The sequence below is a fragment of the Chionomys nivalis genome, chromosome 4 (genome assembly GCF_950005125.1).
Source record: "Chionomys nivalis chromosome 4, mChiNiv1.1, whole genome shotgun sequence".
NCBI classification, from domain to species: Eukaryota; Metazoa; Chordata; class Mammalia; order Rodentia; family Cricetidae; genus Chionomys; species Chionomys nivalis.
In genome coordinates, this window is record NC_080089.1 from 43,418,274 (window position 1) to 43,477,313 (window position 59,040).

At 42.6% G+C, this 59,040-nt stretch overlaps 1 protein-coding gene across 5 annotated transcripts; it reads left to right on the plus strand.

Annotated features, from left to right (window-relative positions):
• The first annotated feature begins 20,907 nt into the window (after window positions 1-20,907).
• Ddx6 (DEAD-box helicase 6) lies at window positions 20,908-56,943 on the plus strand. 5 transcript variants are annotated; one of them, XM_057767445.1, is made up of 14 exons: window positions 20,908-20,989; window positions 23,691-24,158; window positions 27,501-27,564; window positions 28,417-28,521; window positions 37,134-37,263; window positions 38,026-38,172; window positions 39,745-39,839; window positions 41,314-41,436; window positions 42,985-43,113; window positions 44,233-44,349; window positions 45,802-45,865; window positions 50,182-50,283; window positions 52,244-52,426; window positions 53,758-56,943. In XM_057767445.1, the coding sequence occupies exons 2-13, from the start codon at window positions 23,959-23,961 to the stop codon at window positions 52,417-52,419; spliced, it is 1,452 nt and encodes a 483-aa protein (XP_057623428.1). In that variant the 5' UTR covers window positions 20,908-20,989; window positions 23,691-23,958; the 3' UTR covers window positions 52,420-52,426; window positions 53,758-56,943. The 5 variants fall into 5 exon arrangements, with proteins under 5 accessions (XP_057623428.1, XP_057623429.1, XP_057623426.1 ...); XM_057767446.1 differs by lacking the exon at window positions 20,908-20,989 and adding an exon at window positions 21,116-21,167; XM_057767443.1 differs by lacking the exon at window positions 20,908-20,989 and adding an exon at window positions 21,121-21,192.
• The last annotated feature ends 2,097 nt before the right edge of the window (window positions 56,944-59,040 follow it).

Here is a 59,040-nt window from a genome sequence, read left to right on the forward strand (position 1 = left end):
CTGTTTTGTTTTGTTGTGATACTCTCACTATATATACATTTGGCTGGCCTGGGGATCACTATGCAGATAGACCAGGCTAGCCTCGAACTCATAGAGATCAGCTTGCCTCTGTGAATTCTATCATGATTGTTTGTGTTTCTTATATATTATTTTAATTGACTATTTGGAAATTTCATGTCATGAATCCAGATCACACTCACTTCTGGGTCCTCTCAAGCCTAACCCCCACCCTTGTAATCTATCCCTGCCCTCCCCCCACACACAAAAAAAAGGAGAAAAAGAAAGAAAGGAAGAAAAACGTCCAATTTGTGTTGCCCATTTACTCAATGGAGCACAATCAAAACTCCCAGTGGCTAGCCCCTTTAAGAAAACTAAGTTTTCCAGGTGGTGGGGATGCCAAAAAAAAAAAAAAAAAAAAAGGAAAGAAGACTAAGTCTTTCCCCACATGCACCCCCGTCAGAAGCCATCAGTTGTGGAGAGCTGCACTTCAACATCCTTATCGCAATTTTTTTTTTTCCCCGAGACAGGGTTTCTCTGTAGCTTTGGTGCCCGTCCCAGAACTAGCTCTTGTAGACCAGGCTGGCCTCGAACTCACAGAGATCCGCCTGCCTCTGCCTCCTGAGTGCTAGGATTAAAGGCGTGCGCCACCACCGCCCAGCCCTTATCGCAATTTTTTAAAAAATGTAATTTATTTATTTTTATTGTATGTGTGCTGTTATTTTGCCTATATGTCCATATGGGGGTATCAGGTCCTGTAGTTATAGACAGTTGTGTATATGTGAGGTTGAGGGTTGAGGCCGGCTCTCCCAGGAGGGGAGGAGTCAGTTCTCCAGGTGCATTGGCTAGTGAGGGGCAGGGTCAGCTATCCCAGGGCCATCTAAGGGTGGAGCCAACACAGCGTGGCCCTGGATTTCAACACACATGGTTCCTATCAACCGCTCTCCCCCACGTAACATGGGCCATGGAGATCAACACAGGTCCCAGCTGCAACAGGACCACGGACCCAGACATAGCCCTTGGCAGCACAGGCCAACCAGATCACATGGCCCCAGAGGCATTTTGACCCTCAGACACCAATATGGTCTCAGGTGGCTAATCAGACCCTCATTCCTCGGTGGTAACAGGAGCCATGAACATCAATTCAGACCCTGGCTGCTATAGGGCCAAGGACCCAGGCATGGCCTTCTTGCATCATCTCAGGTCAGATGACACTACAGCCCTGGGTGACAGTGCAGGTCACTCAGATTGGCATGGCCCTGGTGGCAGCATGGCCCTTGGATATCTTATCACAAGTTTAAAGAATTCTCTTCAATGGCTTTCTTTTTTTTTTTTTAAGATTTTATTTATTGGGGGCTGGAGAGATGGCTCAGAGGTTAAGAGCACTGCCTGCTCTTCCAAAGGTCCTGAGTTCAATTCCCAGCAACCACATGGTGGCTCACAACCATCTGTAAAGAGGTCTGGCGCCCTCTTCTGGCCTTCAGGCATACACACAGACAGAATATTGTATACATAATAAATAAATAAATATTAAAAAAAAAAGATTTTATTTATTTATTATGTATACAACAGTCTGCCTCCATATATGCCTGCAGGCCAGACGAGGGCACCAGATCTCATTACAGATGGTTGTGAGCCACCATGTGGTTGCTGGGAATTGAACTCAGGTCCTCTGGAAGAACAGTCAGTGCTCTTAACCGCTGAGCCATCTCTTAGGCTATTACTTTTGGGTGGGGATGAAGTGAGGTGGTAGGGGTTATCACATAGACTTTCTATGTCCCTGTTTTGTTTTGTTTTGTTTTTGTTTTTTTGAGACAGGGTTTCTCTATGTAGCCCTGGCTGCCAGGGAACTCTCTCTGTAGACCAGGTTGGCCTCGAACTTACAGAGGTCTGCCTGCCTCTGCCTCTTGAGTGCTGGGGATTAAAGGTGTGAGCCACCACTGCCCAGCTTGTCAGTTCTATCATTTGTTCCTCTTATTCGCATGGTCACGGGGCCAAGTGACTAAGGGCCAAAACCTCTGAACCCATGCACCAAAATGTTCCCTCCTGCAAGTTGTTTTCTTCAGGCATCTGCCACAGCAATGGTGACGTGACATTTAAACTGCAGTTGAGCCAAATTTTATCACTTAGTTGTGGAAACACGCAGGACAAATTTATCAGTCTAGTAATATCTTACCAAGGTTGCTGAGTCACTAAGACCATGCCAGTGTCTCCAACAAGTGGGCCCAGTACATATAATACCTCCCTTTCCTGCAGATCTCTTTGCCCCCAGAACTTAACAGTAGAGTATTTTCAGTGCACTAGCCATATTAGTTATAGTATCAGCTTTTATATCACCGTACTATGATATATTTCGTTTCTTTCACTTTGGAAGCTTGCTTAGGGTTTCCCCAACTTTCACGACTGTGACAATTTAGAGGGGTTCTGTTTGTTGTTTGTTTGTTTTTACAAACTTTCTACAGCATCCCTCAGTTTGGGTTTTCTGGTGATCAGACTCACGGACTGTGGGCAGAGCAGAAGTGATACTTTGTTCTTGCTGTTAGTGTTGACTGTTTCTTTAAGACAGCTCTAAAGCGTTTTTGCGTCCTCTATGGGTATGTGCCAACCACATGTGCCTGTGTGCCTTGCTCTAACCACTGCTCCTAACTTCCCCACTGCTACTCTTCCTCAGCCCAGGAGCCCTTCTAGCCCTTCCTGTCACTCTTAACCCCCACCTTGATATCTACTTTCCTTTAGGACAAAATCAGTAGAGAGAAAGAGAAAGGAGGGCTGGAGAGATGACTCAGTGGTTAAGAGCACTCACTGCTCTTCCAGAGGTCCTGAGTTTAAGTCCCAGCAACCACATGGTGTCTCACAACCATCTGTAGTGAGATCTGGTGCCCTCTTCTGGCCTGCAGGGATACGTGGAGGCAAAATGTTGTATACATAATAAATAAATCCTGAAATAAAAAAAGAGAGAGACAGAAAGAGAAAGGAAGACAGGCAGGAAGTAGGGTCTCCCCGCCCCCCCCAAGCATTTTCCCACATCTTTCTATCTGGCGTCCCTGCATAGAAGAGAACTTTCCAGATAGCCTGGTAATCCTCTGCTGTCTCTCACTGTGTAGCTATGTATGGGAAAGGGCTGTTTATTATTTGGGGCTTTCATTAGACCTGACTGGGTTGTTACCTTTGGACATGTTCAGAGTCTAGTAATTTCTACCTGAGGCCAATAAATAGATCTCCATTGAAGGGAACTGGGGTCTATGTAGGTGTTACAGCTCTGAGGAGAAAAGTTTCCCCAATGCAGGTATTCCAACTCTGAAGGGAAAGTATCCTGGCAGTTGGGAGCCAAGGAATACTACAAAGTCACACTGCACAACAAACTAGCAGGAGATTTATTGAGAAAGAGACAAAAGGGTGGCTGCCTTTCCTGGGGGAGAGGAAGCAGCAAAGAACTAAGTGGGAGGCAGGCTTTATATAGGGTTTCTTGGGATTGGGGCAGTGCTTTCCAGGGTGGCCTGGGATTGGTGGGATTTTGTGGCCTGATCTAGGAGCAAACTCAGGGATTTGTGGGTTTTTAAAACCTGAAAGTGAGTTTGGACTTTTTACCCTATAGTCTAACTTAATAGTAATCCAACTTTTATTTGTTTGTTTGTTTTTTCAAGACATTATTTCTCTGTATGGCCCTGGATATCCTGCAACTTGCTCTGTAGACCAGGTTGGCCTTGAACTCATAGACCTACCTGCTTCTGTCTCCTGAGTCCTGAGATTAAAGGTGTGTGCCACCATCGCCTTGCCAACTTTCTTATTTTTTATTTTTGATTACTTTATTTTATTGAGACAGGATCTCACATAGCCCAGGCTAGTCCCAAACTCACTACAGAGCTGAGGCTGTCCTGGAACTTTTGATCATCCTTCCTCTTCTTTCAAAGTGTTGGGATTGCAAGTATGTACCAGAAAAGCCGATGATAAACTGATTTTTCTTTTCTTTTTGAGACAGGGACTCTCTGTTATGTAGCTCTAGCTGTTCTGGAACTCGCTCTGTAAACCTGGCTGGCCTCAAACTCACAGAGCTCCACCTGCCTCTGTCATGCTGGCTTAAACTTCAGCCAGTCTCCCATCTGTCATCTATCTCTGCTTACCACAGCTTCCGGAAGTACCCATGGAAATTCCAGAAGCCTTCGGGAAAGTCTTTGGTGAAAAATTAGGTTGCTTGGTGACTTTTCTGAGTGTGCACACATTCTAGCTGTGTTAACTCCATCACCTTCTGCCACCTCTCTTGCCCTCTCTCTGCCTGTTTTCTGGTTTGGTTCAGTTGCCCTAGGTCTCACTGTGTAGCCAGCAGGCCTCAGAGTCTCGATGATCGGAGTGCTGGGATCCTAGGGGACACCATCTTCAGATGGTAAACTGTCACTTTAGGGGACACAATCTTCAGATGGTGAACTCTTTTTCTCTGTCACTTTAGTGAGGTTTTGGAAGGAATGGGAATTAAATGAGTGTCTAACTTGATGAGGCCGCAAAAATACTTCCCGTGTCTCCTCTGCTGCCCCCCTCCTCAGTTTGTGCTTTGTTTTGTTTTTGAGACAGTCCCCCCTCTCACACACTCGCTGAGCTGGAAGCTTGCCATTTTAGCTAGGCTTTCTGGCAATCCAGTTCCTGGGATCCCCTTGCCTCTCTCCCCACCACTCCAAGCCTGGAGTTACGGGTACACACGGCTGTGTTTGGCGTTTTGCATGTGTGCTGAGGATTTGAACTCAGACCCACTTGATTTCACAGTTCTTCCCACCGAGCCGTCTTCCCAACCCCTCATATGCCATCTTTCATCTCTCATCCTTTTAGTTCTTCATGTTTTCTTTCCTTTGCTTCTTCCATCATGGGCCTTGTTAGCTTTCAGTGTATGCAACTGAATTTCACTGCAATAGCAATAATAATCTTGACTTCTCCTTCAGCCTCACATCGAATTTGTCTACAAGAGCTATTATCTTCCTCCTAAGCATCTCTAAAAGCAGCCACCTTTCTTGTTCACACTCGATCCTAGCTCATACTTTCCTTTTTCACTGGGATAACTTCTGCTTTTCCTGCCTCTGATTTAGCCCCTGTGCCTCCACATTCTAATGTCTTATTCTAAAATACAAACACATTGTGTAGCAATTTCTTCTGAAGAAGCAAGGTCAGACAGCAAGTTCTAAAGACTAGGGGAAACTCTGAAAGGAGGCACCTTAAGACTGAGGAAGTAGACCGGGGGTGGTGGTACCTGCCTTTAATCCCAGCACTTGGGAGGCAGAGGCGTGTAGATCTCTGTGAGTTCAAGACCAGCCTGGTCTACAAAGTCAATTTCAGGACAGCCAGGGCTGTTACATAGAGAAACCCCAAGAAACCCTATCTTGGAAAACAAACAAACAAAAAAAGACTGAAGAAATGAACAACTCAGAAACCTCAGAAAGTCCCTAAAACTGATCAGAAGTACTAGTCATTTTCTTCCCAAGATTATCCGGGCAGTCAGGACTCCTGAGGAGCTGGAGACCAGTCGAGTTCCTTGGAAGAGACCCTCCCTGACCTGTCTGAGCTGCCTGTTAGTGGTGTAGTGAGCTTCAGGGATCCATCACCTGTGCTGGATGGGCTTTTGATGACACAGCTGCCTTGGTTCATCCCTGGTCCTGTAAGTAACCCCAAGAAGAAGTCATTTGTTCACCAGATCTGGTGGTGTCCTTACTTAGACCTGTTTCCAGTTCCCTGTCTGTGTAAGTAGATGCTTGTGTCTTTCTCCCCGGAACTAATGTCACACAGCACATGCCACACCACCGCTGAAGCCCTTTGCTAGAGTAAAGGCTTTAATACTTGACTCTGGCAGTTTCTCAGGAACCACATCCTCTTGAAGTCTTGTCGTTCCCACTGTCCCTTGTATCCCATTCCTTTCTGTTACCTGTCTCATCCCTGAAGGCCCCGAGTTTGACCGCCTGCTTTAATGACTTTCCATAGTCACCAGATAAAGAGCAAACTCCTTAGCTGACCCACAGAGTGTCTCATGATCCGGCCCCTGCTTCCCTCTTTCCATTCTCTTCTTTTCTTAGAACTCTGTTCTCCATCCAGCCTGAAACACTTTATGTCAACTCTGTCAAACTCCATTTTGTCTGAGGGCTTTCTGTATTCTATTCTTATCCTTCCCTTATTCCTCTGGTTAATTTGACTCATCTTAGAGGTCTCAATGCAGACTTAATTTTCTCTTGGAAGCCATTCATTATTCCCCGCTTGGGTTCCTTGATTTCCTCTGTACTAGTATGTATTACAGCCAGTATGATAGTGTACGAATTTAATTCTACCATGCAAGAAGCCGAGGCAGGAGGATCACTGCAAGTGTGAAGTTAGCCTGGTTTACATAGCAAATTCCAGACCAAGTAGAACTACATAGCAAGACACTGTCTTTTAAAAGTATCAGAATAGTCAAGAAGTTGGCCATATGGCTTCAGGGTACAGGGCTTGCTGTGTAAGCACAAAGACCTGAGTTCAAATTTCCAGCAGTCACAGAAAGAGTCAGGCATCACAGCATGTGAATGTAGCCCCAGCTCTGGGGAGCAGAGACAAGTGGATAGGGAGAGAGGGGCATCCTTTGACTAGCCAACTTAGCCAAAATAAACTATGGAGCTCTGTAACAGACCCTGCCTCAGAAAACAAGCTGAGGAAGCAATTGAGAAAGGCAATTCCTACACCAATCGCTGGCCTCCAGGATCACCAACACAGACAAGTGCATCTGCACACAGGAAGAAGCCCCTTCTCTCTCTCTCTCTCTCTCTCTCTCTCTCTCTCTCTCTCTCTCTCTCTCTCTCTCTCTTTCTCCCTTCTTCCCCCGCCCCCACAGCAGTAGCTAGGCATAGTGCCATGTGCCTATAATCCAGGCACTTGGGAGTAGATGTAAAAACAGTCAGGAGTTTAAAGACAGCCTCAGCTATTGAGTGAGTGTGAGTTTGAGTTCACAGGACCTTTTCTTAAAGACAAAGCAATGCTGGGCACAGTAGCACATGTCTTTAATCCTAGCACTTGGGAGGCAGAAGCAGGCGGGTCTCTGTGTCAGCCTTGTCTAGAGTTCTAGGACAACCAGGGCTGTTAAGCAGAGAAATCCTGTCTCAAAAAACCCATTAAACAAGCACCACCAACAACAAAAAATACATACCACACAATATTGAAAGTATGTAGTTACTGCTTATCTTTATGAGTATTAATTAAATTTAGGATAGGTTTTTCACCCTATAGCCAGGCTAGCCTAAAGCTCACTATGTAGCTCAGGCTTACACCGAAACTCAAGATGCTCCTGCCTCAGACTCCCATGCTGGATTATAGGGATCAACACCACACTCACTTACATTGATTTTTTAAAATTAATAAATGCATTCCTTGGACCAGAGAGATGGCTTAATGTTTTTTGTTTTTGTTTTGTTTTTGTTCGGTTTGGTTTTTTTCAAGACAGGGTTTCTCTGTAGCTTTGGGGTCTGTCCTGGAACTAACTCTTGTAGACGAGGCTGGGCTCGAACCCACAGAGATCCGCCTGGAGATGACTTAATGGTTAACAGCACTGACTGCTCTTCCAGAAGACTCAGGTTCAATTCTAAGCACCCAAGCTCACAACTGTCTGTAGCTCCAGTTCCAGGAGGTTGGACACCCTCACACAGACACACATGTAGGCAAGACACTAATGCACATAAAATAAATAAACTGCAAGTTTGAAGCTAGCCTGGTTTACATAGCAAGTTCCGGGTCAAACAGGACTACCTAGCAAGACACTGTCTTTTAAGAGAGAGAGAGAGAGAGAGAGAGAGAGAGAGAGAGAGAGAGAGAGAGAGAGAGAGAAGTCAAAAGGCTGGCAGTGTGGCTTCGGGATAAAGGGCTTGCTGTGTAAGCACAAGGACCTGAGTGTGAATTTCTAGCAGCATGGATTAACTGACCATGTGGGAACATCAGCCCCTTCGCTCTTATCTCCGTGAACTCTGCTGGCTTTTCCTGCTGTGATGGACTGAAATCTCTCTGAAACAATGAGCCAAAACCGACTTTCTATGGCCATGCCCCCTGTATTTTCAACTGTTTGAGTTGTTACTGACCCCTCAGGTATTAAATGTGTCTCAGAAAACAACGTTTGCTCTTTTGTGGACGTCAGGCCAGATCCGGCTTGTCCCAGTTCTCTGACAAGACAACTTCAAACTCCCCTACCCTTGTGGACAAGTCTCAAAGTGGGGCAGTATCCGGATGATATTGTGTAGTTGGTTATTGTTTTACTCTTTGCTCTTTTTCTTTATTCTTTCCCTCTATTTGTGTGGGGGGGCACCACCTTGCTACCAAATAAATCACACATGGAGGCTTATTTCTACTTATGAATGCCTGGCCTTAGCTTTAATTGTTTCTTACCAGCTTTTCTTAAATTATCCCATCTACCTTTTGCCTCTGGGCTTTACCTTTCTCTATTTATGCATATCTTTCTTTACTTCTTTTTTTTCCCCTCAAGACAGCTCTCTTTGTGTAGCCTTGGCTGTCCTGGAATTCACTCTGTAGAACAGGCTGGTCTTAAAGTTAGAGATCCTCCTGCCTCTGCCTCCCGAGTGCTGGGATTAAAGGTGTGTATGACCATCACCCTGTAGAACAAATTCTAATTGGTCTTAATGAATAAAACCCAGAGTCAGATATTAGGGGGTGAAAACCGAAGGATCAGAGAAACAGAGCAGCTAGCCACTAGAGAGACCCTTCTACCTCTCCCAAATCCTCAGAATGAAGATGTGACCCTTTCTCTACTAATCCTCAAACTGCATGCTCAGACTGCATCCTCAGACTACATCTGAGCTCCTGTCTCCTCCCGCCTTATGTTCTTCTTTCTGTTTGGCCATATCACTTCCCATCTCCACCTCCCTGGTGCTGGGATGAAAGGTGTGGGCCACCCCTGCCTGGCTCTGTTTCTCTTTGAGATTGGATCGATCTAGTGTAGCCCAGAGTAGCCTTGAATGCACAGAGATCTGTCTGCCTCTGTCTCCGGAATCCTGGGATTAAAGGTGTGTGCCACCACTGCCTGGGGCTTAGCTTTGCACTCAGACAAGCTCTATTTGTTAAAACACAAACAAAATGTCACCACACTACCCAGCTCTTTATTCAAATAAGCAGCAAATCATTGTCTAGTGTATCCCCATTAATTACAATTCAATTTTTCTTTCAGTGTTGGGAATGGAACTTTTAGCTTTACTCATGCTAGTCAAGTGTCCTGTCACTGAGCTACATCCCTAAGTCTCATAATTCAGTATTTGAAACATATTTATACTGAAAAAACCCATTATTTATATGGAATTCTGGTTTAACTGAGAGTCCTGCCTTTTGTCTGGATGCTTTACTGCAGCTCTCCCAGCTTCTCTGAAAGCCTGCCTCCCACACTGTTGGTCATTCACTCAAAGCAGTTGGCCTTATGCACCTGGGTGCCACGTCTTTGGGGTCAAATCACCTAAAGTTAAGTACATTTGAAAAAGCAACTGCATCAGTACTAACTACCCCCAGACCTTTCTTCTTGGTACCCTCCCCTTAGCAGTAGAGTACATGTCGCTTACATTGTACAAGGTGTAAATAACATAGAGACGACTGGTACAGCAGGAGGTGCACAGCTTCTCTGCAACAGCACGCCCAGGCACTGAGGAGCTGCCTGGGCCATGACAGCTCACACCCTATAGGGGATGCCGGAAACTCACTGCTTTTTAACTACTGTATTGTGTCCCCTTACTATTCTAAACAGTAACGCCACTCTGAGTATCCAACCGTGCTCTAACCATAACCCCCGAGAATAACTGCCAAGTCCCTTTCACGATGACTTAGCCAAGATTCTGGAGAGGGTGTGACGTCATTTCCGTTCTACTCACCTAACAGATAGGGTTATAGAGTACTCATTACAGGGCTAGGGAGATGGCTTAGAGCGTGAAGTGTAGAGCGTGGTGACATATCTGTAACCCTGGCATTGCGGGGAGAGGCGGGTGAACTCTTGGGCTTGCTGGCCTGCGAGTCCAGCCAGTGAGTTCCAGGTTCAGTTAGAGCCCCTGTTTAGGAAAATAAATGACAGAGAAGGGATTGAGGGAGGCATCAATTGTCAATCCCTCGTCTCCACCTCTGTGTGCAGGGGCGAGTGCCTACACACACACATTCCCCCGCCCCCACACAGAGCAGCAATTCATAGCTGTGGGATAGCTCAGTGCTGGAAGGGTGCCTGAGGAGCACAACAGAAACCCAAGAAGTATGCAGGAGGGGGAAGAACACAAAACCGCTTTATTTTATTTTATTTTTACCAGCGCAGCTCAAAGGACTGCGTTGTATAGAAAAAAAAAATGGGGAAATACAGCTGTGGAAAAGGCAAAAACTAAATCATCTGCCCCTGGATTAACAGCAAAGGTCACTGATGGCATTGCTCCCCTTGGGCATGTTTTGTGGAGAAAGTCTAGACAGAATCTGCTCCCTAGGCAGTTAGGGAAGAGGAACAGGGCAGAAGTTTGGGTGTAGGTAGTGGGGAGACAAGGTCTACTGAGGCATCTCTACAGTCTATGATGACAAACTAGTTGCAAGTTAAAATGAAGTCATCGAGTCGGGCTTGATTAAATGGTGCAGTCTTTAATCCTAGTACATGGAAAGCAGAGGCAGGAAGATCTCTGTGAGTTTAAGACCAGACCAGTTTACACAGCAAGTTCCAGGCCAGGCCAGCGTGCACAGTAAGACCCTGTCTTAAAACAAGCAAAAACAAAACAAAAGAAAACAAACAGGAAATGGAGAGATGGCTCAGTTGTTAAGAGCATTGCCTGTTCTTCCAAAGGTCCTGAGTTCAATTCCCAGCAACCACATGGTGGCTCACACCATCTATAATGAGATCTGGTGCCCTCTTCTGGCCTTCGGGCATACACACAGACAGAATATTGTACACATAATAAATAAATAAATAAATAAATAAATAAATAAATAAATAAATAACAAAAAATCACAAGTAAATAAATGGAAAAAAAGAATAAATCAGAAAAGCTACACAACTTGCAATTTAAGATCGCTAGGGCTAGAATCCTTGTAATTGTTTGGCTAGAGTATTCTAGGCACTTGGGACAGAATACACTTAGTCTGTGCTCTCCTGAAGCTTAGTCTCACAGGGAAGACAAATGACAAGCAAGTCAGCAAGTGAAGAAATAAAATAATTTCAGTGTTTGTTAAGGGTAAAAAAAAAAACAAATCTCATGAGAGACAGACAGCAGGGTGAGGTTTGGAGTCTGTTTCTTTGAAGAATGAGATTTATTTAGAAACTTAAAGGATAAGCAGAGGGACACTGCTGGGGGAAAGACAACCCAAGGACAAAGGTCCCAGGCGAGAGAGCTAAACTCCTCCGTGGGATGGAGGTCAGGGGTCTGAGGAAGGCTCGGCTGGAACACTAGCACTACAGTAAACAGGCCGATAAGGACAATTCAGTCGGAATGAAGGTGGGGGTGGGGACAACTAGGGGAGGGACTGGGTGGATTCAGGGCATTCAGTTTTTATTTGTTTTGGTTTTTTTGCTTTTCAAGACTGGGTTTCTTTGTGTAACATCTCTGGCTGTTCTGGAACTCCTCTTTGTAGACCAGGCTGGCCTCAAACTCACCGAGATCCACCTGCCTCTGCCTCCCAAGTGCTGGGTTTAAAGATGTGCGCCACCACGCCCAGCTAATTTTTAACTCACACACACATATATATATATATATACACTAATTTTTAATATATATATCTCAGTGGTTAAAAATATTTTTTCTGGTTTTTTTCGAGACAGGGTTTCGCTGTAGTTTTAGAGCCTGTCCTGGAACTAGCTCTTGTAGACCAGGCTGGCCTCGAACTCACAGAGATCCGCCTGCCTCTGCCTCCCGAGTGCTGGAATTAAAGACGTGCGCCACCACCACCCGGTGTTAAAAATGTATTATCTTAGAGATGAAACCCAACAGACTTAGGGCTCCGGGAGATTAAAGGGAAGGAATGAGTAGTTGAACCCCTAGAGTAAACATGTACAGGACATCCAGCAAATGTCAGGCTTGTGCATGCTGCTGGACACAAGAGGAGAAAACACAGAGGGAGCCAGTCCTCATGGAGGGCAAACGTAGAAATTTACCCTGCATACACCGATTGATCTGCACAGTAATAGAAATTTGCTCACTGGTGCCACAAGGGAGAGTGATTAATGTCTTCTCGTGCCCCTGAAGGGAAGAGATATCAAGGAGAGAAGAAAGGTTAGATTCTGTGGGAGATGGGTCTAGATGTGAAGGAAGGAAGTCGAGACACAGAATTCCAACGCCTTGATTTTTCCTTTTGAGCTTGGGGCACCCATCTGCTTGGAGGAGGTCACAAATCATAAGGTTTAAAGGAATGGTGTGTCTTCTTGGCTGCGTTTCAAACTACTGATATGGCTGAATTTACATCTTAAACATCCAGCTTGGTGATTTGATCCTGGCTATTGGTCATTTTATGCCCATGTGAAGGCATACATAGCTCCCAAAGTCTTTATCTCCCCAAGGTATTAAATATTATTCTATTACTTATTCAGTAGTGTTTCTTTTTTACGTGTATGTGTTTGTGTATGTATGTGTGCCATGGGATGCAGGTGGGAGAGGACAACTTTCTCCTTTAACCCTGTGGATCAGGTCGTCAGGTCTTCACCTGAGCCGTCTCGCTGGCACCATTCCGTAACATTTACCAGAGTTTATTGTTTACTTGGCAGAGAATATGTAACTGGTGAATGAGGGCTGGAGAGATGGCCCAGTGGTCAAGAGCAAGTAAGAGCCCCAACCTCAGATGGTTCACAGTCTCTTGTAACAAAAGAAACTGGCACCTCTAGGCTCCTTGGGCACGTGTGAGCACCCCTGCCACACACACACATATTCATGTGTGAGCACACACACAATTAAAAACAAATCTTTTTAAAATGACTGATGAGTGATAGACAAAAGCATGAGTGGTTGAATGAATAAGTAAATAATTATAGCTTGTTGATGATAGGAACAGGATTTAATGAAAAAAAATGGATAACTTCATTGCAAAAGCTAGCTTCACCTTTAGCATCAAAACAGCTTTGAAGCCATCGAGATGGCCCACAGTCAAAATGGCCATTGTTTATTGTGGCCTGCAATGAGTCAGGCCCTATGCCAAACATGCCACATGCTTTTCTCGTTTACTTTTCTTATACTCCACCCCCAGGAGCATGTGCGTCAGCCTCATTTCACAGATGAGTGGACAGGCTTTGGGAGGGCTTATTACTTCATAATGATTCTTCCCCTCCTTCCAAAAGACACCGTTCTGCTCGTTCATACGCACCTGTGTGCTAGCTAGTGCCAAAGGTAGCAGGCAGACATCTGGGGCTCCTGTTTCGGGGGCTGGAACACCAAAATAAGTGTTTTCAAGTAGAGAAATGACTGTGGCCACTAACCAGAGTCCGCCTTCATCATTTCACTCCTTCCTGCAAAGTAATCAGCCAGCAACTGTAGAAACGCTCTCATAGACCAACTCATCAGGAACCTCTCAGCCTGACTGGTGCTGCTGATCCCAGCACCAGTCAGGCTGAGGAAGGAGATCGTGAGTTTGAACACAGCCTGGGCTACAGAATGAGACCGTCTCAGAGCAAAACAATAAAAGGGTTGGTCTGCTAAGAGAAATAAAGAACACCATGTCTAAATTTAAAACAAGCTTCGAATCTACAATAAGAAACACAGGAAATTCAGAATAAGCAAATAAGCCAGCGTGTAGCCAGGTACAGTCAGACAAAGAGCCTGGGAGAACACTCGCCATTCGGAGCCCTCTGAGAGAAGGGAGAGCAACATCTGTGGAACTTGAAGAAAATAACTAGGGGTTGAAGAGATGGCTCAGAAGTTAAGAGCACCAGCTGCCCTTCTAGGGGTCCTGAGTTCAATTCCCAGCGACCATATGGTGGCTCACAACCATCTGTAATTTGATCAGCTTCCCTCTTCTGACACGCAGACAGAATATACATAATAAATAAATAAATTTTTTTAAAGAGAAAATAACTAGCGGCATATGGTGGCTCAAATATTTAATTCCAACACTTAGGAGAGAGAGGCAGGCAGATCTCTCTGAGTTCAAGGCCAGCCTAGTCTACAGAGTTCCAGGTCAGCCAGAGCTGATAGTGAGACTTTGTCTCCAAAGATTAAATAAATAAGAGGAAAGAAGACATATTTATAATGGGTTAGACATCATGAAAGACTTTTCAAGTTCATTATTTCGATCTATTAGTCAATCAATTCACCAAACATTTCCTGAGCTTCTACTACACGCATGCAAAGCCCCTTACTGTGTGTCATTGGCAAAGGAAAGATGAACATGATTTTGCTCCTGTCCTCGGTGTGTTAGAATCATATTAGACAGGCAGTGGTGCACACGCCTTTATTCCCCACACTCGAGAGGCAGAGGCAGGCAGATCTCTGTGAGTCTGAGGCCAGCCGGGTCTACAAAGTGAGTTCCTTTTTTTTTTTTTTTTGGTTTTTCGAGACAGGGTTTCTCTGTGGTTTTGGAGCCTGTCCTGGAACTAGCTCTTGTAGACCAGGCTGGTCTCGAACTCACAGAGATCCGCCTGCCTCTGCCTCCCGAGTGCTGGGATTAAAGGCGTGCGCCACCACCGCCCGGCCAAAGTGAGTTCCTGTATAGCCAGGGCTACACAGAAAAACCCTGTCTTAAAAAACAAAACAACACAACAAAAAAAATTCAGCATATTTATGAAGAACGATGGCACAAAGCTTAAAACCCAGTAGGCCATATAACACATTGTTCAGTCCACTGGGGAGCTTTAGAAAATAAACAGCTGCACTCTTGACAACTGTCCTGGAAAAATCCAGACTCTTCTGAGCCCACCTGCCAGGAGCACCTTAGCAATAAATAAAAGAGCCCCGTGTAACAGGGGTGCAAAGGAGCACTGGGGACTGATCAGCATGCTCAGTAGAGAAGTGGATTTGAGTTGGGCTTGGTAAAAGCAATAAGCAAGACATTTCAAATAAATGGCATATAGAATAAGGGAGTGGCTCGTTTTTAAATATCATTACGTATACACACAATTGTGCCAGACAGCAGGGTGGTGAACATTTGTGTTCTCAGCACTTATGAGCAGGAAGACCACCACAAAGGAGGTCACTGTCAGGACTGCTTAATAAGACTTTATCTTAGTCGGGCAGTGGTGGTACACACCTTTAACTCCAGCACTCGGGAGGCAGAGGCAGGTGGATCTCTGTGAGTTTGAGGCCAGCCTGGTCTACAGAGCAAGTTCCAGGACTGGCTCTATAGCTACTGAAAAAAGAACTTTATCTTTAAAAATGAAAAGAAAAAGGAAGGGTTGAAGAAATGGCTCCACAGTTAAGAGCAGTGGCTGCTCTTGCTCAGGATAGGAGTTCAGGTCCTCATGTCTACATGGGGACTCACAACCACCTGTAACTCCAGCTCTGGGGAATCTGGTGTCCTCTTCTAGCAGCAGGCATGCAAATGGTGCACAGACACACAGACAGGCGAATCGTACACATAAAGTAACGAAATCTAATAAATAAATACATGTTTTAAATCATGAAAATAGTCTTAGGAGACCTTTAGCAGGGGCTGAATGAGGAAGGGAAGAGTGTCTCAGTTTGTTGATTGGCAGGGAAAGAAACCTGTGGGAAGTCAAGGGGGGTCAGCTCAGGATCATCCTCAGAGCAAGAGTTCAGGGTCATCCTCAGAGTAAGAGCTGAAGGTCATCTGCAGAGTAAGCCCTAGGCCAGCCTGGGCTACATGAGATCCTGATTCAAACAAAGGAAAGACAGAATGAATGGAGAAATTTTTGAGCAAGAATCCAAGTTGAGGGGAAGAGCCAACAAAGGGAGATTCTAAGAACTGGAAAGGGTGACAGAATAATTATTAAAAATTATTTAAAGAAAGAGAAGCTGGGCATGGTAGCGTATGCCTTTGATCTCAGCGCCCAGAGAGGCAGCAGCAAGTGAATCTTTGTGGGCTCCAGGACAACCATAGCTACATAGTAAGACACTGCCTATAAAGAAAGGGAAGGAAGGGAGGGAGGGAGGGAAGGAGGGAGGGAGAAAGGGAGGGAGGTATGGAGGGAGGGAGGGATAGACTGGGGCCAGCAGAATGGCTAATCAGGTAAAGGCGCTTTGCTGCCAGGAACCCAAGTGAAGGTAAAAAGAAAGGGTTGACTCTATAGAGCTGTCCTCTGACCTGACATGTGCACTGTGAACATCTACACCCCACATACACACAAAACAGTATGATTTTATTTTCTTATGTATTTAAGAAGGCTCTCTCTATGTAGCTCTGGTTTTCCTGAAACTTGCTATGTAGACCAGGCTGGCAAAGAACAAAGATCTACCTGCCTCTGACTCCCAAGTGCTGGGAATAAAGGTGTGTACCACCACCACCTGGCTTCAGGCCTCATTTTTAAGATTACAGTTCTACTTTCAGTGGCTGGGCACTCTTCACGGTTGTTTGGGCTGTTTGCTATCCACTCGGAGAAGAGTATTCAGAAAGAGCATCTTGTCACAGGCTCAGGTACAGCTGGGACCTAGTACCCATCACAGCATCACAGCGGCTCAACAGGGTCACAATGGGATTCGCTAGGAACGGTCCCAGAACTAACTTGGAAAGTCCCCAAGGGGACCAAGGCATCTGGCACGAGGACCCTGTCAATGTATTCGTGATCTGAATAAGCCAAAGTAAGTTTGTGCCTAAAAAGTTACTTTCCAGATTTCACTCTTCTCAGCCACCCATTATTTTCAAATTAATAAGTAAAAATTAGTGGTGCATAGTGATCTTATGAAAACGAAAGAGCAAAATGAATACGAGACGTCTGTGTGACGATCAGACTATGCCATGTGTGCCCTGATGAGGCCCAAACACCTGGCCAGCTGAGCTGCCTAACTGATGGTCAGGGGATGTTACCTGTCATAGAGAGTAAAACTCCGCAAACTACATCTGGCTGTTTAGGGAAATGTGTCTAACCCATTTCCATCCTTGTTTGTCCTATTGCTAAAGTACTTTTCTATTTGTTTACCCTGGAGGTGGATTTCTGGATCATTTTCCTCAAAAAGTATACATTTTATAAATATAAAGATACTCTGTACATTAACAAAGAACTCGTTTTTAGTCTTACTTTTTTTATCTATATAGGTGTTTTGCCTCATGTAAGTGCAAGGTGTGTGTGTGCCTGGCCCAGAAGAGGGTGTCAAATCTCCTGGAACTGGAGTTAGCTCTGAGCTACCATGTGGATGCTGGAAATTGAACCCAGCCAGGTCCTCTGCAAGAGTAGAAATTGCTTCCAACCTCTGAGCCATCTCTCAAGATCCACATTTGTATTTTCTAAAATCACATTTAATTGCATATGTGGGCAGACATTTGAGGTTGAGGACAACGTATAGGATTAAGTTCTGGTCCTCGGAGTCAAATTGAAGTTGTCAGGTTTAGTGGCAAACATCTTTACCACTGGGCCATCTGGCTACAAACCTCTACCCTATTTTTTTTTAAAGACAGGGTCTCACTGTGTAGTCCTGGCTGACCTCACTGTGTAGATAGACAGTCTGGCCCTAAACTGTCAGAGATCTGCCTGTCTCTGCCTCCCAATTAATCCCATCCAGGTGTGAACACACCCTGCCCCAGAAAAAGCATTTTAAAAGACAATAATGGCTTACCATTCACCTTAAAAATAAGAATCTAAATTGGAAGTTTAGCTCAGTGCTAATCTGAACTAGGGAGAAAACTGCTTTGTGATTGGCCGTTGGACCTCACAACCATTAAAACTGAACCCACACTAAAAAGATCTAAATGGTGGCTGGGTGGTGCTCCTGCATGACTTTAATCAGTACTCCAGAGGCAGAGGCAGGTGGATCTCTGAGTTGAGGCCAGCCTGGTCTACAGAGAGTTCCAGGACAACCAAAGCTAACAGAGAAACCCTATCTCAAGAAACAAAACAAAAAACAAAAAAAAAATTAAAAAAACAGTCTGTGGTGTTTGTATGTAATTGGCCCCCATATTCTCATGGGGAGTGGCACTATTAGGAGGTATGGCCTTGTTGGAATAAGTGTGGTCTTGATGGAGGAAGTGTGTCACTGTGGAGGTGGGCTCTGAGGTCTCATATATGCTCAAGATTCTGCCCAGTGTTTCAAACCTTCTTTTTGCCTGCAAGATGTAGGACTATTAGCTACTATTCTAGCACCATGTCTTCCTGCACACTGCCATGCCCCACCATGATGATAATAGACTGACTCTAAACTATAAGGGAGCCACCCCAATTAAATGTTTTCCTTTATAAGAGTTGCCATGGTCATGGTGTCTCTTCACAGCAACTTGAATCCTAATACATGGTCCAAATGGTGCTAATTTAAGTGTAAATCTCCATTCTCCCCACCAGAGAAGGACTGCCGTAGATAGCTGAAGAGAAAGGGGATTGACTCTTAAAAGAGGCAGACTGCTTAAGAGTGCCAGCGGTAGGGTTCCTACTGAGATGGGACAGCTATTTCATATCCATTATTTCATTTTGCTTGTCTCCTTCCTGTAGCTTTTGTCCTTACTTGATCCCAGTTCCCTTTACAAATTAATTTGTGAAGGTTAATACCTTGCTTTTTTTTTTTTTTTTTTTTGGCTGGTCCCATACCTTGAATGGGTATGAGACTGTAGGGAAAGGGACTCCACTAGAGAGAGGCCTGTTTCGGAATTCCGATCCTTAATGGGGCAAATTGGGGCTGGAGAGATGGTTAAGTGGCAAGAACATCACAATCGGCTGCACTTACAGAGGATCCTGGTTTAGTTTCAGCATGCACCCAAGTGATGGCTCACAACCATCTGTAACTCTAGCTCCTGGTGATCCAAGGTCCCTTTCTGTTCTCTTCAGGCCCCCTGCATGCATATGGTGCCCAGACAGAACACCTAGGCAAAACATACACATCAAATAAAATACATTTTATATTTTGGGTAGCTCTCCACCCCTAAGATACATTTTAAAAGGAAGAAATAAAAATAATTTGAAGGTCGGGAGGTGGTGGCACACACCTTTAATCCCAGCACTCCAGAGGCAGAGGCAGGTGGATCTCTGTGAGTTCCAGGCCAGCCTGGTCTACAAGAGCTAGTTACAGGACAGGTTCCAAAGCTGTCTCGAAAGAAACAAAACAAAAACAAACAAACAAATAAAAAACAACTTGAGACCAGGCAGTGTTGGGGCAGGCCTTTATCCTCACTCAGCACTCAGGGAGGCAGGAGGCAGAGGCAGCCAGATCTCTGAGTCTGAGCCAGCCTGGTCTACAGTGTTTCAGGAGCGCCAGGGCTACATAGAAAAACCCTGTCTTGAAAAACTAAGATCCAAAAAAACCAATAACAGAAAGGGATAAACAAGGCCTCATACCTCTTCTCAAGAGATCATTGAGCACACTTAGCTTCTCTCCAGGGTGAGCATAAGGTGCCAGCCTATTCCCTTGTATGAGTAGTTATTTTAAAATCTGGGTGGGAGAGGTCATGCTTTAAACTCAGAATTGCAAAAAGTAAAAGTAAAATGTAGTAGTAATGATGATGATGACAAGCACTTAGTGTGGTGGCACACACTTGTAAATCCCAGTCCTGAGTTCCAGGATAGTCAGAGATTCGTTGCAATAATCTAAGCGGCAGTCTTTGCTTTATGGAACTAAATCAAATGACAACAGGCTGTTATTTGTTCGGGGCTTGCTATGAAAAATGGGGTCAAGTAAGCATCCACCGACGTTTGGTAAAGACTTGAGCCCTTGGGGGGGGGGGAAGCGCTACAGTAATTAAAAGAAAATTGGGGTGGGAGGGAAGAAAGGCTTTAGGCTTATTCTCATTGGATGTTGTTGAAAAGAAAGCGGGAGGAGGGCTAGAAGTAGGGAGTCATTGGTTTAGAGAACAGATTTGGCTTTCTCTGATTGGTCTCAAGTTGGAAGCCGTGGCCAAAAAAAAAAAAAAAAAAAAAAAAAGAAAAGAAAAAAAGAAAAAAAATGGGAGCTGCCAGTCAGTGACTAAGTATTGACTGTCCAGAGCCCATTAAGTTGGTGTTCCGGGACGGAGACCTATTGTCACATATGGTTTGGCCATTTATTTCCGCCTCCCAGCTGCGTGAGACCCAGGTTTTCACTTTCCCTTTGGCCTAGCTCGATTCTATCTCCAAATGTTTACTTTACTTGGAACAAGAAGGCTTTTTTAAAGGGTAAGACACTAGGATCTGAAAATCACAGAAACAAACGCACAAGTATCTGCAGTGAGGGTCAGGCGGGAGAATCTACTGGTTTCCCATTTCCATAAGTGAGTCCCCGCTCGTAGAGGCGGTCCGCCCTTCTTTCTAGAAGAGTGTCACTCCGGGCAGGAAGAAAGGGTGACCTCGCCTGCACTCTGGGCTCGGTAACCCACGACCGAGGGCGCGCTCCCGGCTCTCGCTTTCCCCGGGAGCGGGCTCCCCAGCAGCGTGGGCCCGGCCGGCCCCACTTCCGCGCGTCCCCGGGTGGAGGTGCGCCCCGGCCTCGCGACAGCCTCCCGGCCATCCCAGGTCAGCTTCCCGGCGCCGAGCCCGCGCCGGCTGCCCTCCGAGCGCGTCCTTGCTCAGCAGCCAGCAGCCCTCCCCGCCGGCCCCGGCCCGCCAGCCAGCTTCGGAGGGACGGAGGCAAGGGCGACTGTCCCCGGCCACCGTTCGCGTCCCAGCTGGGTCTCCGCACCGCAGGCAAGCCCTCCCTCCCGTCCGTCCGTCCTTCCCGGAAAGCAGCCCCACGTTTCCCGGAGCTCGGTCGGGTCAGGGAACGGGCTCGGCTGCCGCGCCCAGGAAGCCGCGACGCCGCGGCGGCGGCTGCAGCGGCCGAGCTCTCGCCATCTTGTGTGGAGGAGGAGCCGCCGTGCGCCGCCATGCGGAGAGGCTGAGGAAGAGGGAGGGAGGCGGCGGCGACGGCGGCGGGCGAGGGAGGGGGCAGAGGAGCGGAGTCAGCGCAGCCCGGCGGCGACTTCGGGGGCGCCCACACACCGGGCCGCGGACGAGGTAGCGCAGGGAGGTGGCGGCGGCGGCGGTGGCGGCGGTGGCGGCGGCGCGGGCGGCGCGGCGGGGGCGGGGCGGCGGGCGTAGCGGCGAGGGGCCGGGTGGGGGCGGGCGGAGGTTTCCGAGGAGGAAGGAGCCGCCGCCATTTTGGGAGCTTCGAGTCAACAATAAAGGACCGAGGGTGCGGAGCGGGAGTGGCCTCGGTGGTAGGATTCGGGCCCGAGCCGCGGGGCGTGGGGGGTGAGGCGGCGTGGTCGGGGTCGGCAGGGCCGTGAAGGTCGCGGGGGAGCCCCCTCGGGCGGGCGTCGGGGCGCGCTTGGGGCGGAGGCCCGAGGCCCAGGCCCGGCCGGGGGGTAGGGGGGGAGGACGGGCGGGCGGCCGCTGAGTGGAGCGGGGGAGGCGGAGAGGAGTGGAACCGAGGAATGCGGTGCGCGGCGGGGTCTGGAGGAGGAGCGGCGGAGTGCTCGGGGCGAGCCGAGTGGCAGCCCGGAGCGGGGACGGCGCGGCGGCCGGGACTCGGCGGCCCTGTGCGGGGCGGCAGGGCTGTGCGGTCCGGAGCCGGGGCCAGGAGAGGACCCGCAGCTGCTAGGGTGCAAGTAGGCCTTGCAGGTCGCGGGGTACCGGGGGCTTGGGGGAGACTCCGCGGCTCAGACGAAAGGAGAGGCTTTCCAATTTGGGGGTTCTCTCCCGGGCTTTCCTGGGGGAGTCCCTATTGTTTCCTACTCGCGGAGCTGGTTGCGGCTCTTGTGGCGCAGATAGGATTGCAGGGCAGCAAACCCTTTGGCGTTTGGATCCGAGGGAGCTGGGTCTGAAGAGAGTGTGGTTGGGGGAGGGGGCGAGGGATTAGTGCCCTACGGTTACCGGACTCCAGTCCTTGGCTTGGCTCTTGCCTTGCCCTTTTCCTTCAGAATAACCCCACTCTAACTTCCTGCTGAGGCTTAGAGAAATTGTGCTGCTTTTGCAAACAAAAGCCCTTGTTGGAGCTGATGGTACTGTCTTGGGTGTGAAACTGTCAATTGCTAACCGCGGTCTGGGAAGTGCTGTAATTAACTCCGCCAGGGGCTCCTCCCAACTAAGTCTACGTTCCTTCGTGGGGTTGTTCTCTCTCTCTCTCTCTCTCTCTCTCTCTCTCTCTCTCTCTCTCTCTCTCTCTCTCTCTCTCTCTCTCTCTCTCTCCTTCCTTCTTTCCTTCCTTCCTTCCTTCCTTCCTTCCTTCCTTCCTTCCTTCCTTCCTTCCTTCCTTCCTTTTTTTTAATGTTGGAATCTAACTTGCAAATCTAAACTGGGGAGGGGTAGGAAGAATATTTTCTCCTCTGAGACGTAAAACTGCAGTGCAGGTGTCAGCTTAAGAAGGGAGCAGCTATCGGAGGCTCACTTTGAATTTAAGGCAATAGGTGGTCTTACTGTGTTTGATTGACAGTAATGATGGTCGCTTAATATTCATCCTCTTAGTGCTTTGCAAGCAGGTAACCCTTCCTGTTGGACGTACCTGCTACTGTTGATCTTAACACAGACCTGTTAGTACGAAAAATAGCTGTTGCCAGAACAGATAAACAACTTCGTGTGATAAGCAGCATTTGTGAGCAGGTCGATGTATAAAGTGTTTTTTTGTTTCAACAAACATAGTGTTTGCCAACAAAACTTGAGATCTCTTTTGACTTTAGAATTTTGGGTTTGGGATACATTGGTGCATGAGAAAAAAATAGCACAGATTAAGCTAGGCTTTTTTTCTTTTTTCTTTTCTTCTTTTGCGAGAGGGTGGAACGTAAGGGGGTTAAAAGATAAACCAAAGGAGTTGGGCTTATGTTTTGGTCCTTGGCAATTTTTTATTTATTAAATTTTGAGAATCCTATTTGAGGTTGCAGTTTTTTTCTTAAAATAACTGTTAATTAGACTTGGTACTCTGGTTGATTTGGGAGAATTTTATTAAAGCTTCAATTTTGTTTAACCCTCTGGGGGTTTTGTTTTTCCCTCCCTTAACTATAGAAAATTTCATTTTTAAAAAAACAATGTTATTTTAAATTAGGATATACTGTTCTGAAAAATGAAAGGCAACAGTCAGTTTTTTGTATTGAGGTGTTTGGTGTGTTAGAGGGGTCTTAGAATTTTTCAAGCAAAAGATTTCTTAGATGTAGACCGCTTCATTTATTTGGTAAGAACAAAAGCTCAATTAAAAAAAAAAGAAAACCTTCTGTAGTCGAAACTGATAACCTTTTTGTATTATTTGAAGCAGTTTTTCTCATTTAAAATCTCTTGGCTGCTGTCAGAAATAGAAAAATGTAAGTGAATTGTCTTGCTTTGTTTAAATCTAGATTTACATTAAGTAAATTGAGTGATATTTCAAGTCTTAATGCAATTAATGTAATGGTTTTTGGAGGTTGTAGGACTTGAAGAGAATTCATCAGAGGAGATTGAAGAACAGATTGTTATTTGACGGCGAATTTGAATTCTGTCAGTAGTGTCTTTCTGCCTCATTTTCTCTAGCTTACTTTGATCTTGAAAATTTGAATGTGAAGTTGGAGTCCTTGCAGACTGGGTTTTGAAGGCAGCGCCTCACTCAGTCTTTCCTGTCAACTAGTGATTTGGCCTGAGTGTGGCTGTTAGTCGTCCTTTAAAAGAAACATTGCAAAGGAGTTCTTTAGAAGGGAACGGCTTTACACCCTGACTTTGCTGTTTGCTGACTGAATTTTTTTCTTTGTTTCAGATTGAAGTGAGTAAATTCAGATATACTTCAAGCTTGTTAGAGGACTTAAAAAAATAGTTGATTCGGTGCATGAGAGCAAGTTAACTACTGCTGCCTGCCGTTCAGAGACTTACAGGTGCTTGCCTGAATTGCAATAAAGGACTCATATATTGAGCAAGACTTATTTATCTCTTCATTTTGGAGAGCCTCATAAACTGTTATTACAGTTTCTCTACTGACTTTCAAAAATTTTGAAGTTTGAAAGAGACACCTTTGCAGTTAACAAAGCATGAGCACGGCCAGAACAGAGAACCCTGTTATAATGGGTCTGTCCAGTCAGAATGGTCAGCTGAGGGGCCCTGTGAAGCCCAGTGGTGGCCCTGGAGGAGGGGGCACACAGACACAGCAACAGATGAACCAGTTGAAAAACACCAACACAATCAATAACGGCACTCAACAGCAAGCACAGAGCATGACCGCCACTATTAAGTAAGTGTTAGAAGAAACACTTGTAGGCCACAGTTTCTGGTTTTTTTGTTTTTTTTTTTTGACTGCGTAATGTCTTAAATTAACCATTTTGATTGCAGATGACTTTGTCATGGTCTGTAGGTATTTGTAGTAGAATAATGTATTTCTGCCATAATTAACTCAGCAAGTGATGAACATAAGCATCTATAAATTGCTATGTTAAGAAATAAATGTACTGTTTGTATAAATGTGAATAAAATGATCCCATTCTGTCTGTTTTTTTTTTTTTTTTTTTTTGAGATAGGTTTACTCTGTAGCTCAGGCTGACCTGGGCGGTCTTCCTGTTTCAGTCTCCCGAGCGCTAGGGTTACAGGTTCACATGAGGCACCATACCCGACTCTTCTTTTTAGATGAGGGGGACTTTCTAATGTTACCACGGCAGTTTGCCCTAGTTTATACAACAGGTAAAGGCTGTTTGAAAGTTTGAAAAAGAAAATTTATTTGCAATAACAAAAAGAATTTTTTGAAATTTTATGTGCTTGGGCATTTCGCCTGCATGTATGTCTCCATGCTGTGCACCTGCCTGGTGTCCATAAAGGCTAAAAAAGTGGGTTGGATCCACTGAAACTGGAGTTGGTGGTGAGCCTCCTGGTGGGTGCTGGGGATTGAACGTAGACCAGTGCTCTTAGCCAACCCCTGAAAAAAAACAGATTAAAGATTCAGACTTATTCATTTTTTAAAGACAGAGGCTAACTGGATGGTAATGGCAATGTATGCCTTTAATCCCAGCACTTCGGAGGCAGAGGCAGATGAAATTTTGTGAGCTGCAGACCAACCTGGTCTACAAAGCGAGTTCAGAGACAGCCAGGACTACACAGAGACTCTTTGTCTTGGGGGGTGGGGAAGAGACGAAGGAACTGTCGTTCTAAAAATGAATTTATAAGGATTTAACATGTAAAACTTCATCCAATGGAAGTTGGGCTTCTGTTAAAAATATAGACGTACATAAAATGGTTTAACATCTACAGATCTTTATATATGATACTTGGTTTGTTGACTTGTTTGTGTGTGTTATTTTTGTTTTTTTTAATGTTTATTTTTTATGTATACAATATTCTGTCTGTGTGTATGTCTGCAGGCCAGAAGAGGGCACCAGACCTCATTACAGATGGTTGTGAGCCACCATGTGGTTGCTGGGAATTGAACTCAGAACCTTTGGAAGAGCAGGCAATGCTTTTAACCACTGAGCCATCTCTCTAGCCCCTGTTTGTTTTGTTTTTGAGATGATGTCTTTGTACCCCTGCTCTGATTGAATGCTGTGATTATAGGTGTGTGTCACCATCCTGAGTTTGAACTGTATTATGGTTTTCGTAATCTGAGTCTTTCTAGGGAAAAGTAGTCTTCCCTGGCTACTATAATATATAGATTATTGCTGTGAGAGTCACTGCTAGTCTGTAGGAATTCCCACTGTCTGTTGTTTTGATACAGTACCACACTATGTAACCTGCTGGCCTGGAACTTGGAGATCTGCCTGCCTGTGCCTCCTGGTTGCTGGGATGAGTGGCACAGTGGAATTGGTTTTAACAATTATAGAAATGGGAATATTTTATAAATTGTAGTTTATTTTAACACAAATAGGCAAGCAAAATTGAGGCTCCTTTCAGTTCCTAAGGGCAGATGTCCACTTCAGTATGAAAGTATTGTTCACTTAAAATTTTTGATTTGGGGTAACAGTTTTTCCTCTGGGATTTTCTAAGTGTGTCATCTCTTTGAAGAGTTCTGGGTTTTGTCAGCTGTTTGAGAACTCTTTAGTACTTACCTCCCTCACCTGTTTGCTCACTTTGATTTCTCACTTTTAAGAGATATTTGAGTATAATTTGTGAGCCGGTTTTTTAAAAAGGTTTATTTATTATGCATATAATATACTGTTGGCATGTATGCCCACATGCCAGAAAGAGGGCACCAGATCTCATTACAGATGGTTGTGAGCTGCCATTCTCTGGAATAGCAGCCAGTGCTCTTAACCTCTGAGCCATCTCTCCAGCTCCTATGAGCCAGTTTTTGCATTATATTTTTTGTATTATGCATTGTTGAATTTGTGTGGCAAACTATTTTACTAGGTGGTTATCTAGTGTTCAGTGGTGTCTGCAAGAGGTTCATGAGTTCAAGGCCAGCCTGGGCTATATAGATACAAGTTTTTATTTAGATTTAAAAAACAAGAAAGGTATCTGTGTTAGGCTATTTGCTTTTAATGCAAGCTCTAGCGTTAGACAAATCAACCCTCGGGGTGCTCTGGGGACAGTTTCAATTGTCTCCAGGTCTTATTTTTGTTAGTACTATTTTACATAAATTACTTACTTGCTTTTTTTTTTGAGACAGCACTTCATGTAGCTCAGACTGGCCTCCAAGTACCTATGTAGCCAGGGGTAATCTTGAACTCCTAAACCTCCTACTTCACTACCTGGGTGCTGGAATCACCTGGTGGGTGTCATCATACATCATTGTATATATTACTGATAAGCTTGGTAGACACAGTTTGTATGTGAGAGCGTAGAGGGTTGAGGGAATAATTGGTGCGGCCATCACAGAAGGGATAAGGAATAAAATCAAGGCAACCTCTTTTAGAAACGTCAAGACTGTGTGTGCTTTTGTATTTTAAGTCGAGGTCTTTGTGTTGTTCAGACTAGCCTGGAACTACCATGGCCCAGAGGCTTGGATGACTGTAGGGTACTGTGCCAAGTTAGAAGGTGCTTACTGTTTACAAACATCACTTAGTGATTTTAAGTTCTGGTTACTAGGTAGCCCATTGGCAACTCCCTGGCTTTTTCAAGGGCCTGGGTTTAATTTCTTAGCATTAAAAAAAAGAAAAAAGAAAAGACTGTAGTTACTAAGTTCTTCCTAACTGTTACCATACAAGAACTTGAAACATTATTGCCAAAGTGTGCTTCCCTGAATTGTTGTGGATTTGACAGTCTTTCAAGATCCAGAAACTGAGCCTTTATATGAAATCTAGGTGTTAAATGCTTGTAGTTAATTAAAAAAAAAAAAAGTTAAATACTAGTAGGTCAAATAAAATGTGTTTTGACAAACACTTGTACTTCTAATCTTAAGATGAGGAGGATGGATGCTGGCAGCCTTTTCTGTTCTTAAATTTATCCCTTAGATGATTTCCCAAAGAACATGTTCCCTGAAGTTAACACTCTTGTTAATTAAGTACAGGAGTGCCCCTCCTTCTTGTTAATGATGTAGAGCGTATTAAACTTACTGTGCTTTTTTTAGAGGGGTAGTACTATTGAGACGTTTCATTTGTATTAAGGAGGAAGCTATGAATTGTGATAACTTTGTTTGCTGTGTTCTCTCTAGACCTGGTGATGACTGGAAAAAGACATTAAAACTCCCTCCAAAGGATCTAAGAATCAAAACTTCGGTAAGTTGGGTTGTAGAATTCAAAAATGGAAGAATGGGGCAATTACAAGTAAAGTAGTTGCATGAAGTGACACCGTGTGTTTAGTCCTTGTTTTGTTTTATTTTGAGATAGTGTCCTATATAGTTCAGGCTTACTGCAAACTCTAGGTTCTCCTTCCTTAGTCTCAGTAGTGCTGGGAGTATAGTTAGGTATGTCTCACCAGGCTAGCAAATACTATCTTTAGTTTTTTCAATAGGGTTTCACTATTTAGGGGAGGGGTGCTGTGTATGTGTGTGTAATATATATTTAATCTTAAAGCATTTTGAAATGATTGAAACTGTGTAGCTAATAGATGGTAGATTGCTAAAAAAAGATTCCTACCAATCTTTGGGATTACATAATAATGAGTTGTTGGATATATTAAGTTGTGTGTGTGCACGCGCATGCACATGCTTATTTCCTTTTTTGCTTTTGTTTGGTGTGTGTTTGTTTTGTTGTTGTTTTGTTTTTGACAGGGTTTCTCTGTGTAGTTTTGAAGCCTGTTCTAGAACTCACTCAGTAGACCAGGCTGGCTTTGAACTCATAGAAAATCACCCTCACCCCCCATCCCCCTCACCCCCTCCTCGCTTCCTGAATGCTGGGATTAAAGGCATGCACCGCCACCACCCAGCCCAAAGCTCCATTTTTAAGTGGTGTGTATTTGTTGAGTATTTCTCCAGGGAATGCTGAAATAGAAACTGAAGCAGTAGTAGTACGTATTTTTAAGATGAAGGTGGAGAAAGGGTTCAGGTCCATCAGACACTTTTTTTTTTAAAGCATGCTAACTATGAAAGAACCAGGATTGTTTTTTATTTTATTGTTTTGTTTGATTAGGATGTGACCTCCACAAAAGGAAATGAATTTGAAGATTACTGTTTGAAACGGGAGTTGCTAATGGGAATTTTTGAAATGGGTTGGGAAAAGCCGTCTCCTATTCAGGTATGTTTACCCTTTATGTTACATGAAGGCTATGTATCATGCGTTATGCACTTCAGCAAAATACTCATTTTATTACTGGACAGAGCTGCCTTTAATCCCAGAACTCGGGAGGCCAGCCTGGTCTAGAGTGAGTTCCAGACAGTCTACAGAGATCCTTTCTTGACAAACAAACAAAAAAAAAAATTACATGTATATGGGTGTTCTGTCTGCATATATGTCTGGTACCTGCAGAAGCAAGAAGAGGACCTCAGATCCCCTAGAATTGGAGTTAAATGATGGTTGTTAGCCACCATGTTTATGCTGGTAATTAAGATGTGTCTGTCCCCTGGAAGCAACCAGTACTCTTAACTGCTGAGCAGTCTCTCTAACTCTCTAGCCCCTACTTGTGTTTTTTTGGGTGTTTTTTTTGGACATGCAGGAATAGTGTAACGTGGGGTGTGTGTGTGTGTACAGTGTTTTTCTGAGGGGGGCAGGATTCCATATAGTCCATACTAACCTTGAATTGGAAGTGTAGCTTTGAGCTCATTTCTTGCCTTGGCCTCCAAGTCTAGGATTACAGGCAAACATCGCCACTCACAGCTTTTTCTTGAAATATAAACATAAATATATAAATTTACTTTATGCTTATTTATATAAACATAAATATGTTACCCAATTTTATATATAATTTTTATATAAAATTTATTTTTTATGTGCGTTTGGTGTTTTGTCTGTATGTATGTATGTCTGTGTGAGACAGTTGTGAGCTGCCATGTGGGTGCTGGGAATTGACCCCAAGTCTTCTGGAAAAGCAGTCAGTGTTCTTAACTGCCGAGCCATCTCTCCAGCTTCTAGAACTTTTTGGTTTTTCGAGACCGGATTTCTCTGTAGCTTTGGAGACGATCCTGGAACTAGCTCTTGTAGACTAGGCTGGCCTGGAACTCACAGAGATCCGCCTGTCTCTGCCTCCTGAGTGCTGGGATTAAAGGCATGCGCCACCACCACCACCTGGCTTCTTTCTTGAATTTTTACAGCTTAAATTATAAAATCACTTCCCTTTTCTTGTGGGTCTCTTTGTGTATATTTCCTAAGAATAGGGATTGTGCGTGCTCTAGCTTTGTGTTGATGCTTGACAGCTTTAATACTTACTTCCCTAAGACAGGTTTTCTCTTTGGTTGTCCTGGAACTCTCTCTGTAGGCCAGGCTGGGATTAAAGGCATGGGCCACCATGCCCAGTCAATTTATTTAATTTTATTTTATGTGTGCAAGTGTTTTGCCTGCATGTGTGTCTGTATACCATGTGCATGCAGTGCCCAAGGAGGCCAGACAAGGGTGTTGGATTCCCCAGAACTGGAGTTAAAAGTGTGAACTGCCATGTGGATTCTGGGAATTAAATCTGGGCTCTCTGGAGGAGCACCATCTGTTCAGTCCCTGGATTTTGTTTTAACATTCTGTGTGTGCGCACATGTTTATATTTGTGTGCATGTGTGGAGGTCAGAGAACGACTTAGGGAGTCAGCTCTCTTTTTACTAGGTAGGTTCTGGGGATCAGATCAGGTGTTGCACCTAACATCAAGGACTTACATCTACTAAACCATCTTGCTCGTCCTGTTTTTTTTGTTTTTTTTTTTAAACAGGATCTCTTGTATCCCAGGCTGACCTCAAACTCTGTGTAGTCAAGGGTGACCTTAAACTTCTAATCCTTCTGTACAAGAGGAGTTAGAGTTAGGGTTACAGACTTGAAAAATTTTATATTTATATAGTGCTGGGGATCAAAGTCAGGGTTTTGTGCATGCTGGGGGAGCACTCTACCAATTGAGCTACATCTCCAATCTCTTCCATTCATTTTTTTTTAATCATTTCTGATGGGACTCTGTGATTAGTCTCAAGTCATGCTTTCTCAGCAAAAATACTGCAAAACTTGTGTTACAGGTTTCTCAGGGTATCGAATTTGAAAGTGGTGTGTACAGTCTGATTGGTGATGTCATTAGTTTGGATTATCTTATTCAAGTGTTTTTTTTTTTTATTCAATAATGTATGATGACAGCTACTTTATGTCCCTCCCTTAAAACTAGTCAACATTCTAGAGATTACTTTAAGACCAAGAAAATGTTCTCTTCATCAAACTTTCTGATTGTTGTAGTTACTAATTAGCATCCAGAGACTTGATCTCATCGGTCTAGGGTGTAGTGAATTTCTTGTAAGTTTCAGCTCAAGCAGTCCTTCCATGTTTGGCCCCTATAAAGAAGAACCTGCCCCTATATGTGCCATTATAAGAGTATCTGGGTCTTGGGATGCTAGGAGTTGAACTCAGGACCTTGGTCACACTAGCCAAACACTCTAACACTGAGATGTAGCACTAACCTTTCTCCTTCCTGCTTCATGTATATTTGTGTGAACTCAGGATTGCCTTTAAAATCATGTTTCTGTGTGCTCAGTTTAAAATTTGGCTCCATCAGGGTGGTTCATGTATGCATATTGTGATTAAACTCTTGATTTTTATTGAGCAGTTCCTTTTGTTATAACACAATAACTAGAATTATGCTTATTATGTTCTGACCTTGGAATCTTTGAAGTACTGATTATTTTTTTTTTTTTTTTTGAGGCGGGGTTTCTGTGTGTAACTGATTGTCCTAGGACTCTTTGTAAGACCAGGCTGGCCTCGAACTCAGAGATCCACTTGCCTCTGCCTCCTGAGAGCTAAGGTTAAAGGTGTGTACTATCACACCTGGCTGAAAAATAATTTTAATTTTACACAAGGGGCACCTTTTATTTGGAGGTAGTCTCATTTTATATATCAATGAAGATAGGACAGCCTAAAAGTGATCTTCTAAGGCATTGGATGTTTTTTTAATTGATATTTATTGAGCTCTACATTTTTCTCTGCTCCCCTCCCTGCCTCTCCCCATCCCCCTTCAACCCTCCCCAAAGGTCCCCATGCACCCAATTTACTCAGGAGATCTTGTTTTTTTTATACTTTCTACTTCCATGTAGATTAGATCAATGTGAGTCTCTCTTAATGTCCTCATTGTTGTCTTAAGTTCTCTGGGATTGTGGTTTGTAGGCTGGCTTTCTTTGCTTTATGTTTAAAAATCACTTATGAGTGAGTACATGTGATAATTGTCTTTCTGTGTCTGGGTCACCTCACTCAATGTTTTCTAGCTCCATCCTTTTTCCTGCAAAATTCAAGCTGTCTTTTTTTTTTTTTTCTGCTGTGTAGTACTCCATTGTGTAAATTTATCACATTTTCTTTATCCATTCTTCAGTCAAGGGGATTTCGGTTGTTTCCAGGTTCTAGCTATGACAAACAAAGCTGCTATGAACATAGTTGAGCATATGTTCTTGTGGCACGATTGAGCATCCTTTGGGTATATACCCAAAAGTGGTATTCCTGGGTCTTGAGGAAGGTTGTTTCCTAATTTTCTGAGAAATCACCACACTGACATCCAAAGGGGTTGAACCAGCTTGCATTCCCACCAGCAGTGCAGAAATGTTCCCTCTTCCCCACAACCTCTCCAGCATAAGTTGTCATCAGTGTTTTTGATCTTGGCTATTCTTTCAGGTGTAAGATGGAACCTCAGAGTTGTTTTGATTTTCCTTTCTCTGATGACTAAGGATGTTGAACATTTCCTTAAGTGTCTTTCAGCCATTGTAGATTCCTCTGTTGAGAGTTCTCTGTTTAGGTCTTTACTCCATTTTTTTTATTGGATTATATGATTTTTTGTGTCCAATTTCTTGAGTTCTTTGTATATTTTAGAGATCAGACCTCTGTCTGATGTGGGCTTGGTGAAGATCTTTTCCCATTCTTTAGGCTGTTGTTTTGTATTGTTGACTATGACCATTGCTTTACAGAAGCTTTCCAGTTTCAGGAGGTCCCATTTATTGTTTCTATTAGAGCCTGGTGGTGGTGGTGCACACCTTTAATCCCAGCACTTGGGAGGCAGAGGCAGGCAGATCTCTGAGTTCGAGGCCAACCTAGTCTACAAGAGCTAGTTCTAGGACAGCCAGAGCTATACAGAGAAACCCTGTCTCAAAAAACCAAAAAAGAAAAAAGCTTTCTTTTTTCCATTTGATATATTTTGCTTCTTTGTCAAAGATCAGATGTTTGAAGATGTGTGGATTGATATCCGTAATATCCGGGTCTTCTATTCGGTTCCATTGGTCCTCCTGTCTGTTCTTATGCCAATACCGACAGTGGTTTTTAACCTATGTATCACTAACTCCTTTGGGAAGGGTGTCAAACAACCCTTTCACAGGGTTGCCTGAGACCATCAGAAAGCACAGAGATTTGCATTATGATTCATAAGAGCAAAATTACAGTTATGAAGTAGTGACAAAATAATGTTATGGTTGGGGGTCACCACAAAATGAGAAACTATGTTGTTAAAGGGTAATACCATTAGGAGGGTTGAGAACCCCCTACTCTAAGAAAATACAGCTAGTGATTGCCCAAAGGTGAGAAGGTAAGTGTAGCTTCTTTGTGGTTTGAGACAGGGTCTCCCTGTGTTTTTCTGGCTGTCTTGGAACTCACTATCTAGACTAGGTTACCCTTAGCCTTGAACTCAGATCCAGCTGCTTCTGTCTCCAGGGGTTAAAACTGTAGACTACCATGCCTCTTTGTGTGTTTGTGTGTGTGTGTGTGTGTGTGTGTGAGAGAGAGAGAGGGAGAGGGAGTGTTTTTTAGACAAAACATTCAGAATTAAGAAATCAGAATTCTAGGTCCAGAAAGAAATTTACACATCACCTTATCTAAAAGTCCAGCCTTACGATGGGCTGTCTTCTACTGTTCATTTTTCTTTGCACAGAATCTTGCTGTATGGCTAAGCTGACTTTTCACTCAGGATCCCTCTGCCTTAGCCTCCCAAGTGCTACACTTGTAGATATGGGCCCTCAAACCTTGTTCTTACCTACCCAGGATCTTAGCGTGTAGTTCTGACTGGCCATAACTCAGAGATTCTTCGGCTTTTGCCTTGGTACTAGGATTAAAGATGTACACTACCGATCCCCACCCCTGTGAATTCTGCTTCTTAGCCTTTATCAACTAGTATGGGTCGGAATTTAGCCTTTTACAGTGGCATAGTATATTATGCTACATGATAGCGCTTCGGATTTTTTAAAAATTTCATTTATTTTTATGAATATGGCTGCCATGACACATGTGGAGGTCAGAAGACAGCCTTTAGGAGTTGTTTCAAGGACTTCCACCCACCCCAGCAAGCTGTCTCCCCGGACTTTGTATTTCTTTTTTAATTTTTATTTTTAATTTCTAGAATTTGTGTGTGTGTGTGTGTGCGCACGCGTACGCGCGTATGTATAAGAGAGAGAGTGTGTGCATACTTTCCAAGACACACATGGAAGTCAGGTGGGGGGATGGCTTTTCTTCACTTGCACTAAATCCTTTGTCTGGTGCACAACAGGCAAGCATAATTTTTCCATTTTTCTTCTTTCGGTATCCTGGGGAGGGGGATTTGAGACAGGGTTTCTCTTTGTAGCCCTGGCTGTCTCAGAACTCACTCTGAAGACTGTACTGACCTTGAACTACTTCTGCCGCCTCCTGAGTGCTAGGGTTGTCGGCCTCACCACTCAGCTTCTCCTACAGTTACTTGCCTTTTCACGTTTTCTCTGAAGCCTCTCTGTTCACCATGTGGCTGCTTGTCCATCGTGTATCTCACTTTAAATTCCTTGGCCTTTTACTTTTTTTTTTTTTTTTTTTTTGGTTTTTTCGAGACAGGGTTTCTCTGTGGCCTTTTACTTTTACCTTCTTTCTTCCCAATAGTTGCTGAGGTTCCAACTGGCCTGCTCTGGGGGGTTTCTTTTAAACTTAAATATCCATAACCCCCTCCCCCCCATGCCTCAGTAGGGTGCCTGCTCAGCCTGTTTGAAACCCGGGTTTGGTCTCTAGTGCTCGGTGCAGTCCTAGCACTTGGGAAATGGAGACCAGGAGGACGAGAATCAGGGCCATCTTGTGCTACATAGCAAGTTAAGAGCCCAGCCTTGAGCACAAGCAGCCCTTTGCTCCCTTCCCCAAAAAGCCATATATAGATGGTTAGTCTCAATTTAGATACTATAAAGTATATTTGGTATAATTTGGAAGTTGTTATATTTATCCTTTTATTCAAAAATATTCTTAATTTGGAGCTCTAGAACCATTGAGCAGGCTCAATTCTTTTGACTTTCCTGAACATTTTCAAAATATGGGGGGAGAGGTGTGGGTGGTGGTGCACATCCCACAGCAAGTGTGTAGAGGGCAGACCACAACTCTTTCTTTATAGGATCCAGGCTTGTACTGCATGGACTCTTACTCACTGAGCCATTTCACCTGCCTGTTTTCTGATCCTTTTCAATTATAACTGGAGAGATGGCTCAGCGGTTAAGAGCATTGATTGCTCTTCCAGGGGACCCGGGTTCAATTCCCAGCACCCACATGGCAGCTTAACAACTGTCTGAAAGGGATCTAACACCAATGCACATAAAATAAAGTTAAATAAACCATAAAAAAATATTTAAAAAAAATAAAAAAATAAATAAACTCTTTATATACTATACCTTTAATTTTTATTTTTTACTTTTTAATTTATGTTTTTTGAGGCAGGGTTTCTCTGTGTCTTGGCTGTCCTGGGACTCACTCTGTAGACCAGATTGTCCTCAAACATACACATCCTCCTGCTTCTGCCTCCCAAGTGCTGGGATTAAAGGAGTGTGCTGCCACTGCCAGGCCTCTCTACCCTTAATTTCTTCTAGGGATTGTGGAGACTAGGTGGAGGGCGGGGAGGAGGCTAAAGACTGTTGAAACAATATCCAAACAGTTTTCTAAAACATTGTGTTTGAAATATTTCACTGAACTTTGTAGCTCTTGCCTGTAATCTTAGTGCCCAAAAAGCTGAGGCAAGAGGCTGTACAGGAGTTTGAGACCATCTGGGACTACAGACTGAAAGTCCATATGAAAGAAACAAATCAGTAAGCTTTGAATGTTTCTTATGCTTTTACTTTGAGATTAGTAAGGGAAAAAGAAGCTTTTGTAAGGAAAATAAGTTTCTTTCTCCAAAACTCATTGACTCATAACTGCCTGTAATTCCACCTCCAGGGACTCTTGACACTCTTACAGGGACACTTGGCACATGCTCACACAGACACACATACGTACAAATAAATCAATTTAAATTTTTTTCTGAAGTTTACTTATTTTTACATGAACACTTTCTAACCACCTTGTCCTCAATACTCTTGACAAACCAAGAACTCATTATTGAGTGACAGGTTTGTGAGCAGGTTATTTTTAGGGTTCTGTAGCAGAACAGTGTGTGTTCTGTCTTAATTTGTGCCTGTTTTCCTTTTAATTTCTGTGTGTGCTTAATTTTCAGTAACTTGGTTATCCTTTCCTCTGCCCCAGATAATAAGTATTACCTTTGTTGTGGTTATTGAAAACATAAGACAAAGTAAGCCTAAAAGTGAAATGAGGGGCGCGGTGATGGCACACCTTTATTCCCAGCACTTGGGAGGCAGAGGGAGGAAGATCTCTGAGTTCAGGCCAGTCTGGTCTACAGAGTGAGTTCCAGGACAGCCAGGGCTGTGAACATAGAGAAATTCTGTCTTGAAGTTTTAAACCAAAAAAAGAAAAAAGAAAAGAAAATGAAGTGTTACTTATAGTGATGTGACTGATGGTGTCTTCAGTTGCAGGATAGAGAAGTTGTGAAAAACATTGGATGTTGATATAATAAGTACTTACTAGGACCCAGGGATAAATGTTTCTAGCTTATTTCTCTGTGTCTATTTTGTGTAAGAAGAAGGTGTCTAATCTGCAATTTTTTTTTTCTTGCTTTGGGTTGTTTGGTTTGGTTTTTGGTACTGGGCATTGAACCGAAGGTCTTTCAAATGGCTAAACATGCACTCAGTCACTACATCTCCAGCCCAGTGTTCACTTTTTTTCCTGTAGTATGATTGACTTACTGGTCTGAAAATAACATGTGCTATATAATCTTTCCTTGGAGTCGTTGGTGCTATTTTTTTTTTTTCCTGTTTGTTAAGTCAAGCTGATCGTGTACTTGCAGCCTACTGGAAACAGACTTGAGCTACTGTGTCTGGCTATTTTTAATTTCTGACAAAAATGTTTTTTGAGGACTGTTTATAGTTCTTTGAGAGTTCTTTTCCCCTGTTATTTTCTGTGTTTCTCTGTAGCTTTGGAGCCGACCTGGAGTGGAACTAGCTCTTGTAGACCATTCTGGCCTTGAACTCATAGAGCCCAGCTTTTTTGTTTTTGAGACAGGATCTTTCTCTGTATAGCCCTGGCTGTCAAGACCAGGCTGGCCTTGAACTCTGATCTGCTGCCTCTACCTCTGACATTAGAGGTGTATGCCACCAAGCCTATCTCACTTGCCCTTTCTATTACTCTGAGATTAAACTCAGAATATTTTCTGAGTTTTGGAAAGCAGTTTTGGAAATTTTTTATTCATAAATGCTGTTAATGATCACTGGTCCTGCTAATCCTCATAGGTCTTTGCCATTCATGCAAAATACAAACAGTCCAAATCAGAGCAGTATGGAGAAGGGTACTTATCCTTCAGTGTAACTTAGAGAAGAATCTGGTTATGTACTGCTTTTATTCACAAGTAATTTTTCCATTGCCTTGTCTTTTAGGAGGAGAGCATTCCCATTGCTTTATCTGGTAGAGATATCTTAGCTAGAGCAAAAAATGGAACAGGCAAAAGCGGTGCCTACCTCATTCCCTTACTTGAACGGCTGGACCTGAAGAAGGACAATATTCAAGGTTAGTTGTACAAAGTGTGTGTGAGAGAGAAAAAGAGAGACAAACTGTCTTTTTATTCTTGGAGCTTTGTAGGTTTTACTCTTGGTCAGAATTTAAGCAATCCAAACTTGTTACAGTTGTTACTCTGTTCTTACAGAATTTGACTTGTCTAAAAATGATTCCCAACTTTTTAAGGGGGTTTCCTGCTTTCAGGATACTTTTGTATGACACGCAGTTGAACAGCCATGTGAGATAAGAAAAGTAAGTTTTGTTGCCCTATACTTAGGAAAACTGTGTTGTTGAGAGATTCAATGAGGTGTTATTGGCCTGTGAAACTGAACTCCCCTGTGAGAACTGTGTAAAGCCAGGCTCCTTGTAGAAGCAGTAAGTGCTTCTCTTATAAAGGCTTGAGCTCTGGGGATTTTAAGAGCTTAGACAGTGGAAAAGAAGCAAATTTCTGTAGTTTCATCTGGAGTCAGTTCATATAATTAAGATTTCACCTCTAAAGCTTTTCTTAAATTTTCCAACTTTCAGTTTATAATTGTCTCACCTTACTTTGATATGATGTAAATAGAATCTGAACAGGAGGTATTTACTACTAAAGTATTTAGATTAGTGAATCTCTTCTGTCAAACAAATGTAGTTTATGACACTTAGAAATATTATGTCTCATGTGCGTGTTTAGACTTAATGCCTCAGTGGAACTATTTTTATAACTTCTTAAGCTTCTAAAATATGATATGTTCTCTCCTTCCCCTTTCTCTGTTCTTGGATATTTTCTAGCAATGGTGATTGTTCCCACTAGAGAACTTGCTCTACAGGTCAGTCAAATTTGCATCCAGGTCAGCAAACACATGGGAGGGGCCAAAGTGATGGCAACCACAGGAGGAACAAATTTACGGGATGACATAATGAGGCTTGATGATACAGGTAGGAAATGGTTAAAATAGCAGTGCTCTCTGACTGATTGAGGCCACAGTGCCTCTTTTTTTTTTTCTTATTATTAGATATTTTTAATTATGTGGGTGTGGGGAGTGGTCCCAGTGATGAGGGCATTGGATCCCCTGGGGCTAGAGTTACAGGCATTTGTGTATCAACTGTTGTAGATGCTGGGAATTGAACTTGAATTCTCTGCAAGAGCAGTATGAATTCTTAACCACTAAGTTATCGCTAACCCCCAAGTGTTTCCTTTTAAGAAATAACTAAAAAATATTTTTAAGAATTAACATTGGGACTGAGGTTAGCTTAGCTGGTAAACAAACTGGATTTAGTGACATTTTCTTGTAATTCTAGCACTGGGGAAGTGAAAACAAGAGGTTCAAAAGTTGGAGGTCATAGTGAATTTGAGGCCAGCCCAGAGCACTTGATGCCCTGTCATAACAAAAAGATGAAGGATTAGAAGTGCTGCAGTAGAAAGAACAGTGACAACAACCATTTCAAGAGGAATAAATAAATAACTGAAAGGATACTCAATATTATTAGTATTTTCAGGTTTTGGCTTTTTGAGACAGTCTCTATGGAAACCTCTATGCCTGTCCTAGAACTTGCTATGTAGACCAGGCCGTTCTCAAACCTCAAATTCACATCTGCCTGCCTCTGCCTCATGAATGCTGGGATTAAATATTTTTAATATTCATTAATATGGTTGAAAATACTGAATTTATATTAAAATTGTTATAATTTTTCAAGACTAAGAAGTATTAGTTATCAGTAATGCCTGTCTGTGGAAAGTAGGCTGTGTTATGGCATGAGTATACAATATACATAGCAATATAGTTCAGATTATATATTTAATATTTTCAAGTAACTAAATGGCATACACACAAAGTTGTTTACTCTGGTGTGGTTTGTAGTACTCAAAAAGAAGGTAAATTTATTTTGGGAGACTGGATAAATACAGTGAGGTGTAGCCTGAGTGGAGTCTCACAAAGTAAATAAAGAATGCCTGACTTGTATTCAGTTTTTATGAAGGGTTCCCCATGAATAATGCTAAGTGTAAAAGAGATAATAAAATAGCAAGAGCACATGTAAAATCAGGCAAGTTTGGTCAGAATGTTAATATGTATTATTTATTATTTAGTTACTTGGTTATATTCTTTTAATTGTACAGTTTTTGTTTTTAGTAACTGTTCTTCCCCTTAACACAGTCTGGGCAGTATTGCCCAGATGTAAGGCCTGTCTTTATGTGAGAAACCCCGTGTTAGGGCTTTTATTTCTTGAAGGTTGTCTGTCATAAGACAAAGGCTGTATACCCCTTAGTTGGAATTGGTGATTTTGGAAACTAGCCTACTCAATGTAAAACTGAAGCAAATATTGTCTAGCTGTTGTGAGGTGAAATGGGAGTATACAGTCCCAAACACATCTTTTGACTTTTTTGTGTTTCTGATGCTAAATACATACTACAAAGTTATGTAGGTTTTTGTGTGGGTGTATGTGTGAACAATAAATTAACAAAACTGTATATAGTTTCTGAATCTCCTTTTTCCTGTAAATCTTGTATAGTGCATGTGGTGATCGCTACCCCTGGCAGAATCCTGGATCTTATCAAGAAAGGAGTAGCGAAGGTTGACCATGTCCAGATGATAGTATTGGATGAGGTAATGTTCTCCACTTAAAGGACTGCTGTGGATGATTGTGGGCATGCATTTGCTTACACTTTTCAGTGGATAAAGCAAAAGCTGTTTTTGTTTGACTTTCAGTAAACACATCCAGATACTTGTTACCACATAACCAAGCCAAGTTCATTTTAAATCTTTCTATTCAGTGATACATTCTAAAACCATGTAAGAAATATCTCTTAACCCTTTCTTTTGTATCTGCTGCTTGATATTGTTTGCTTCTTTTGAAGTTTGTTATCTCATTGGGTTATAACCTAGTCAACTGAGGCCAAATGTTTTACCTGAGTTAGTTAGGTCTACCCAGCAAGTGTTAGGCCAGTCAAAGCTACATAGATCTAACAGTGCTTTATACATGTAGCCTGTCAGTGTTAATGTTTGGGGTCCATTTACTTTGTTTGCTGTTTGGTTTGTTTTAGTTCACCAACTGACTAATGAGGAATAGGACTAAATATTGTGTCAACATTGGCTACATCATAACATGCTTTTACATCATTTTTACAGTCTAGACCTTCTATGTATCTTAGACTGTTGTGGGATGTAGGTAACCTGTTTTCATAGTTGAAGAAACTGAAGCATGGCTAAGTGATATCCAGTACACTAAAGAATAAAATGTTTCAGTCCAAATAGTTTGAATTCAGAACCTGGTTTGGTTTTGTAGCAGGGAATTTTAGTTTGGATTTTTATTGCTGTGAAGAGACACCATGACCACGGCAACTCTTATAAACGAAAACACTTCATGGGTGGCTTGCAGTTCATAGTTGTCCATTATCATCATGGTGAAACATGGTGGCGTGCAGGCAGGCATGGTGCTGGAGAGGTAGCTAGGAGATCTCCATCTTGCACAGGCAACAGGAAGTGGTCTGTCACTGGGTGTGGCTTGAGCATATATAAGACCCCAGAGCCCACCTCCATAGTGACACTTCTCTAACAAGACCACTCCTACTCCAACAAGGCCACTTCTCCTAATAGTGCCACTTCCTTTGAGGGCCATTTTCTTTCATACTGCCACACAGGGTCTTGCTGGTTAACCTAGGCTGGCCTTGAACAAGGTGTGTATGCCAATAACACCTAGCTCAAAACCTGTCTTTCTGACCAATATATACAATATTACCTCTTTAATGGGATGATTTTTTTTTCTACCTTCCTTTAGGTAGGAATTATAGTCTCTGTTTTGAGACAGTTTCATTATATAGCCCAGACTGATGTCAAACTCTGTTCTCCTGTGTCAGCCACTTGGGTGCTGGGATTACAGGCATGTGCTACTATGTTTGGGTCCTTCCCCTTCTTTATTACTACGGATTTATCTTGGTAACCTTGGACACTGTATGCATTGAAGAATTTATGTTCATAGCCAGCAGCAGCCTATATAGGTTGTGTCTTGCCCTTTGTTTATATGCTAACCAAAACTTTTAATGTCTTACTCTTTTAAAAGTGCCTTTTCTTTGCATTCCAGGCAGATAAATTGTTGTCACAGGATTTTGTGCAGATTATGGAGGATATCATTCTCACACTACCTAAAAATAGGCAGATTTTGCTATATTCTGCTACTTTCCCTCTTAGTGTACAAAAGTTCATGGTAAGTATTAAATCTATACTTGCAATCAGTATCATCATGGTACTTAGGAGTGTATGCTTTTACCTGTAGTTATATCTTATTATCAGAGCATATGCTTTATGTGATTTCACAATTTTCATTTCATGTGATCAGTAAGTATTTGTGCTCAATTTTTTTTTTTTTTTTTTTTTTGGTTTTTTGAGACAGGGTTTCTCTGTGGTTTTGGAGCCTGTCCTGGAACTAGCTCTTGTAGACCAGGCTGGTCTCGAACTCACAGAGATCCGCCTGCCTCTGCATCCCTCAAATTTATTTTTTTAAATGCCTTTATTGACTTTAAAAAAACCTTTATTTTATGTGCATTGGTGTGAAGATGTCAGATCTGGAACTAGAGTTAAAGACAGTTGTGAGCTCCCATATGGGTGTTGGGGATTGAACCCAGGTCCTCCGGAAGAGTAGCCTGTGCTCTTAACCGCTGACCTGTCTCTCCAGCCCCTGTACTTGGATTTATTATAATTGGGTTTTTGTTTTGTTTTTGAGACAGGGTCTCACTATGTAGTTATGGCCAGTAAGCTAGCTTCCAACTCACAGGTCTCGTGACTCCCCCTCCTAAACGCTGGGATTAAAAGTATGTGCCATCACATCTAGCTTATACTTACTAGATCTCTATGAGTTCAAAGCCAGCCTGGTTTCCATCAGTTCCCAGCCATCCAATGCTACCTAGTGAGACATTCTCATTCTGTCTCTCTCATTTTGTTGGTTTTTTTAAGACAGGGTACAGGGTTTCTCTATGTAGCCCTAGCTGTTTTAGAACTCAATCTGTAGACCAGGCGGGCCTTGAGCTCAGAGATCACCTATACCTGCCTCCCAAGTGCTGAGATTAAAGGCATGTATCATCATGGTCTGGCTGTGAGACTCTGTCTGGGGGATGGAAGGTGAACTGTCATTTTATTTATTTAGCTCTTCATCCCAAGGTGACTTATCCCATAGATGCTAAGTAAATTGGTTATCCTGTACACAAAATGTGTTCTGGAAACTACTTGTGTAGTCATGGTTATCGTTCTGTCTCAGCCTTTTGAGTGGTGGGACACAGCAATGTACACCATGCCCATCTCTAACATAGCTACATTTTGAATCTGAGATCTACCATTTTAGGTAATTTGTTTACGAATACTTGTTTTGAAAAGAGATGCATTCGTTAGAGCAAGGGAGAGAAAACAATGTATAAATTTAGGGCAAGAAATTGAGTTGAGACACTAGGAGGTGGGAGATAGTACACAAGAAGCAGAGTCAGGAGGATCTTGGAATTCCAGGGAAACCTTGTTTACAGAATGAGTTTTAGGACAGCCAGAACCACACAGAGAAACACTGTGTGTGTGTGTGGAGGGCGTGGGGGATTGAGTTCAGGGGTAGAGCTCTTTATCTAGCATACTTGAAGCTTTGGGTTTAATTCCCCAGTACTGTGCGCCCCCCCCTCCCTGGTTGAAAAAAAAAAGACAAGTATGCATTTTCAACTTAAGAGAAGCCCCAATCTTTATTTAAGACTTCATTTACGCTCCTCTCCCCCTCCAGAATTCCCATCTGCAAAAACCCTATGAGATTAACCTGATGGAGGAACTAACTCTGAAGGGAGTAACCCAGTACTACGCATATGTAACTGAGCGCCAAAAAGTACACTGCCTCAACACACTTTTCTCCAGGGTAAGTAGTGGGCTTTTCCTGCTGAGTCCTATCCTCCACTAATTCCAGTAAATCAGACGGTTAAATCATTTTCCCCATTGTCTTCACTGTAAAAAAGTCTTAGTGTTTCATAACCAACAGCTTTGTTTGGTTTAAAGATGATTGACATAGGTGCTTTACTTTTACACTTTTACTGTTAAATAATTTACCTTAATTACAGTTTATCCTGCTTATTTAAATTCTATCTTTGTGAATACACTAATTGCTAAAATTCATTTGTGACCTTGAAATCAGTGCTGAAGATGTTTTGGTCATTTTGTAGAGACGTGCATTGTGGCAAAAAAAAAGTAAAACATTAATAATAAAAATTGGTCCTCGATAAAGTTCAAGAAAAGGACAATCTTCCTTGTTTTAGTCTCATGCTATAAATAAGCATCCATTTTTCAGTCATTGAACCATTGTTTTTCAAATTTTGGTATTGTTTATGATTTCATTCCAAAATGGCCCCTACACTGTTGCTGAAATGCTGTCCTGTACTCTTAAGCACAAGAAGACTGACATAACTGAGCAGGGAAGATATGTATTGGATAAATTTTTTGCAGTCATGGGTTATATTGGTTTGAGATTATAGATATATTTAAGTAAGACATATTTTAATTTTGTATGTATGTGAGTCTGGGTCTGTGTGTAGTATGCACATGAGTACAGCTGCTGGAAGAGCCAGAAAAGGGTGCAGAGACCCTGGAAGTAAAGCTGTAGGTAGTTGTGAGCCCCGAGATGTGTATACTGAGAACTGAACTTGGATCCTCTGCAAAAACACTCATGTTCTTAACTGCTGAGCCTTCTCCCCGGCTCCGAAGCATTGGTTCTTATGTGCTGTTTCAGTGTTAGCAGTAGCTTTGTAGGGCAGGACATGATTGCTGTGAACACTGAGTCTGTATTTTTGTTTGTCTCAGGCAGTTAGGTGGCCCTTAAGAAACACTCTTCTTCGGTAAAACTGGTTCTCGTCAGCAATTGCTTAGTAAAATTTACAGCTTCCAATCTCTCTGGAAACTCTCAATTTTAGACTTTAAATTTTGGCTAAATAATGTTTTCAAGATTGGTAAAACGTTTTTGTCTTTCTTACACTTTTGTGCTTAGCTTCAGATAAACCAGTCGATCATTTTCTGCAACTCTTCTCAGAGAGTTGAATTACTGGCTAAGAAGATTTCTCAGCTGGGTTACTCTTGCTTCTATATCCATGCTAAAATGAGGCAGGTAAGTGTAATTCTAGAATTTGCATGGGTTTAACAAAAAAATTGTTTTGTTGTTTTTTTAAGATTCCATAAATACCTATGTGTGAGAATATACTATTTTTGATATAGGGTGTATGGTAGAGTAAGGTCTTGAGTTCCAGTTGCCGGTATCAGGAAAAGAATGAACAAATGAACTATTCTTTAGTAGGCACACAGCCTTTCATTTAAACCATCAAGCTTAAAGAACGGTATAGAAATGTCAGATCTCTCTCTGCTTGAAATCCTAGCGCTTAGGATATAGAGGAGAATGAAGAATCCAAGGTCATTCTCTGCTACGTAGTAACTTTGAGATTAACCTGACCTGCTTTGAAACTCTGGGGAAAGGGAGGGCACAAGAGGAACAAAGTAAAATTCTTTCCCTAGAAATTTCTGAATTTGTTCTGTTTAATGCAATTACCTTAATAGCTAACTCCATGTAGCCATTTAAATTAGTTAAACACAATTACAAAAGTTTTTTTCCTCAGTCAAATTAGTACATGTCAAAGGTTCTGTTAGTTCCTTGTGGCTAGTGACTCCTTTATTGGAGGGTAACTATTTATTATGTATGCAATGTTCTGTCTGTGTGTATGTCTGCAGGCCAGAAGAGGGCACCATTACAGATGGTTGTGAGCCACCATGTGGTTGCCAGGAATTGAACTCAGGACCTTTGGAAGAGCAGGCAATGCTCTTAACCTTTGAGCCATATCTCCAGTCCCCTATTTTTTTTTTTAATACATAGTAACTTCTTGCTTAAGGGGAAATGCCAAGATCTCCCATCTTGAAATCATAACAATAATGTGTATGTGTACTCTATCTGATAAAGTTTAAACATTAGATATAATAAAAAAGTTTGCTAGAGTAATAAAGTAGAATTAATATAAGAGCTTTTTGTCATAAGTGTTGTATGAATGTCGTCTCAGCCTATTTACTATGCCTGTTCCGCTTGTGCTGGCACACGATGATAAAGTGCTTGCCTGGTGAGATGAAGTATTATGATACAGACATAGTGAGTGGTGCAGCTTTGACTGCTACAGAGAGATGGCTGAACACTGGTACTGTGACAGTTATGTGACATGGGCCATGTCTGCGCTGTAGATGACTGGACACAGTGATGAGCAGCATCTTAGGAGAGGGTGCAAATTGCTTCACTCCTTAGAAGTCTGTCATTTAACATTTATGGAATATTTCCAAAGTTTTCAGGCCACAGTTGACCATGGATAACTGAAACCAGGCGTTGAAAACAAGGGTGGAGCTAAACTAGTAGTATATGTGTGGTCTGCTGACTTATTTTTTTATTGTAGAAGCATAGATACTTTCTGTAAATAAATTTGGGTTATGAAGAACTGATTGGGTAGGAGAAGACATGGTGGAAATTTTGAGTTGTATATAAATTTTACTCAAATAATTTATCACCTCCCCTCCCCCCTGCCCCCAGGAACATCGAAATCGTGTCTTTCATGATTTCCGAAATGGCTTATGCCGCAATCTTGTTTGCACTGGTAAGTGTTTTTGTATTTCTTAAGCCCTGTGTTTCCTTTGTTATCTGGATTACTTTCTGTCACATCGCTCATCACACCTGCTACACCTTGAGAGCTTCTGAAGTTCAGAGTGGCATTCAGGGGGGGTGGGGGCTGGAGAGATGGCTCAGAGGTTAAGAGCATTGCCTGCTCTTCCAAAGGTCCTGAGTTCAATTCCCAGCAACCACATGGTGGCTCACAACCATCTGTAATGGGGTCTGGTGCCCTCTTCTGGTCTACAGGCATACACACAGACAGAATATTGTATACATAATAAATAAATATTTAAAAAAGAAAAAAAAAGAGTGGCATTGGGCTCACCTGACACTTATGCTGCACGTGTGTCTTTAAACTAGGCTTCAAATCTGTGTTTTCTGAATAGTTCTAATGAACAAGCACAAAATAAACTGAACTAAAAAATTGCATTTTATAAGTTATGTCTTTTTGTGTTTTTCCCCAGAATTAAACTAGTTTATACCCTAAGCCAAAATTTTCTGGTTATTTTTTAGTTATTTCTTTTCTACGGAAAAATAAATGTGGTCAGGGTTGTGGAGGCACAAACATAGTTCAGAAAAAACTAATAGATTCAGTGCCTTCCCAGCTATATGCTTGGATTTCCATTTTATTATTAGTGTGAGATGAACAGTAAGCATTGAGGAAGTAGAAGGATTTGGGATTTGAGATGTGCTTTATGCACTGATAAATGTTCTCATCTCAGATCAAATTTTATTTTAGATGCATTGGTTGGTTGAGTGTTTGCTTAGTTTTGGTTTTTTGAGACAGGGTGTTACTATATAGCTCTTACTGGCCTGGAAGCTGAATATGTAGACTAGACTGGTCCTTTGCCTCTGTGTTCTGGAATTAAAGGTGTGTGCCACCATACTTGGCACAAACAGATGTATGTTTTTAAGTTTTAATGTGTGTGTCTGACATGTGTTGCACAGGTACCTGAAGAGGCCAGAAGAGGGCATTGAAACCCCTGACACTATATGAGCCTGCTGATGTGGGTGCTGGGAACTGAGCTCACATCTTCCGAAAAAAACAAGTGCTTGTAGCCACTGAGCCATCTTAGCCTTTATTGGAATATTCTAATCAGGGTTTTTGTGGCAATGCTATATAAATAAAATGCTCAATACATCTACCAGAGATTAAATTTGGTGATTGTCAGTAATCGAGTGACTATAAAATAACTTGTGTGCTCCTAATTTTCTTAACTACTTACATTCTAGTTAATGGAGCATACACTGACTACTAGAACTTTTTAATTGTTAGATTTTTTTTTTTAAATAATTTCATGTTGCCCAGGATGTTCTCTTAACTGCATTCTTAGCCGGGCGGTGGTGGCTCACGCCTTTAATCCCAGCACTTGGGAGGCAGAGGCAGGTGGATCTCTGTGAGTTCGAGACCAGCCTGGTCTACAAGAGCTAGTTCCAGGACAGGCTCCAAAGCCACAGAGAAACCCTGTCTCGAAAAAGCAAAAAAAAAAAAAAAAAACTGCATTCTTTCTGCCTTGGCCTCCTGAGTGCTTGGGCTATAGGTATGTACCACCATCCCCAGCAAGACTCCTGAAGTTATGAGATTAGGAAGCAAGTTCCTCCACACACACACACACAGAAACACATTGTAACCTGAGGCAAATCACATTTTTCCTCTGCTGTTTTTCTTCTATAAACTGAAGGTGCCATACACACTAAATTGTGAATAATCATGGTTGCTCCTTTCTACACCCCTGTTAATGTTCAGTGAATGTGTACTCTTCACTAGATAGTGGCTGGTGCAGAAGCAGTGTGTGTTGCAACCATTAGTTATATTAAGATGCCCATACGCCTTCTGTCTCCAGTTCTGAATTTGAGAATTTCATTCATAAATACATTGTATTTTTATCATTTCTCCCTCCCTCTACCCCTTTCTAACTCCTATGCTCCCCCTGTAGTTCGTGACCTCTTCCTTTATAGTTATTGCTATTTTTTGTCTGTGAATGTACACACGTGTGGACAGACAGACACACACGCACACACACACTCTTCTTAGTGCTGCCTCTATGTATGTGCGTGTTTAGGACCAACCACTGAGGACTGGGGCCTAAGCTCTGAAGAACAGTAGGTCTCTCTGCAGCTGCTGACTGCTGGAGTTCTTCATGTAGAGGTGGGGCCGTGAGACATTTCCCTTCATCCATGCAGGCGTGTCAGCTGATGTGCTCTTTGTGGGTCCTACGAGGGCAACCATGTTATTCAGTGGTTAACTTTTTTAAATTGTAATGAAATATTTGGCTGTATGTTAGATGTTTCCATTATATTCTTCCCTGCTCTTGGAAAACCCATAAAGTGCTTAGTGGTGAATGTTCAGTATTCATAAGAAAATAGAAGCTGCATTTCTGTCAGGCACCTCCCCCGTATTTTCCCACCTTTTAGTAAAATGTTGGAGTTTAGGAGCTGTGAGTTCAATCCCTAACACTAAAAGAAAAAGGAGGACATTGATAGTACTTACAGTACTTACTTATACGGGTTGGTTGGCTTTATTTATTTATTGAATCGGGGTCTCTTAAGCCCAGGATAGTCAGAAGTTCAGCATTAAACCCAGGATGCCCTGCTTCCTCTCCTGAGTACAGGGATTATGGGTATGCAGCAGTATGCCAAATTTTACTAGATGCTAGCATCAGTCCTAGAGTTAGGGTTTTCTGCAGTACAAAAATATAGTGTGTGGCCGGGTGGTGGTGGCGCACGCCTTTAATCCCAGCACTTGGGAGACAGAGGCAGGCGGATCTCTGTGAGTTTAAGGCCAGCCTGGTCTACAAGAGCTAGTTCCATGACAGGCTCCAAAACCACAGAGAAACCCTGTCTCAAAAAACCAAATATATATATATATAGTGTGTGTGGAATATAAAAATACCCATATATAAAATTCTACCCATTTGGGTGATGGAGGCAGTTTAAGCCAGCCTGTGCTCAAAAAAAGCAAAGTAAAAATAAAATGCCACTTCTCCTTCAAGGAATAGTGATTTAATCAAAAAAATATGGAATTAAAGCAAAGCTTGCATACCATATAATCTTCTTTAGAAGTATGAGTCTTTTCCATAACAGCTCAAATAGAAGCCTCAAAATAGTATACAAATGAGGCTGTGAGATTGTGTGCATGCCTTTGATCAGAGGCAGGTGAGTTCAAGGCCGACCTGTAGTACAGAACAAGTTTCAGGACAGACTTCAGAGCTACACAAAAAAGAAATGTATACAAATGAATAGGCAGTAAAAAGAAAATTAAGAACTAGTTGATGCCAAGTGCTGTGGTGTTGTAGTCAAGCACTGAGATAAAGGCAGGAAGGTTGTTTGAAATCCAAGGCCCACCTGGTGTGCTAGCAAGTTCAAGGCCAGCCAAAGCTATATAGAGTGAGTGAGACCTGTCTTAAAAATTGTTGAGCTTGCCGGGCGGTGGTGGCGCACGCCTTTAATCCCAGCACTTGGGAGGCAGAGACAGGCGGATCTTTGTGAGTTCGAGGCCAGCCTGGTCTAGAAGAGCTAGTTCCAGGACAGGCTCCAAAGCTACAGAGAAACCCTGTCTCGAAAAACCAAAAAAAAAAAAAAAAAAAAAAAAAAATTGTTGAGCTTAATTGACAAGGAAGTAATGTGACATGTTTATTGTTATGTTCCTGGTGTTCGTTAGAGTGTGAAAGTCGTGTGGTTTCAAGTGAGCTGGTGTGTTAAGTGGCTTTATAGACTGGGTAAGTTTGAGATGTGGAGAAAAGAGAATTTCATGTTTCAAGACTTGGAAAAAATGGTTCATAAACGTCTAACAAGGTATGGTAGAGAGTACTTGTATTCCCAATACTTGGGAGTCTTCGAGGGAAGCGTGAGTTCTAAAACTAGCCTTGGGAGTCTTTTTAAGAAACCTTTTTTTAAAAAGAAGAAAATCGACATCATTTTGATTTTGGAAGGGGATGCTGAGAGATCGGGGAACCTAGTTATGATCCTGTTGTGAGGGTACGAGGGGACATTGCTCATTTAGAAGCAAAATCAGTGAATTCCCTTTCTGAACTATTCTGGATTTGTAAGTCTTAGATTAGGTACTAGACAGTAGAATAAGAAAATCATTAGTCATAAGACTCATTTATGCAATCATCTTCCTGCGTTGTTATTCCCTAGACAAGTTTTTAGGACTTTTTTTTTACAGGAACAGAAAGCTGTTTATGATAATGTGTGTAATCATGGAAGAGTACCAGTAGTAACTGAGTGAAGTATCAGTGCATTGTGGTTCCAAGAACCATGTTTAATTCAAAACTAATTTTTTTTTTTTTTTTTTTTTAGATCTGTTTACCCGAGGTATTGACATACAAGCTGTGAATGTGGTAATAAACTTTGACTTCCCAAAGCTGGCAGAGACCTACCTTCACCGTATTGGAAGGTCGGGTGAGTAGAAAGGGGATTGCCTAGCAGACATCTAGGACAAGAAATATACTCACTCGTTTTTGTTTTTTTTTTTTTATTTTTCATGAAGTAAAGTATAATGGCTGTAAGAGGCGGAAGTCACACTAGTTTCGCTGTCTGATACTTTTCATTAATAAGCCATTTGTGTCTAGAGACATCCTGGAACTTAAGATGCACTGCCACAACCTCCCACGTCTGATGTTTACAGGTGTTTACTGGTGGGGCCGGCAAGGTGGCTCAGTGAGTAAAGGTATTTGCTGCACAAGCCCAGTAACCGGAATTCAATGCTGTAGCTTACAGTAGGAAAAGAACCAACTGCCAACACAAACACACTTGTGCACTCATGCGTGTGCACACACACATACACAATAATAATAATGAAATTTTTAAAAAATGCTTTTATATGGTACACTTGGGAAGGAGAGGCAGGTGACTTCTGTGCATTAGAAGCCAACTGGATTTACCATACAGATTCTGAGAGCAGCCAGAACCAGAAACTTGAGAGCCAACCAGCCCCACCCAAAAACAAGGAAAAGTAAACTGGCATGGTGATATATACCCTGTAATCCCTGGGCCTGGGAAACTGAGGCAGGAGGATCATGATTAAGTAGGGGGTGGACTAGGAGATAAGAATGGCTGCTAAAGAGCCTGGAAAGTCTTTAGTTTTATTCTCAGCATCAGCATCAGGTCGATAAAAACTTCTGCACCTGCAGCTTCTTAACAAAAACTTAGGTTGCATAGTATCTCAGACACCCCCCCCCAAAAAAAAAAAAAAACTGGGAGGTGGTATCACAGGCCTTTAATCCCAGCACTTGGGAGGCAGAAGCAGGCGGATCTCTGAGTTCAAGGCTAGCCTGATCTGCAGAGCAAGTTTCAGGACAGTCAGAGCTATACGGAGAAACTCTTTAAAAAAAAAAAAAAGAAGAAGAAGAAGAAAGAGGGCTGGAGAGGTGGCTCAGCGGTTGAGAGCATTGCCTGTTCTTCCAAAGGTCCTGAGTTCAATTCCCAGCAACCACATGGTGGGTCACAACCATCTGTAATGAGGTCTGGTGGCCTTCAGGCATACACAGAAACAGAATATTATATACATAATAAATAAATATTTTTTAAAAAAAAGAAGAAAAAAAAGAAAAGTCAAATAATTAGTACATACTTAATTTGAAGTGAAGTACAAGAAAACTTGATTTTATTTTAATGTTTATTTATTTATTATGTGCATAGTATTCTACCTGCATGTATGCTGTACTGCAGGCCAGAAGCTAATTACAGATGGTTGTGAGCCACCATGTGATTACTGGGAATTGAACTCAGGACCTCTGGAAGAGCAGCCAGTGCTCTTAACCACTGAGCCGTCTCTCCAGCCCAAATTTTTTTTTTTTTATTTTATGATATAGTATGTGAGTGTACTGTTCATTTGTGTATTTTGGCAGCCATGCAAACGAGCCTCCATTTTGTCATTTGAAGAAAATAAATTAAGTATAGAACTATCCCTTAGTGTTTGTGTGAAATGGGTTCCAGGACCCTTGCTAGCATCAAAGTCTGGACATTTTTAATCTTGTAAAAGTATGTGATATTTACATGTAAGTGGTGCGCATCTTACACGTCAATACTTTTTTGCTATAATAATACCTTGTCCATTCAGGCAGACTTTTAAGAGGTTTGATACACTGAATTGTTTTGGGTATGCTGCCCCAGAAAAGTTTATTCTGTTCGGTACAGTTGATGTGCCAAAGGAAAGACCTTTGTTCTTTTGTTTCTGGTTTTTTTTTTTTTTTCTGTCTTGTTTTGCTATTCAGAATATCACCAATTGAAAATATTAATGCTGTGTCTTTTGGCAAATTACAGATTTGCGCATACATGTTGCTTTAATTCATTTTATTTGCCACTTTTTAAATTTCTTAACATTTTATATTCATTAAACCCTTTCTGTTTTGTTTTTTAGGTCGCTTTGGTCATCTTGGCTTAGCCATCAACTTGATCACATATGATGATCGCTTCAACCTGAAAAGTATTGAGGAGCAACTGGGCACAGAAATTAAACCTATCCCAAGCAACATTGACAAGAGCCTGTATGTGGCAGAATACCACAGCGAGCCTGTAGAAGATGAGAAGCCTTAACAAGCATGTATGTACCGGTAACAGTGATCAGACCTTCAGGCGTAGGTCTTCCTCTCTGACCTCCGTAGCTGTGCCTAATGTCGTAGATAGGAATGAGAACCAAGACTCTTGGTGGGCAGCCGTGTCAGTAGAGTAAGCCAGTAGCTGCTCTGGAGACAGCTTCCTGAGCCTGTGCTGGGAATGACACCAGACAGATTTGGCTTCTCAGGATAATGAAAGACAAAGGGCATTGGCAGTCTTGGTTTAAAACTGTTTCCTGCTCCCCTTTTTTACCTGGCCTTTTTTCGGGAGTACATTAATAAATTAGGTTAAATTACCTATAATACCTTGTCATCAAGTATATAACACATTATAAACATGTCTTTACCCTCTGGTTTCTCACATTGCACGTGTGGCTCCATTTAGGTGTGAAGCAGGGTTTGACAATAAGCAGGTAGAGGCTATTCAGAGTTTTCATAGAGACACATTGATTGGGCTTGAGAAATGCTTTATTTTTAATTTACAGTGCACACCTTTTTTTTTTTCTCTTTAATGCTAGAGATTTAACCCAGGGCAAAGCACTGTACTACCACTAAATCTGCAGTCCTGCAGTAAGCTTCTTAACTTGTTATAGGGGCTGCTTGTTCATTTCCTGGCGGCCCAGGCTCTTGCATAACTGTTACTGTAGCTTCAGAGAATTTGCAAGTTGTGTGCAGTTGTGAGTGCCTGTAATCCCAGCACCGTGGAGACCTGGGAATTGTGAGTTTGAAGTCATTCTGGGCCGCGTAGCCCTGTCTCCAAAACAAAATGAAAAGCTTTTTCCGTTACATTACTTTTTCCACTTTATTTTTTGTTTCTTGAGAGAGGTTCAGGGAGTCAGAAGAGCCTTCAAACTCTTCATCTACTGTAGGATGGCCTTGAGAACCTAATGTTCATGCTTCCATTTCCCAAGCGCTGGGATTAAAGATATATACCAACCATCACACTTGGCCTCTTAATTATTTGAATGAGAGCTGTCATTCTATCAGAACTTGAAGCTCTCCTCCTGGGATATGTGGGGGAATGTTGTGGAATATGTTGGTTGGTGATAATGTATTTTTTTTTTCCCCTGAGACAGAGTATATACTCCTAGCTTGCCTAAAACCAACTCATACCTGTCTTTCTGACTCAGATCCTCTGTTCTCAGTCTTCCGCATGCTTAGATTGACATGCCTGAGCCACCAGATCCAGCTTTAATCCTTTCATGGAACTAGTAGCTCCTAGTTTTCAGAAGAGAATACTGAAGAGGGTTCAGGATGATGACTGTTCTCTGTTGCTCTCATGGATGTTAACTTTACATTTCTAAACTTTTTTCCATAGGCTTTGACAAACTGCAAAAGGCTCCTTGGATCTGTGACACATCATTTGGGGGGATGCTCTTCTCTTTGTGGGTTTTTTCATCTTTATTTGGAACTATGAAGAGTTATATAAGAGCTCAGACATTTTTCTTTTTTTTTTCTAACTGGTGAAGAGAAACTGAAAAGAAGAAATAGACGTTTTTGTTCCACTTGTTTGCACTGTGTGCTGACTGAACATTCGTTGCACTAACTGCTGGTTTTTAAAAATGTTTTCTGGGAAAAGGGGATGAGAAGAGGGGAGAAACCCTAAGAAGAGAAGAACCTTGGTGAACGCACCTGTCTACAATTCTCCAATAGCCGACTCTACTGCATTTCAACTTCTCCCTGATTAGTCATCCGTTTCTTAAGCCTGAAGAGCTTATTACTTATTTGTGCGAAGTGCCTTATGCTACGAAACCATTAAGAATATCATCCTTATACAAAGCCCAAGGAATCAACAAAGTCATGTTCTTTTTTCTTTTTTTCAATCTTCTTTGCCTCTTCATTTTTGTTTCAAGTTGAAGTCTCTTCCTGTTCTGCCAGTACTCATGCCCGGGCCGGAAGGTGGACTAGTGATGTTAGCGCCATTTTCCTTTTCTTTGTATGGAGGAGTTGATTCACAACTGCAGTCCATCCACACTGTAAATACATGTATTTAAAAAAAAACAATACCAAGTACAATTTTCTTCTGGGCTGAGCAGACGCACCATCGTCGCTCCCAAAGGAAAGGGCAGCCTCTCACTGCAGGAGCCATATGACAAGCCTCTGTGCTCTGCAGCGGAACACTAACCTGGCTCACGCCTCCATGAGCAGTATGGCACTTGACGTGGAGACATGCTGGAGCCTTGGCCCTCTTTCCTCTGTGACAAAGCGCGTCCCGTAGAAAATTGGATGTGTATACTTGTATAAACTTTGTAAATAAGTTTTTTTTCTGGGTTCATATATATAGATATATATATATATATACATATATATATTATTTTTTTTCTTTTGGATGAAGGTTGCTGGGATTAAGGGGATTAGAGTGATTATGGGAGCAGCTAAAGATGAGAGGGGCTCAGTTTTCTGCAACACTAAATTCTTCAAAAGTGCTTTGGCCTCTAACTGTAGGAAGCAGACCTCTGCAGGGCCCTGGTTGGAAGGGGCCCAGAAGCCCAGGATACACTGTCTGCTGCACTGCTCTTGTGATACATTTACGGTGGTTTTAGCAGAGAGCAAGGAATCATCAGAAATCCAATTCCTGAGGGCTTTGAGAAGCTCTGTGATTTGATTCTCCTGCCCTAAAAGTTTGAGGAACTTCCCAAGTTCTGCTCAGGGGAACAAAGATTGATCTTCCTTGGAGTGTGAGAAGGGTGTTAAGTGCGGGCTGAGATCATAGTGTGTAAAGCATGCGTTGCATTTCAGAGGACCAGCCAGTACCGGCTCCGCAGGCTTGGCAGTTGCTGAGCTTAGCTGCTTCAGTCACTTGTGGTGTGGGAGTGAGTTGCCCTCGGCCCACCTTGATACATGCACTCTGCAGGAATGGGCAACCCCCCAAAGCTGTAACTTCCATGCTGCAGAAAGCCGTTTGCCATTGTTCTCTGTGACCTGACAAGAATGCTGTCTGTCATTTTGCATTGTAAATCGCTGGCAGATGCTTTTGGTGGGTAGTGTTGCTTTAAATTGTGCCCCTCCCAACATGCTTGATGTTTGGCCTGATCTCCAGGCAAAAGGAGTGAGATGAATCAAACCAGTGAACTTTTTTTTTAAAACAAATGTTTTTAATTCCCTTTTAACCCAGTATACTAGGTCAGTCAGGAGGCATCTAGGGAACAAAAAAAACAAAAAACAAAATTTAAAAAAATTGATTTCCATATTCCATCATTTTTCAAAACCTTAAAACTATGACAAGGTATGTCATGTGTATGCTTTCGTGCTTAACTCACCTGAATAAAGGAATCAGTTATTCAAAGTTGCTTTTTGACTTTGCCTAGCTCTAAAGCAAAACTATGTGACTCACCCCGGATTCCTTGGGGATCAAAATCCTGCAGATGCCTCCTGATCAGACATAACCCTGACTCCAACTCCGTAACAACTGTAGCAAGAGCTGCACAGTACAAACCCCAGAAGGCAAGTCCAGTCAATGTTGGTTACTAAACATGAACCAAATTAAGGAAGTCACTTTTTTAGGGAGGGTGGGGGAGGGGTCTTAAAATATCTCCTTTTGACCAACAAATCTTGCCCTTGTACTGATGCAGCTCTCTTTCTTCCTGCCTTTGGCGAGATGAGGGATCTTCCATATAGAACATCGGAGGAAAGGAATATAAATGCAATTTGGTACCTCGCCAAAGGGCATGTGGGTGAGTCAACAGAAAGTGCAGCCTCTTGCCAACCCCGGGCTGCTCTGCCAGGTGCCACATGCCCACGGGTCCCTCTTAAAGCACAGACTCCACAGAGAGAGCATTACTGATTATAGCCTCTGATGAGTTGTGGCACTTGGATTAGCTGGCACCGCCGCAGGACATTAGAGAGGCTGCGGTGGGTGTGGTGCTTCGCTCACACGAGCTGGAAATGGGAGGATGCCCTACTGACTGGGTCAAAAAGCCTGGTCTCTTGTTTTTTGTTTTGTTTTTTAATCCCCTAATAAGGAACATCACTCCTATTGGAAATTGTCTTTCAGGTTCTTTCCAGTATTTTTTAAATAGTTTTGTTTTTCTAGTGGTTCATTTGGGTGAGAGAACTACGTCCTATTTTGAATATTCAGACTATATCCACCTCAGTGGTTTTAGCTTCTGGCTATATAGCTGTGTAATGAGTTACAAGACTGTTACACACCTTGCTGCCTCAGGGCCTGTTTTGTTTTCTCCCCCTTTATGTTGAAGGTGAATGAAACTTTCCAGTGGGAGTGGAATATATTTACCATAAAATAATTTTTTCTGGAAAGGATAGCCTAACTAATTCTAAATTATTTCCAAATGGTACCACCATCATAATACAGGGTTGACCCAAAATGTTGGGGTAGGGTGGGTGGTTGTCATAGTTCATGTTCAGAATGAGATGAGGGCATCTTTCCGTGGCCGCTGGCTTTGTGCTGGACACCATCGTGCTCAGTGAGACCGGAGCACAGCACAGAGTTCAGTGGAAGTGTTGGAAACAGAACATCTCCTTCTGATCTTTTGATTTGTTTTTTTTTTTCTCTTTTTTTTTTTTAATAGGGGTGGGAGGGGAGGGTACTGTGTCCCAAAGGGGGGGAGGGTCGTCTGCACTAAGGATTTAGAAACACTTTGGAAGCTCATAACCTCATGGGAAACTGCCTTTAGCCACACTCCTGACCTTCAGATGAGTAACAAAAAGATGAAATAAGTTCTTGGGAATTAAGCCATGTTATTTTAATTGGATACTTTTTTTTTTCAACTTTTCTGTGTATCTTTAAAATTGTTACTGTGGAATGATTTTCTTGCCAAATGTCTTTGTCAGGCAAAATTATTGACCTCATGGGAGGTGAAGTAAGCCAGCTTTTGGGTGAATTTATGCGGACTTTGGTGAGTTTGTAGTTCTACTTTATATTCACAAAGATAGTTTTTTAAAACTCCCAAAGCAAATCTATTTTCTTCTGTGTTGTAAAAACTCATCTTTGGAATAAAGAGTTAAGTGTCCAAGGGTTGTAACCAGTATGAGGTCAGAGGGAGCTAGCCTGGCCTGGACTCTGCCCCTCCACAGCTGACAGACTCCAACAGAAGTGTATTTAAATCTCCAGTAGACAAGCTGGGCAGGGCAAGGGAGGGGTGGGCCTGGGTTTGTTAAAGATACAGGCTGCTGAATTTTAACCAGTGGTTCTTGGGAAGGGTGCCTGGAGAAAACAAAGTCACTTCCCTTATTTGAAACAAAACAAATTAGAAAAAACTTACAATTTTTGTTCAGTAAATACGAGAAAATTCTAATGTCCCTAGCCACAAGGGACCAGTTCCACTTTGAACAGTGGGAACTTAAAACTTTGAAAATATTTTGGGGAAAGGGAGAATTGGCTTTCTGTTTAATTGGCAAATGTTCCAGTGGGGTATGTTTGTGTTGGGATGTGTTACATTGTATGTACATGTCTATGGACCTGAGTAAAGAGTTTATATATGGCTTAGAAAAGATGGCTGGTAAAATCTTGATTACTTCTTTTTGTTAATTTATCTCAATAAAAGCCCACTGGAACTCCACATGTGTCTTGTGTGTATGTTCCTGAAGCAGGTTGTGCTGGAATCCTAGAACATTTTACTGAACATTTGAGATCAGCCCAGTGTTCTCAGCAGGCTTTTTGTGAGCCTGGTTGAATAAACTTGGAGACTTCTGTCATCCACCCGAGATTTCCTCCTTCAAACACACAGTTTTCACAGGTGAAGAGTCTTGAAGTCATCAACTCCCAGAGTTGTCAATCAGAATGTGTTCCCAAGTCTTAGAGAACTACAAGGACAGTAGACACACAGATGCCAAAAGCTCCAAAGACCACTCTGCCAGTCCTCCCTCAGCTGCTCAGATGCAGCAAAATCTGCTAATGAAAGAATCAGCCTCAAGTGGCGAGATGGGTGAGGGAGAATGGAGAGAACGGGACTGGGAGAAAACACTGTTCACCCAGTGTCCTTAGTCAGCATTTCCAGTCCTAGCCACTTCTGTGAATACCCGTAAATTGTATGGGTGGGCTTGCCACAACATTATTAGATGTATACAAACAAATGTAGGACTCCGCTGAAAGATAACTGTCTAGACCATTGTGGGATGGAGGGAAAATAACAAGCTGCAAAGTAGGTAGCACAATTTTGCTTTACTTGTTGCAAACAAAAGCTTCAGTATGCAGCCCAAACTGACCTTTATTATCTTTTCTGTGTTCTGCCTGCCTGCATATGCCTGTAGGCCAGAAGAGAGCACCCGGTCTCATTACAGATGGTTGTAAGCCACTATGTGGTTGTTGGGAATCCAACTCAGGATCTCTGGCAGAGCAGCCAGTGCTCTTAACCTCCTCTGAGCCATCTCTCCAGACCCCGCCTTCAGCTCAATCCCGTTGGCCTCAGTAGTGCTCAGATTCCAGGCATGTGCCACCACACCAGCAATGGATTGACGAATCTAATCAAAGAATACTGAACGAACCGAGCAGTGGTGGCACACACCTTTAATTCCAGCACTTGGGAAGCAGAGGCAGGCGGATCTCTTGAGTTCGAGGCCTGCCTGGTCTACAAGAGCAAGTTCCAGGACAGGCTCAAAAGCTACAGCAAAACCCTTTCAAAAAACAAAAATGCTGAGCCTA

Excerpts from the sequence above, each read along its gene's own strand:
- Ddx6 (XM_057767445.1), top strand. The coding sequence starts at position 23,959 with ATGAGCACGGCCAGAACAGAGAACCCTGTTATAATGGGTCTGTCCAGT. Across the intron at positions 24,159-27,500 it reads AGCATGACCGCCACTATTAA|ACCTGGTGATGACTGGAAAA; the intron begins GTAAGTGTTAGA and ends TGTTCTCTCTAG. Across the intron at positions 41,437-42,984 it reads TTAGTGTACAAAAGTTCATG|AATTCCCATCTGCAAAAACC; the intron begins GTAAGTATTAAA and ends CTCCCCCTCCAG.